Source organism: Pseudochaenichthys georgianus, chromosome 12 (assembly GCF_902827115.2).
Source record: "Pseudochaenichthys georgianus chromosome 12, fPseGeo1.2, whole genome shotgun sequence".
NCBI lineage: Eukaryota > Metazoa > Chordata > Actinopteri > Perciformes > Channichthyidae > Pseudochaenichthys > Pseudochaenichthys georgianus.
The window spans coordinates 25,093,853-25,165,941 of record NC_047514.1 but is presented as its reverse complement, the minus strand read 5'-3'; the positions used below and the strand labels follow the sequence as shown (position 1 = coordinate 25,165,941).

Genomic DNA, 72,089 nt, shown 5'->3' with positions numbered 1-72,089 from the left:
TATCTCAAAGTATCTTGGTAACATAAAATAACTAAAATATGTAAGTTTATCAGAAAAGAAAAAACCTTGTTTTATCTGAACAAGTGTTGCATACACCAAAGTGTGTTTAAAAGTATCTTAGTAACACAAGAAAAAGAGAAGAAAGCGTTAATGTTAACAAACACTGGATTGTTCCACTGAAATAATAAATAAATAATTTCAAAAAGTGCTCTTAAAAAGAACAAATGTATTCAGATAAAAGTTTGTTAGACTATTAAGTCCACGATGGTTATATTTAACCCCTAACCCATTTGTATTATATGTCTGTTGTCCTAATAAAGCCAGAGTCACCTGAATTAATTTTGTCTCCAGACCTTTTTTATTTTTTACATTTTGTAACAATCTTAAAACATTTGTGGTTTGACTCTTTTTAAAAAAGTTCTTTTTCATCTATCATTTTCAACCAAGCAGCAAGAGGTCAAATGTAAGAACAAGTAATAGTTTGTCACGATTTTATGGGAAATAGTCAGAGCGCGATGTCACATCTTAAAGACAGCTTGAACTGGATAAATGGTTAGTCTTTTTCAAACATACCGTACGTTCTGCATGTTAGTATATCTGGCCCATCGATTTAGACCCTACTGCCCTAGACGCATGCCCTCAATAGGGTAGTCACGCTTTGGGAAGAGGTGTTTCATTTCATAGATCCACCTTGATTGTTATTGTGAAGAGGGACGGGGGAGGAACATTCAGAGGATGAAGAAGCATAAACATAACTTGTTTGTAAAACGGACAGCACGTCAGTTTCAAGAAAGATGACACCGTGTTTATGTATGACATGCAAAATATCTTGAAGTCCTACAAAAAAAAAAAAGGGTACAAGTATATTGTGTTGAAAATATCGCAAAAAGTCGTAATATTGTATAATGTATTAGTTGCATGTTGTATTTTTGCTAGCAATCACTATGTAGTTTTTTCAAAAATATAATGGAAAAAAAAAAGCGAGAAAGACAAAAACAAAATACGTTGTATGTCTGGCTCTCGGGGGGTTGGTGTGTTAAGAGTCACAGTCTTAAAGAAAATCTGCTCAGAAAAAGTACTTAACTTTCTACCAGTTGTAGAGTTGTCATACATAAAAAACACTATCATAGGTCTAGGAGTGTTTTTAGCTGTAAAATACCTCCACTTTTTAGTTTTCAGCGTACGGTTAAATCTTTCTACCATACATGCCTTTATGTCAATGGCGGTTATATATAATGTTGTATACCATTTTTCTTCAACAAGTTTTGAAAAACTTTATTAAACTTTATTAAAGAATTCTTTCCCCTCAGCTGTTTGTAACTTTTTAGGGATCTCGCTGTGTGTTAAACCTGTATCAAAAAGCTTTGGTAACCTTACCCTTCTTTTTCTTTTAATGTTTGAGCACAGGTTTTTCTAAATACATTTATGACTGTTAACAAATAATTAAAGCCATCATTATATTCGGACAGCGACTGCATATCACAGAGATCTGCTTGAAATTGTTGCAGCGGTCTGAGTACGAAAACTCTGTTTTCTTACAAAATGCACCAGTGTCGACTTGTACAAATGTATATGGTTTATCCTCTGATAAATATTCTCTGACTTTCTATATATATATATTTAAGTATATTACCTACCTACCTCCCTCTGTTTACAACATGTTTGTCTCCATAGGGGGTTTATGACTTCTCCATAGGGGGTTTGGGGTTTTCCCCCTCCCTTATCCTCTAGCAAAAAGGCTGACTTTTTAAAATATCTGTTTTTTATATGCTTTACTTTGATTTGGAGCACCCAACGGATGGCTGTAAGTTGTCACCGGTGTCTCGCTGATTAAATTCATATCAAGACGTCTCTTGGCCATTTTCTCTCGACTTGAAAAATATTTAAGAGTGACTAAAGACGATGGCTTTTTATTTAGACAGAGGGAGAGGGTGAGGGGCGGGGAAAGTGTGTGTGTGTGTGTGTGTGTGTGTGTGTTCCCCCTCCTCCACCATATGTTCTCTCCCCTCATGTCCTGTCATGTCCTGTTTGCAAAAACAGAGAGGTTTAAATATATGTTTTTAAGATGCCTTACTTTTGATTAATTTCATGTTATTTGCAAGTATTTGTAAGTTACATTCGATACTGTATACAGGATTAACCACACAGGAAGTGGTAAGGAGGCGGGACATATATCCTAGGCATATTAATTGATTGAAAACAACGGCATTTTATTTTTCTCATTTTTTTAATTTTAATTTATTTTTAATTTTTATTTTGAAAACCGGAAGCGGGGGCGGGACATCCGCCGGAAGCGGGGGCGGGACTTCCGGTCGAACGAGGTGGGACTTCCGGTTTCAAAATAAAAATAAAAAGGCGGGACTTCCGGTCAAATAAGGCGGGACTTCCGGTCGAAAAGGGGGCGGGGCGACCTGTCACTTTTTCTGCATACTAATGAGATTGAAGTGGCATTTGTATTACTACTGCTGCCAATCAATGTTAATTAATCACCAATTATATTTGCTTGATATATTATATATTTTTTTCCAAATAGCCATTCTGCACAATTATCATTTTTTGTTTTGGTACTTAAGCTAATACTTTTATACATTTGTAAAAAAGTAAAAAACCAAAGACTCCTCTGGCTTTAGTTATCCGGCATTATTTATCATATTTGTTGTAACCAGGGCCGCCCCTCCCTGCACGCAGATCACGCATACTGCTGAGGGGGCCTCATCTTGCGGACCATCTATGCGGCAATTATGCGCTCCATAGTTTCAGTTTCCCCGCTGCGAGGCTCCAGCGCTAACAGTTCTAACGGTACGTCCACACGGTTCCGTCGCGTGCTTCAACAGAGACGCTTTCCATTCACTTTGAATGGGGTAACGTCAAGCTTTGCCGAACTGCATTGTGGTTCCCTCGCGTCGGTTTGCCTCCGTTACTCACGCTGAAAGTTGAGAAAAGTTCAACTGTTCAAGCGTCGACGGAAGCGCCAGCCAATCAAATCATATGCCAGTACAAGCAAGCGCTAGCGAATCAAACCGCGTGCTTGTGTGTCCGGGGCGGGAGATGAATGTGATTGGTCGCGCGCCAGACACGCCCATCGGCAAGCTTCAACGCGACGGAACCGTGAACGATACTTAACAGCTCCGGCGATCGACTATTGCACCCCCCCCATCAACATTCGCGACACATGTGTGACCCGGAGGGCCTCATGAAACACCCTTGCGTGGGCCCACAAGTTGGCCAGGGGCCCTGGTTGTAACAGTATGAATAACCTAAATGCCTCTGGGTGTTACAGACATTTGGGATTATTAAACCTGAACCAACATGCATAATATCCACGGTGGACCTGTCCCGTTTGCAAACACATTACCTTCCCTGATTACAAGGGAAGCCTGATGTTGAGCAGAGGAACCTGCAGGGAGCTGAGAACCTGAGAGACGTGAAACCTTATGAGAGCTACACCTTTCAACCTGGAGCAAAGCCAGACAACATTATTAAATTGTAAGGTAAAACATACTCACTGGATAAATGTGTAACACTCAGGGTCTGCTAATCAATCCAGTACGTTTGCTGTTTTAACAAAATGCCTGAAAACATGACAAATTCCACCTTAAATCAACGAGCTGTGACCGCAATGAAGAGAACCACTATGGAAAGCATTACAAGCATATCAAACAGGATTGATGGCTGGTTTTATGGCTACATTGCAAAGGAGATGTAAAAACACGTGTTTGATTTCTTCAGATGACTCTCGTCTGCGAGGCGCCGTGAGGTCACGAGAGCACACTGACAAACCAAACAAAGACTGCAAAAAGGGTTTCAAGGTGGCAGCTGAGACAAAAGGTTGTTTTCATTAGGAGCAGGGAAAGGACAGGGACAGGCAGAGACACCTGTGGGGACCCTCAGGCTCAGTCTGTGTGTAGAGTGTCCTTCTGCTCTGAAAGCTACACACACACGGGGAGTGGGGTCACAGATCAAACTTCAAACAAGTGTTTCAAGGGGCAGTTTAGGCAGAGACACAACTCCGCTGTTAGTCGGCAAATTGGCACAATAATAAACAGAGATGACTTGCATTTCAAACTAAGAGTAGAATGTGCGATTATATGAAGTAATGTGAATACATATGACGTGGTCAGACTCTCTATCTGCCGTCTGGACTCCCTGCTGGGAGCGGGGCTCGGGAACAACCTGCCGCAGACAGACAGACAAGTGAGGGATGAAATGAGGGGAACTCAAAATAAATGAGAGGAGGAAGTGACAGCAGCTGGGGGGGGGGGGGGGTTAGAAAACAAAAAACAAAGGGCTTGTTTTACACCCACCTGCTCCACCGGCTGTCTTGTATCAGCGACTGACGGAACAATCTAGGGATGGCATTGACAGAAATATCCTAACTGAAGTGAGTGCTGCAGGGATGAAGTATTGTTCAGGTCACTTGGGAGTAGTATGCCCCGCCCATAAGCTAATGGGATATTGGGTTATTGCACAACATAAATAAAGCTAAGGATACTTGAAGGTTGTTTAACAAGTAATCGTCACTTTTAAGTAGTTCACTTGAGTGTTTTTTGTAGTTTATATATTATTAATATTTTCTTCGTTTTTATCCATGTATTGTATTTACTGAAATTATTTTGAATGGAATTTTACTAAAGCCTCATTATGTGTACATTTATTTTTATTTTAACTTTGAAAGCAAAAGGTTGTTTTTTCATAATCTAGATGTTATGCCGTTTGATGTCTGAGAATGAAATCACCCTCCCACTAAAAGCTGCAGAGTGACATGAGGGACTTGAAAGTCGCTCCAAAGTCTCAGCTCTGAGAGCAGCGTTCATTTTTTCAAGTGTCCTGACCAGAGGCGGATTTAGGATTGTAGGAGATCCGGGGCTTAGCCCAGGAGTTGTTGGGGGGGGGGGGGGGGTGCAGGGGTAAAGTGCTATTTATTTTACAAGTGGGGGGTGGACCAAACATCCTTTAGGGGGGTCGTCGCCTCCTCTAGGGGACGAAGATTTTTTTTTAAATGTTAAAGTTAAAAGCATCAATCTGGTGCACTTTGAGAGCAACATTAACCCTACCTTAATAATACCTTAAAGGGGACATATCATGCTATATTTGAACAATATATTGTAGGGCCATACCTATATAAAGTATATAAATAGTTTTTCTTTCAAAATACCAAACAGATCCTGCATTTTGCCTTCTGATGTGATTTAGCATGTTTGGCGTGTGTTCCCATTAGCATACCGCACCGCTATCGAACAAAGCCGACACACCGTCCTCTTCCGATCCACTGCGCATTGCTTATCGTTTTATAGATCTATTCTCATCCACCATCTTTGTTTGTGACGTAAAGAGTGTAAGAGTCACGTTTCTGAATCGGGCACTCTGAGTGGATGCAGTCACAGCCAATCGGATTCAGAGTGTTGCCTGTCAGTTCCGTTGCCTGTCAGTTCCGTTGCTATGGTTCCGTTGTTATGTGTACTGAAACGAGAGCCGGTATAATTCCACACGGGAAAACAAAATAAAAATTGGAATACGTTATTTTAGTGTCTTAAAAGTAGACTGAGGTATGAAGGGTTAACGTTACATCTTAGAATAATTTGTAGTCATGTTCTGTATACATACTAACATATAAGGGTATTGACTTAGTGTGGTTTATCTTTTTGTTGCTGCTTTTAATTTAAACTGAGCTGTTGTGTTCATCAGTAAAGTGGAACTTCTGTGTGAACTATTCATATCTTAAACTGCACTGTAACTTTGTATTCATGTATTTTTTCTTTTAATGTTTCTTTTATTATCTTTTACTGTTTTTAAATGCCTTTGTCTGAATGTCTTTCATTTTTGTAAAGCACCTTGAATTGCCTTGTGTTGAAAGGTGCTATATAAATAAACTTGCCTTGCCTTGGTTACTCCATGTTTACTAGCTATAAGATTAACGTTACAGTACATCACTCTTTTTCACTTCTTACTCAGTCAGCCAGAGTGCAGATATCACCATTAGATTCACACACCTGAAACATCATCCATTTCTTCACTGCTGGTGATGACATTGTTGTCAGCTGCTGATACTGCTGCTGCTGCTGCTGCTGCAGCTTGTGGCGCCTGCTTCGATGAAAATAACTTTCTAATATCCATAACTTAGGCTATTAGCTTAAAACTCGTCAGGCACTAGGAAGGATCACTTCTTCTTCAGGGCAGGGAAGGCTACGCAGTACGCAGGCTAATGTCCCGTAGCGGCTGCCTCTCTGGTGGACTCCGGTACTGCACATTACTCCCGGGACATTAAAAAAAAAAAAAAAATCTAATTTTTTTTAAAAAGAATTTTTTTAAGTGAAACATCCGGGGCTTTTCAGAAAACATCCGGGGCTTGAGCCCAAGTAGCCACCCCCTAGCGCCGCCTCTGGTCCTGACAAAGATGGAGAGGGGGGTAGCTATAGCCAAATGCAGCCTTTACACCTGGCAAATCATTTCCATTTACTCTCCCTCTTTCTCTCTTTGACCCCTTCTTCACACACACACACACACACACACACACACACACACACACACACACACACACACACACACACACACACACACACACACACACACACACACACACACACACACACACACACACACACACACACACACACACACACACACACACACACACACACACACACACACACACACACACACACACACACACACACACACACACACACACACACACACACACACACACACAGATAATACATTCTGGAGGAGTCACACACACCGAGTGCTGATTGAACTGAGAAAGTGACAGAGATGCTGATAAGAGCTGATACCAAGGCTGGTGATCAGTGGTCACACACCACCTGTACAAGTGTGTGTGTGTGTGTGTGTGTGTGTGTGTGTGTGTGTGTGTGTGTGTGTGTGTGTGTGTGTGTGTGTGTGTGTGTGTGTGTGTGTGTGTGTGTGTGTGTGTGTGTGTGTGTGTGTGTTCCTGTTTAAACTCACCATCCCTCTACTGATATGATTTACTGCCACACACACACCAGCAGTGAAAAGTAAGAAAGTGGTGAACTAACCTGCAAAGGACATACTTGTACTTTATGTGAGTATTTCCTTGTATGCCACTCTCCATCTCACAGTCACATATTGTACTCTTTACTTTTCAAATGTTCTACTCTTTTAGACACATTTTTTTTACTAAGACAAAAGAGGCAATACCATTATCTAATAATAAATGCCAACACAATCCTTATATTAGGGTAAAATGATTTGCTATACATTACATGTAGTTGGTTAATGTACTTTTTATAATGCTGTTTAATAATCTACATCAATACTTAACCTTTTAAGTTGATTATATTTTGTATTATTAACCTGAATCTGTAAAGTAACTTAAATCATCAAATAAATGTAGTTGATACAAAAAAAGAATCTTTTCCCGTTGGAGATGGAGTTAAGTCAAGTATAAAAACTAAAAAGTACAACTAGGATTACCTTTAAAATGTACTTCAGTTGAGGTTAATATATTAAGTGACTTCCCACCCTGTTAGTTTGATGAAGGTAATGATTTAGTGAGTTAGCCGCCAGCTGAGCAGCAGCTTTGTGACGGCCACATCCAAAATCATGCCCCCCCCCCCCCCCATTCATCTGAGCGCCTGTTCATTTATCAAGCTGATAAAGCCCTGAGTACAGACTGACAGGCTCTCTCTCTGCCAAGACGGATGGGCCTGCAGAGAACTTGTAAAGGGGGAACCTCACCGCAGTCCTCTGGCCAGCAGCAGCATGAGGGGGAGGTCATCGTCCCACACATTAGCAGCCTTTAAATCTTAACCACCAGTCACAAAGCACAACATGCACTCGTACCGAGAGGGGAGACTTATGTGACTCAACAGAGGGGGTTTCCCTGGAAGCAATGTCAGCACCTTTTGGAGGGTTTCTGTTTGGGAGATGTGTTTTTAGGTGTATACATACATGCTGGGAAATGGTGCAGATGCTGCAAGTGACAAAGACCCAAGATGAAGATAGAAATACTAATATCTGCATCATCGTAGCAGCAAATCCGGTCATCGTCAGGCTTTGTTTTGTGTCCTTGAATGCAACCTCATCCAGAATCGAATTCATTTTTCTTGTTTTCAAAAATAAACTTGAGGCAGGGTGGACCAGCATGTCCATGCACCTCCTGTGGGGGAATATACACCAGAGTGATGTGCATGTCATCTCTATTTCACTACACGTACACAATCCTATGCACAAAGGTTCCCCCTTCAGATATCACAACAGAATCTATTTTATACCTTTTCACTGTTAGTAAAACAGCTACAGATCACAGGGCAGTGTTACTGCACAAACAGACCGCCCGTTCCGCCTATCTGCATAAAATGTGGAGAAAATCTTTTTGCACTCTCTTCTTCTGCAAAGTTTTCTGACTGGTCAAACAGTGCAAGATACAACAATGTGTGAAATGGTGGCTGGAAACATGGTTATAGATTTGCCATCCCACGGCAGCACAGAGTGGTTTCGAAAAAGGGTTTAACAAGTATTTTACATTTAGTCGACATGTTGTTGATATGTCCTATAGGCCTACAGTCATTTTTGCAGTTGCAGAAGAGGAACTATTTGTTAAGAAGTGCGTCATGTTTCAAATGTGTGTCAAATAAATATCATCATGCTGCAGAGATGTCCTGGCTTTATAATAATAATAATAATAATAATAATAATAATAATAATAATAATAATAATAATAATAATAATAATAATAATAATAACAATTCATTGAATTTATTTTAGCGCTTTTACAAGTGCTCAAATCACTTTACATTACATATTATATATTTCAGACATGTATCAATACTGTGGACTATACCCACAGGAGCAATTTATGGTGAAGTGTCTTGCCCAAGGACACAACGGCATGGTGACTGCAGTGGCGGTCAAGGTGGGATTGAAGTGCTCACTGCACCACAGCGGCCCATACATCTATTCAACAGACTTCAGAAAACATCTTGGTACAGATTCCTGCACAACTCACACCATTATCAATATATACCTGACTAAGTGTAATTCATGTGAATGCCAACCCAATTTGATTCAGCAAATCAGATATAAACACATTACAAAAAAAATAACTGGGCAAAAAGAACAGTAATGAAACGCATCACTAGCCTTGTTGAAGGTGTGCCCTCTCTGAGTGCCATTCTAATATGCTTCTTAATGAAAGTTAATATAATGAAGTAAAAATCCGTCATAATAACAATTCTTTTTTGTAAATTAGCTCTATTTTGTCCCACTCTAATCACTCCCACCTCCACCCCCCCCCCCCCTGTTCATCTCCTCATCTATCAGCTCCACTCAGATATTATTGTAGCGTTAACACAGGGAAGCACCCGTCCACCGGAAGATCTGCTTCTGGAGATTGAGCCGGTAGCTAAATGGTGCTTCCTGTCTCCCACCCCTTATTCCACTTCTAAAGTTGCCATTACATCATCATTAAATGTCTCACCCTCCTACATTATTTTCTGTCCATTGAAACTGTAGATTAGAGCAGTACTTATATAACCTGCACTGAGAAAACAAGCATGTCATTCATGCGGTAGCAAATGTATTATACAGTCAACCAACTGTACAGTGGCTGGGTGGAAGGAATACAGATATGTTCCATTATGGTTTGCATATTGGACTAAAAGAAGTCATTTGCACGGTGAACATTTGTCACATTGAAATGAATCGTGACAAAATAAACAGCTGAAGGGAGAGCGCAGACTAAACGTACGACAGCTCTGAGAGAAATACATGTAGCTTACTACTAATACTGCCTTTGCCCGCAAAAGTCCCTGCAGCAGAAAGCCGTATGAACGAAAGGTCAAAGGTCACAGCAGGTTTGCATTGCAATAAGCACAAAATACACCCCGACACATGTTACAGATGTATCGTCCACTTCTCACCACAAATACGTCGACATGTACGTCAAGGGATGGAGGAGACATTCAAGTTTGGACCGAACAGGGCGGATAATCACAAGCAGGCCGCTGCGGGCTGAGTGAAGCTCGGACAGTGAGGATCGGAGGAGGGGGACAATGGGAGATGTTCTCACTCCATGCTGAATGGCGGGGCGGGACACTACAGGGAAGGACATCCTTTTCTATCGAGCAGCACCATTTAAAGTTTGGGCTTCTTTGCTTCCATCAGTGGTGGGAAAACAACTTTGTCTATTGTTTGTCACTCTCTCTTCAAAATTCACCAAAAGTGATATTAGGGTATATATATCATTCAATGTATTTTTGAATATATATGTATGTATTGAACTTTACAATCTTTAAAGGCCGTTTTCTAAAGTTTTGACTCATCTTCTGAGCCAGAAATCTCCACTTCAATCGCACTCACATGCATCAAACTTTCCAATTTCACTTGTTTCTATGGTGATGATTTATTATTCATAGCGTTTTAACATCATTCTGATCCTCAAAACAAATCCAAATAGATTTTTGTTGTGGCATTTGTATTGCCCGTGTATTCTGATCGATGGAGTAATGCTAAGAAAGTTGGGGTGTTTCGTTGTGTTATCCATTAGCAAACATTGTGATGGTGTCTCCTCTCAAACAGACTGCAGGGCATGGATTCAAGCTTGGGGCCACAAATCTGCCGCCTTTCTGTGCGCTGGTCAGGGTGGGCCGGGGGGGGGGGGGGGGCAAGGGGTGAGCGGGTCTGCAGGAGCGAGATAAATTCAGAGGGGAGTCGAGAGGAAGTGCTCTCACATCACTTCCTCTCTTTGTTTCAGCTGCTATTTTCAAGGCTTGGAATGTAGATCCTGTCAAGCAGTGAAGGAATTCAAAACAAGTTCATTAACCTCTGCATGGGGGGGGGGGGGGGGAAGTGAGGCGGGAAAGGCCTCTGGGTGTGTGTGTGGAGGATATCACAGGAATGCACAGGTTGACCTCTCTGTGGCAAATGAGACGTCATTTAGTCATTTAGTCAACGATCAGATGAAACAAGTTTAACAACTGTGCCGGAAGAAGAAGCCCTTTCCTTCAATTGGACAATAAAATAGTTTTGTATTAAAATCATCACAAATGTTCCATATTGAAATCCTAGAGATACATCTCATTTTCATTAAGGTGAACATCAGTGTGTGGCTTGTGTCGTTGCGTCGTCTCCCCTACAGTGTGTGCATGCAACAGCGTTGGCAATCTGTCAGAAGCTGCGATCAATTGACCTTTTACACAGATTTAAGCAACAATTTTAGGATACATGTATTATTTTGGTTGCTTAACTTAATACAATTAACACATTAAGCATTTGAGTCATTAGATTTCTGGATCTGAAGTTAAAAACATGCTGAAAGAAATGTGTGACACCCGAACAGTCAGGAAAACTCACCTCCTGAACCAATGACAAAGAAATACTCCCATGTGGGAAAATAAAACCAAGTGAAGGCTATGGATGCTACTCAAACAACTTAAATCTATACCAATTCATCTTTAAAGAGAGACATGTTATAAACTGGGCATATATCTTCCACAATCTTCAAAGTGACTCAAGTTATCAAAGAAATGAAGTGAAGCAAAGAGTAAAGAATTGGCCCATGAGCTCCATGGAGTTCAAGTATAAAGTAGTGAAATGGAAACACTGGAGTGAAGTAGGGTTCGTCAAAATGGCAGCACTTAGTAAATGTAGCTAGTTTATTTCCACCACTTCAACTGTGTGTCCTCCCGTGTGTCCCGTGTGTCCCGTGGTCTGTGGCAGAATGAGAACCGTCACCACACCCTCCTCACATCCTGTCCTGGGGTCTCAGCACACCGACATAAACACTGACCCTTAAAAGGAAATGTGTGTGTCTGTATGTGTGTGTGGATGCTATGTCCGTGCAGTCCAATAAAACTACTATCAACGTCATATGTTTCATGTAAGTGTACGGGTATGTTTCCACGGCCCACAACGGTTGGCTTTTCCATTGTGTTGCCGTGGTGAAGACAGGATGTCAGTCATGCACAAACAATATGTCTACAGGCTTTTATTAGTAAGTGGGTGCACCTCCCCGGGGAGATCTTAACGGTGCCCAGTTCTCTGCACTCAGACAACCGGAAATCTACCATTTGTCTCCAGAAAGAACCCTCAGTCCCACTAATGACTCTCTAGGAAACTGCAGCAGAGGAATCAAGAGGGATACAGAAAACTCTTTCCTAGTCCAGACCATTTCTCACAAATGGGCTGCAAAGATTCCACTCCCCAATCAATAAATAGAGATATGTGCTCATAACAGCTGGCAGGAGATGTTAGCTTAGATTTTGCATTAATAAAAGGATATAAAATGCTATTGGATTTCATCAAGGCAAATATATCATTTAGAGAGAGTTAAGTGTTTCCCTGTGCTTTGAGTCTTTGTGCTAAGCTAACTGACTGCTAGCCAAAGTTGACATGAGAGTGATATAAATACTTTAATCTAAGACCTACTCCACAGATACAGGTATTTTTAAAACATCGCTTTTTCTGTGGGTGATCCAGCATTGAAAGATGAAGCTAACGCAATGCCAAAAACTGCAGCGCCTCAAGTGACGCATCCAAAAGCGAGTCAATTCGATTTTTTTTATATAACTTACCTTTTAACTTATATCACGGTTTTACGTTATGCATAACTAAGGCCATGGTCACTTTGAGGGACAGCGAGGTGTCCTCACAGGTGGCTAACCACTTTGCGTCACACACTAACCGGTCTTCGCATTTCCCTGAAGTTAGGGGCAGTTTGCAAAGCCGAGGAGTCAGCAGCCACAGACACCGGCTCTTCAGAAACTAAACATCACAGACACGTATTTTACACAGTCAATAGTTGTGGCCTTTAGTCCACACTCAAGTGACGTTTTTGGTAAGAGAAAACTGAGCTTTTGCCAAAGTTCCTTCATGGTTAATACTTCCAGAAAGTCCCTTATTATCAGTGTTGACATGTAGTCAGGGGAAACTAAGATTTGGGGCTTGTAACCTCAGAGTGTGCGATGATATCTGCATTGTGAGGCGCTACAAATAGCTCAACATGTGTTACGGTACACTTGGCCATGAAACATCTGCAGTTCCTGCCTTCATCCGTTTTACATATGAACACATCGTTGTACAGTTACTCCCCCACGTCATTGAGACACGACTCAAGGATGATCGCACCCACATGACTACCACAAACAACACCGGTATGTGTTTCTGAAAAGCTGCCCGCTGGTCTTAGTCGTGCTCCAAATGTGTTTTCATCTGGCACGAAAACTAAAAGAGTATTCCGCTAAATATGAAGCTATTCCTTTATGACACAAATTGGACAGTAAGGAATAAAGGCGGTGTGCATGGTGGCTTTGAGTCTGCCAGCATTATATGCATCAGGTGTTTGTACCAACGTCTTTTAAAAGAACCCAGCGGAACACACATCACGCTGAACCTTGTTCTGCTGATGGCGTGTTTATCAGCCTGGGTCTTCCCTCGTTTTATGACCCTCTCTCGCTCTTCTTACTTTTTCACAATCTATATGAAGGTTTTCAACTTCTGGATCCCGCCTGGAAGCATCTTATGTTTTACTTTATACATCATTTGTTCTGCTTTAAAACTGTTCAATGAAATGCTCACTTCAACCAAGTCGTAAAGCTGTTTCCTGTCGCATAGCGATGTGATTGTTGGTCTGCATTGCCCTGAAGCTCCAGTAGGTGTGGTTGATCTGTCGACAACACCACTCACACTCTGTGGGCACGTTCGGGCCCCGCTGCTAATGCGTTGACCTGGTTGAGCGCACAGCTCCGACAGCCTGTGTGCAGCAGCTACACATGCCGCCAGAGAGAGGCCCATTCGTCAGGCTGGTTTATTGAGCATTTTACCGCAGTGCATGCTGGGCCCATCGAAGGTCAAGAGGTCACGAGTTCTATGTTCATGCTTTCTCGTTAGAATGATTGACACCATTATAGGGAAGAAGGTATATCATGCCATCTGTGGAGATACAGTATCTGCTGCCCCCTGTGTTACCCCTCCCTTCAACAGGCAAATGTGTCACTTTAGATTTGCCCTGATTGGCTCTCCGTAGCTACACGAATTCACATTTACACTAAGTGGACGTCAAGGACAGTGAGCCTTTGGATGTCGTTTAGAACCGGAGACAAACAGGAGATCAAATAACTGTAATGTTGAGACTGCTGCACGAGGTTCCTGGGGTTCAGCTGCGGTTTGGCATACATCTCCTCCAGAGCCTCCGTCTGATGGACCGCTGCTGCTAGGCCATCTGCGCTTGGTTACGAGCGAGATACCTTTTTAATGAGCCCATCATTAAGACTTTAGGAGGACGGCACTGTGCTGCTGGTCCCTCTCTGCGGTGCACGCATGGCTCCTCTAAAACAGCCATTCAAACAATACTGCCCATCATTAAAGAGCTGCAACACGGCGCTCTCCTTGCAAGCCGCGTTAGTCCACTAAGGAAAGGAAAATCAATTTACAACGTCCCTGAGAATCAAATGATTACCTGAGAGGGGGAGCAGTGAGGGCACATGCATGGAAACCACACGGACAAGAGAGGACACGGAAACAAACAGACCTGCTGCGGGGAAGATTGTTAAAGTGGAGGAATACTCCTTTTTAACATTACACTTAAAATATCTATATACATGCAATCATTTTTAATGTACAATACTAAAAGTCCCTGCAATGACAGAGCTAAAAAGCTAGACGTTTTGCACTTCTTTCAAAATATTTGATCTGGAGAATAGATATTTAAAATGCCCAAAATACTGCCAAATAATATACATTCACACTTAATGCATTATTTTGTAGACAAAAGTAACAGACTTTGCCCTTGAATAAAATTACAGATTTATATGGGACTGAGAATTGTTGGAAACATTTGTGATAATATCCACAACCCAACTAATTATTAGACATTTTAATGCCAAATGTAACACACATATATATTTATATCTATATATCTTTAATTTGCAAGTAAAATATGTTTTAAATGATTATTTAGGCTTAATTTTGTGATTTTTACCTTTTTATATTATATCATCATATTTGAGTATTTTTCTGTATTTTTGCCGGATGTGCAGTTTAGTTGTCTTGGATGTGACACTTTTGTAAGAAGGCAAAAGCTAAATATGATTGAACCATGCTTGTTGACAGGTTGGGAAGAGGCAGGAGGACGTAGATGTGTTGGGTGGTCCTGGTTGTAATGGACCGGTACTCTCCCAGAGGACCCCTGGAGCAGATGGCAGCCCAAACATGTCCCTCTTCTGATGTCGTGTCCCTGTGCCCAGCCCAGGACAGCCTGTCATCAGAGCTGCACCAGATTGGGATGCATCCACAATCGATAACATTGACTGGTTGGGCTTCTTGAGTTGCTGCAGGAAGAGAGGTACTTATGTTGGGCCTTTTGGTGAAAGCAGTGTTTCTGTAACAAAGACAGACATGTTTACAGGTCCGTTTACAAAGAACACGATGTTGAGGATGGAGGGACAAGGTCATGCATCAGTGGTTAGAAAGGTCCTGTAAGAAAAACCGTACAGTATGATAAAGGGCCCAGGCATGCATTTGCGAACATGATTGTTGCATCGCCTGCAACTTGGCCTTAAAGTCGCACTTGAACACACCGCAGCACCACAGCCAACGGTCAACTATAAACTAAGTTCTGCGCTTCTGTGGGAGAAAAGAACTTTCCAAAACAGCATGCAGCGGTCTGTTTCCGTGGTAAAAATACGGAAGAGGATTAGGGCCACATGAATATTTTTTTTGGAAGGATTTAAAAAAATAAAATAATTTGTTCTGGGAAAAAAGTCAGAATTCTGACTTTTTTCTCATATTCAGTTGCAGAACACAAACCTGACTTGACATAAATGTAATTTGTTCATGTAATTCAAGACCTTTTAATACTGCTAAGATGTTTAAGGATTCAAACAAGAACAGTTGCATGCTTCATTGTTCTTATATGGAAACAGACCGTTGTAAAATACAATGTACTGTTTGCTCCCTCTTACTTTTTGTGTAAATTGTAAAATGATATGCCACTTACCCAGGTGAATAACTTGTGTAAAAGCATGAATGTGGAGCTAACCCCTTATCTGACCATTGACTGGAATATAAAGTTGCAAAGCAAGTGCCTTGTTCAAAGCATACTTGTTTATTTAGAACATATTTTATACTAGTGTAAAAAGTAATTAAGACATAATCTTAAAATAATGCTTAAAATGTTTTATGATCAAATGTTTCCTCAGGTGTCACATTGCCTTGATTCAAAATGTCTTGTTAAAGTTTCAAGTGGTGGACTGGGTGGTTCTTCTAAACAAGTAGATACACATACACACTTTCCCTATACACACACACACACACACACACACACACACACACACACACACACACACACACACACACACACACACACACACACACACACACACACACACACACACACACACACACACACACACACACACACACACACACACACACACACACACACACACACACACCACACACTACACACACACACACACACACACACACACACACACACACACACACACACACACACACAACTCTCATATGTTCATATAAACAGACTGAACGATTCTTCTACCAGTTATCTTAGTTATGAGAAGTTATGATTACAATTGTTTGCTTTTTACTAAGATTGCAAGTATTGCTTTGATACTGAAAGACATTCTGAAGGTAAATTGTATTATGTCTCAACATCTGTTTTGCAGGCATTGTTGTGTGCAACAAAACCTATCTTTTATTTTTGTATACTTTAATCATTGTTATTGCACTGGCACATTACAGGCAGATATTTGTTCCGTTTCTATATTTCACATCTTGTGGATCAACCAATAATTAAAAAAAAAAAGCAAAGCAAAAGGGCTGTAATTTTCCGGTCATCCTTGTGCGGAATTGCCTACTGCAATGTATAAATCTCTCACTGAAGCTGGTTCTACAGTTACCGGTATTTCTGACTTTTTTCTCCCAAAGAATTATTTTTTTGTTTGTTCTGAGATTAAAGTCAGAATTCTGAGATTAAAGTCAGAATTCTGACTTTTCTCCCAGAACACATTTTTTTTTTTTTTAAAATCCTCCCAAAAAAAATATTCATGTGGCCCTAATCCTCTTCCGTAGAAAAAAGATCATGGTTTGGTTTCAAATAAGTTTGTGCATGTTCCCTACGCGACCAATCTGACGCCATGTGATTCAGTTACCTAGCATTACGTGACATATCGTCAGAGGCAAACAAATAGCTCACGTTTTGGTATCATGCGGGACAACGAGAGCCGGTGGATGTCCGAAGGGTTGTTTGGCGGCCTTTCACCGCTGCTCTTGTGTGTTGTCAGCGTTAATACTACGTCTCTTGTTCAGAGCGGCTAATCATAGCTCAGATGGGTTCACATTGGAGTCCATTGAGAGGTGCCTTGTTTATCTGTGTCAGATGCGAAGGACATCCACTTCAACATCTTCAAATACTCTGCCACAACATCTAAATGGCACAACATTTTGCCTCAACAGTCATTATTCCAAAACGATGTAGCCTAAAGAAAGACTTATATAATCCTCTAACTTTGTGTGACCAGCGGGTTGACCCTTTTAAAATGTGAATCAGCACAGCATGTTCATTATGAAACATATTGAATAAGATGTCAACAGAGTTCATATGCGTGAAACATCCTTTTGTTTCATGTCTTTCTAACCATTCTTGAAATGAGTTATTTTCTCATGGTAGTATCACTTCCCTGTTTAGTCTGTCTGCAGAATAATAATCCATAAAGAAGATTGAAGAATACTTCTCATGGAAACAACACATAAAACAGTACAGTATACCGCTGCTGACAAGCCATTCACAAAATGTGCAACCCCTGCATTTTATAGCCAAGACATATGATATTACTCTTAATACAACAGCAGTCCTTACTGTGACACCTCAGGGCAGGCAGTACATATCGTAGGCAGTACATATCGTAGGCAATACATATCGTAGGCAGTACATACCGTAAGCAGTACATACCGTAGGCAGTACATATCGTAGGCAGTACATACCGTAGGCAGTACATACCGTAAGCAGTACATACCGTAGGCAGTACATATCGTAGGCAGTACATACCGTAGGCAGTACATACCGTAAGCAGTACATACCGTAGGCAGTACATATCGTAGGCAGTACATACCGTAGGCAGTACATACCGTAAGCAGTACATACCGTAGGCAGTACATATCGTAGGCAGTACATACCGTAGGCAGTACATACCGTAGGCAGTACATACCATAGGCAGTACATATCGTAGGCAGTACATACCGTAAGCAGTACATACCGTAGGCAGTACATATCGTGCAGTAACAGAACATTATATGGAACAGGCGGGATGACATATTTCACGATTACTGCGGCACCGTGGTGAGTGTTCACATTTAACACTCTTGCAGCCTCAAAAGAAAGAAAGTCTTGGGAGACGTTGGGCAAAAAGTCGACACGGCCACTGCTCCAAACTAAACCTCAGAGCAGGAGAATTTGATTACTCTGGTAAATAAGCCAATCAGACTCACATGTGTTTCTAAACGCAGAGTTTGGTGGAATGTGTATAAAGTCCATAATCTCTACGCATGTGTTGATGACAGACTGACAAGGAGAGCTGGCAACAGGAGGATGGAAACACTGCATCAGACATTGCAACACTGATAAAAGGGATAGCTCCACGATCACACAAACAAACAACATGTTCAAGCCGAACCAGTGATTCCTGGTTTCTGCTCGGTACAATGACTGAAGTCTGGTGGCATAGATGACGGCGTCATTCCCCCATGGAGCGCCGTCTACTGTGAGACAAAGCGGTGAAACTGTCTTAAAAGGGTCCTTATTCAGATTTTTGTTTTGTTTGTTCTTTGGGGGGGGGGGGGGGGGGGGGGGGGTGGGGGTTTTGTGCATCATTCGTCTGCAAAGGCTAAAATCCAAAAGTTCCCTCCCCTGACTGAAACGCCTCCATTCGACTCCTTTGTTTATTTCCGTACCATAATGACATCACTATGCAACACTTGCGCTTCTATTGGCTAGCTCTCCAACACATTGTAAGTAACAGAGCCGGCCAGCTAACCAATCAGAGCAGACAGAGGGTGAAAAGAGGTGCTGCAGCCCAGGCAGTATGAGACAAGCAGAGAGCTTTTTGAACATTAGAGCATGGAGACGTGTCCCAGTGGTAGTGCACAAAATGCCCTGTAAACATAAGTACATTGTTCAGCCTCAACTTTTGTCTCGGGCGTACCAACTGAAGTGCAGATAAGACACTGACTACACAACCGTACACAAACACAATTCAAACATAAATAAATAACCCTAGGAAAAAACTAAAGGATATCTTTTGGTTTGGTTGGGAATTCCACAGCACCTACCTGTTGCCATTGAAGTGGCTCACAGGAAGTGCCAGCACAAGGTATTTTCATCTCCAGGAGAGCTTCAGATGATTCCAGGCCTGGCGTTGTGCGATGCGGAGGGTGACAGGGGAGTGATGTGTTGGTAGCAGGCCTTGGACGACAGGATGTCCTGTTTGGCGGCTCAGCAGCGGCATCCTGCAGAGCCAAGACACATGCTACACTGCTAGTCCTTGAGAATACGCAGAGTTGATCAAATGCTAGTTTGGTATTTTAACTTAATATGAATATGAAACGAGAGAAATGTGGAAATGTGTCTGTATGGTCTGCCTCTTCTACAGTGAACCACAAACACAATCCCACAACAATAAACCCGGATTTCCTGTTCTGGGCGGCTACACACACATGCTATAACTATATTAAAGTATCAGGTCTCTAAAGGCTTCCGTTATGCAAAACATTGTTCATTCTGCTGACGTCCCCCCCCCCCCCCCCCCATTAGAGGTGATGACTGAATCTTGATACAATTCTCAAGTTGGAATGACACCTTTTGTGTCTCTATTATGGCACCACAACTATTTACTATATTTGTCCCCCAATTTTCAAAACAACATAAAAGCATTTTAACATATTTTAGCCTGTTATGTGCAGAGCCTCTGAGTGGGCGTTTCCACGGGCAACACTATTTACTGCCATTCACTTTACATTATGTTCTTTTGCACTAAAGCTTGTAATCTTGGTTCATATTGAAATTGTCCCGCCTGAGGGCTCTGTGCATGAGACACATTGTCCATATCCACCCCGGTCCAGCGATCCCTACTTGTGTTGCTCTTCCTGAGGATAAAACATTTTTTGGGGGAATTTCTCCAAGTGAAATCGATGATTTTAGGATTGAGGGCGTCATGTTTCCGTGGTCTTGGGCTCTACTGGATGAATACAAATGTTAATATACTTGATATGACTTCAATAAACTTTATACAGAGGCGTGACGATTTACAAGAATAACTGGAAGTGTGAAAACATAAAACAATGCAGATGTTTCCTCTCGCTGAGGGCGTCAGGATGTGAGGAGTACTGCAGGGACGTGAAGCCAGATGAAGCTATTTTATATTATTGTTTCCATTCTACACATTTTAGGACCTCCTGCCACCGGAACAGACTAGAGTGCATCTCTCTTATCAGCAAGACGTTATCTCTGGAAGCTGAAGTGACAAAACAAATCTCAGACATACCTAAATGTACGCAGAAACGTATTAACTGACTGAAACAAACAACAACAGCCCCCTTCATGGACACAGACTATTGTTCTTAGAGACGTAAAAAAAACATTCAATTTGAATTAGGTCCTTAAATCTTTCCCTTTTCAATGTATTGTAAAGGTTTGACCGTAACTGGACTTCTTTGCATTCGTACGATATTCACTTGGAATCTATGATCAGATGCGTGGCTTGGACTGAATACTTTGCTGGAGTTATTGTTGGGCACAGCTGCCATCTTGTCCATGCCCCATCCAGGGTCACCGCTACTGCCCTGCCAGGCCCTCTTTGACGCAGATCCGTTTCCTGTCAAAGTGAGATTTTTATTGTTCCAAGGGTGCAGCTTCCAGAATCTCATTCCCCCAGCCTTTTCCTGTTTCCTCTAAAAGAGGAAGTTCTGCTACGCTTCAGTTTTTTTGTGTGAGTGATTTCCCCCCCCCCCCCCTCCCGCATCTTTTCTGGGACAAATCTGGAACACAGACGGCATCGCTTTGCTTGTGTCGGCCAAGTCTTGATTTCAAAGAATGAAAAGAGTTCCTTAAAAAGAGATACCCTCCCACTTCGGTCTCTCTTACACAAGCTCACACACACACACACACACACACACACACACACACACACACACACACACACACACACACACACACACACACACACACACACACACACACACACACACACACACACACACACACACACCACACACACACACACACACACACACACACACACACACACACACACACACACACACACACACACACACAGATCTTGCATCCTATATTCTAATGCGCCCCCTCTGAGCGATCAGCCTTGATGTTGAGCGGTCACCTGCGACCCCGAAGTGAAATGTTCCCATGGTGCCTCAGCACGTAGCCTCTTTGTTATCGCAAAGAAAATAGTTCTTTGTATGCAGCGAGGGTCAGATCACACATTCACCCTCCATGGGCACTCACATGAACACTTGAACACTTACGCTTCAGCAGCAAGAGTATAACAAGATTGAGTCCTTTCTCATCATACATTTAAGGAGAGGAGCAGTCTTAGCTCTTTTCCATTTGAGTAAAGTTCTGGTTCATGGCCTCCAAAGCCCAGCCACCCAACCACACACAGACAGAACACTGTGTCTTCGTGCACGGGCATGCACACTTAACTGTGTAAGTATGTGGTTGGATTCTGCACATGCTTAGAATGTCAAATGAGGCAGAGGAGGAGCAGCCCGACTGTCTTCCATACACGAAGTCAGATACTGTGTCACGACTTCAAGCTTTTTTAAGGATCACATCAGTTACCCCGTCAGATGCAGGCCCGACCCCCTCCAGACACACTCAAGCACCCTTAAGAGTGGAACATGTAAAACAAACAAAAAAAGGTCTCAATTTGACAATTCAAAATTTTTGTTGCACCGAGTTCTTGCACTTCAGAGTCTTATGGCCGGGCGCGGCAGTTTGTCAACTCCTTCAAGACATCTAGCACACAGCGAGGGTCTGAGGGTCGTAATGTTGTTCGAGCAAGCGCGTTTTGTTTAACTTCTGAATCATGAACATTTTCCAATTGTGCAGTCTTGCCTGGCCAACACATTTTGGTGATGCCAATACATTTGAAATGTGAGGTTCAAAGTGATTTCCGTTGACTTGGAAACAGCAGTTGAGAAACAATAACAATTGTTTGCTTGATCCTAAAACTGATTTTGGAGATGGAAAAAATGCATGATCATGTTTTTTGGAGAACTGTTCAGACCTCATTATGAAATAAAACATGTATTATGTGCAGCCAGTACAGGATGAACGCATTTCAAAGCTTGAACATGAAGTGCTTTGTTTTCCGCCTCAAACAGGGAGATATTGCTTTTCACTGCTGTGTACCGTATTTAACATCTTGGCCTGTTGTTCTGAGTATTCTCTTCCAACTGGTTTAAAGCCATAGCGTGGATGAGAGTGACCAAATGTAATAGCAATGCACCATTCCCCTCACAGAGCAAGACACACCGATGTAGGAAAGGAAAAGCATGGTCTACTTCTTATCATGCAGCAGTTTGGCTTTAACAAGCTGCAATTTGACAGATTTGATCTGCAAAGCTAAACATGAGCCTCTATGAGCTCCAGCTAACATATCTGAAGTGGTGTTGAATCAAGCTAGGTGGAAACTGCAAAATGACCCTCCAGTGTTTATGATTGTTTCTTGTTTGCTAAGGCAGCAGAAGGCCATGGGGTTAAGAGGCCCCCTTCAAGATGCCTGCACTACAATGGGGACAGAATAATGCTTCAAATCAGATTCGTGAAGCGGTTTGAGCAGGATGGAGAGTGTTTGTGCAGGAGAGGGCTTTTATCAGCGGCAAACACTCACAGGAAGTCCGGTTTGGGATTGTCCATCCAATTCCTGCGTTCCACAGGAAGTTCTGCATAAAAAGCAACTGAAAAACGCCCGAAGACATTTCAGTTCTGTCCGCTGGACTCACAGGGAGCACCGGGACTCAAGCCGCAAAGAGTTTTATTTGAAACCCACCACCGAGCCCGAGCTTTAAAAGAACTGGCAGCATGGACGAGTCCAAAGATCCAGGACGGCGGCTCGTGCCCGTGGCCGCCGCTCAGCCTGCGCGCGCAAACTCACCTGATGACCCTCGACTACGAGGGTAAGATTTCTCTGTTTAACCATTTTAAAGGCCGTGTTCCGGAGGTTTATACCAGACTGTCAAAATACTCTTTTAAAAGTCATGCATTAGTGGTTAAGTTGCATCTCGTAAAGTTAGAGGCATGCACTTCATACTGCTGCTTGGTAGCATCATCTTTTTTTTTTAAAGGAAAAAAAAAGGTCACAATTATTAGTAGATTCATATTTTGCCTGTAAATAAACTAGGAGCCTGACTACCAACAAGTACAATATTTCACTCTAAAACGACGAATAAACTAACAAGCTACAATGGAAATAATGAAGTAGGCCTAACTCAAAGTTGCACTTAAGTATATAGAATTACTTTTTTCTACTGTATTGAACTTGTAATTTAATTCGTATTATATGCATTCAAGAGCAGGAAAACAAAGTGTCTCTATAGAAAAGGTCACACTGCCACTGTACTGTAGGAATACTGTACTGTTATACTACAGAGTTGGTTATGTGTTTGTTCTAAAATATTAGGTTCATGGCCCGTAATGAGTTCATAATGCAAGTAATGGCCATGTATTCTAATCTAGAGTGTCCAATACATACAATATGTTTTCTTTTTGGATTCATATTTATTTGTTAATCAGTCTAATATTTAATAAATGTATTTAAAAATGAGCTTCAAAGGAATCTTAATATTCTTTAAGATATTTCTTTCTTCACACATATAGGAAGGAATCACATTTAAAAGTAATTGTAATTATTTAATCATCATATATATTCCCCATTCTTTAGGTACATAAACAGTGCAGACATAGTGATACTATTTTTTACCTTCAATAATAATTGCCTGTTGTTTGGCACAATAATACAGTTCTCATTTATTTTCAAAATCAAAATGTAATACAATTATTGGCAACAATGAAACAGATGAATCATACTTTCTTTTTCAGTCATGCAACAAGTCAATTTTTAATAAAATAAATAAATATAGGATACATGTTGTTATCTTTGGAAAGTAGTTTAAGAATGAAAAGACTAATGTAGCCCATAGCAGCCATAGTGCAGTGACGTCACTTAACGGGTCCCATTGCATGCAGTGAGCAGCGGGACCCCCAGCTGGAGGAGGGGAGGAGGGGCTACCATCACCCCCCACACGCTGCCTGACAGACAGTCTGAGCTCCGGGACTAACCTGACGGTAGTTCCATCCCCGCTCCCGTAGCTCCGCAGCGGAATACACCGGGAGTAACTTTGTTAAGAAGCGCGTCTCCACTTCCTGCTGTGGACTGAGCTCTGTGAGGGGTGCTGTTAGGGAAGCTTCACGGTGGGTGATTATTTGTATCCATGCTACTGTGCTTCATATTGGCTAGTATTGTGTTGTCAGTGCAGGGTTTACTTTGCGTTTATGTCTTTATAGGTGGAGTCACGCGTTTAATGCGTGTCACTGCGCGTGCGTGTGCGTGCGTGCGCGCGCGCGTGTGAGAGAGAGTAGAGATGGAGATCTGAGAGCATGGAGCACACAGATCTGTACAGCTGTAAACAGCGCCCTCTCATGGCGAGTGTAGGGAATGTGTCTGCTCAGTTTCTCCTAAAGCGTCAGTACAGTGGGCAGTTATTTTTCGAAGTACATTTACTGTAGCCTACATAAGTAAAACTGTGAGGTCCTTCTACTCCTTTTCTTCTACATCTCAGAGGGAACTATTGATCGTTTTACTCCACTACATTTATTTTGGGATTTCAGTTACTTTACAGATTCAGATTATTAGCACAACATAATATTACTGATGCTGTATGAACATAGTTAACTACGCAGCACTATATTTATATAGTTATTCAAATGACCTCCACCTTTAACAGCTGCAACATGATCATCCACATATTCTGCATAGTGACTTGTTTTAATTATGCAACATGAAGCACACTTTAATGTTGGATCTTTTAGCTTTTATTACCTAACAATTTGAATGCATGATTTGAACTTGTATCATAGTATTTCTGCACTGTAGTAGTTTATTATTTTTACTTAAGCAACAGATCAGAGCATTTCTTCCATCAAGGCCATTTGAAGATAGCATGACACAGATGCAAACATGTGCTCTCAGCCTTGATCTCACACAGGTCCATCTGGATTACAAGCATTTGTTCTGCATGAAATCAAATTCCAGTACTAGGAATATGTCATGTGTTTAATGTAAGACTTCCTTCCATCTCCACCACTTCAACTTTGCAGAGTGGTTTTCATGATCCCTTGTGTAGGAACATTGGTAACATACTGTATGCACCCCATAAGGCGCAACGCATTTAAAATATGTAATATCCTTCCATGATTTTACAATAAAAGCTAATCGTATCTCTTATACCCGTAACCATGGAGCAGCTTTCTCATCGTCAACATAACAATGATGCTTTTATTGCCACACGTGCTCGTGCTGTCTTCAAAGTGGCCTCCTGAGAGCCCCCCCCCCGCTGCTCTGATCTGTGACTGAACGCAGCCTGGGATCACAGAGACATGCACGCTGTCAACCAATGCTTAGCATCGCCCCCCAGGACAACTGAGGGTCCTCCTGCCGGCTGCGGCCCCCGATAACCTGCCATCCCACCCGGCTGGCTTCAGTGCCCTGTTAGAGATTTCCCATGAGTTTTTAAAATCTGGCGTGTTAATGTGTGCCTGTAGGAGGGCGTTGGTTCGAGCTGTGTCTGGAAGCGTTCCCTCTCTTTAATCCTGTACAGTATGTCGCCAATTAATGTGAGAAAGGTGTGAAGGGATAAGTGAGCGATTGTGTGAAGGGAGAGTTCTCTGTCCTTTGTGTTTTAGTCCAAGAGTCCATGCAGATCAGAGAGTTTTACTCGCTCTATCCACAACACATCCGGACTGTATCTACTATATGTGGGACCAAGTCATTGATTATGAAGTCCCCAAGTCCTAAACATTGATATTAGAGAACAAAGTAACTTGGGGTTTGACTTAGGTCTTGAGTGCAATGACTTGTGACTGTGACTTGCACACAATGACAATAATGGTCCCGCCTCGGCGAGGATCTATCGAGACATCTCCAAGTTAGTTGGAGTCCAATAAGCCACAACAAAGCTTCCTGTGCTGTAGGGGGCGTTGGATAGTCGAAGGTCTGCACATCAAAATGTACACAGATGGCAAACGAGCCCTTAACTTCAAAATGATATATGTTTTCTTCAAACAGCTCTAAAGATGTCCACTTCAAAACAAGTGCATCTTGCATATTCGGCAGTTACATTAAATTAAGTTTCGCAATGTTACCAAACTTTACAGACCTAATCAAAAATGTAGTCAGGACATCGTGGACAATTTAAGAACAACACTTCTTAAAAAATGTATCTGGGTTGATGAAAGTAACTTCTTTTTTGAATCGTGATTACATAATATGTGTTGAGTTGGTGTTCACGAGTATCTCCATGTCCTTGTCTTCGCAGATAGCTGGAGTCGTCGTGGAGGAAAACGTACCCAATCACAGTGAGGAGACTTTGGCTAGGACCCTCCTCCTCCCTTCCTCTCCCCTCCGCCTGGCACAGAGAAGAGTGTGAGAGACGGAGCGAGGGAACGTGGGAAAGAGGAAGACGATGTACCAGACGCTGCTCCTCTCCTCCTCCCTCTTCATCCTCCATGTGATGGGCACTCCACAGTACTACGCTCACCACGGGTAACAGCACTTCCTGTGTCACAGAGCAGATCTCCTCTTCAGACCCGTTTGTTTTAGCAACATTCTCACCCACCGCCATTATATACAGATTGGTGAAATGACATTTAAACTCTCTCGGGAGCCGAGCTATTAGACGCACTGCATTATGGGGGAGTCTCCAGGCTCATCTTGTCCTTTTCACTTGATTTGCACAAAGACCAAAATAAACCAAAAGGTCAAGTGGAGCCAAAGAGGTCGAAGGTCAACTCTCTTCTCTGACACGTTGAGTGAGTGATTACACGGGGCCGTCAGAAGCAATTAGGCGCCACGCCAACCTCTGGTGGCACACGGAGGAGTCTCACAGCTTTCTGAATCAGACAGAAACTTCTCCTCTCAAACCAGCTCCATCTCACATGAAGTCTCCCTTTCAAGTTTTTAATATATTTCATCTTTCCCCTTTTCTCAGGAGGAGGGCATGCGGGCAAGACCTCCATCACAGCGCTGCCATGGCAACAGAGTCGTACATCGCGGCGGTGCATACGCCCTACATCACCCTGTGTCAGGGGCATCGCCTCTGCAGCACCTACAAGTGAGACGCACTTTATTACAATCTGACATGTCCATCCTTTCACTTTGTCACTTAGTTAGTTTAATGTGGAGTCCTTTGTCAAATCACCTAATAAGTTATTCTCATATTTAGTCATTCTGTTTCTTAGTGTAGTTTTAGTCAATACAACTGTTGGCATTTTAAACATTTGTAGTCAGATAATTATATAAAACAGTAAATAAAATTAGCCCAAATAATAATTGATATTTTTTGAGTCTACTCATTGCTCAAGAAAACTGTTGCACTGAGAAAAAGTCTATGATATTTCTTCTCTTATTTCAAAGAAAATAAAACGCGATTATAGTCAAGTTTATATGTATTAAAGTACACTTTAGTGTAGTACTTCTTTGTGTGTTGATATAGTCAGTTATCTTTTCATTACATTGGAAACCGGTCGGTGGACAGGACCGGAGTCCAGACAGCGTTGTCATGAAGCCTTCGCAGGATTGATCTAATAGAGGCGTAAACATGTTGAGGAAGAGGAAGGGTTGGACATGCAGTCATAAATAGATGCAGACTTTCTCCCACAAACACAAATACATGTTACAGAGAACTGGGTCATGGTGGCACATATTTGGGTGGAATCTAAATATCGAGTGCTTTGTGTAACTACGGGAAATGAACTGCCTGCCGGACCGCAGAGACCGCGGCCGTGTTTATGTTGGACTCCCTCCAATCCTACACACTCTCAATCTCCCTCCAGCTTTCTCCCCCTACTTTTGAATAATTTCTTTTTAACTCTTCTCTCAACATGAAATAGCATTCTTTTAGTCATTCTTTTTGCAAATAATGTTGGCTTGTCTCAGACAGTTACAGGATTACTTATCTTAAAGTGATTCTCCCTACACAATCAAAACCTAGAGTCTGTCAGACATGAGTAAGGGATAAAGAAAAGATGGAATCTCCTAGATGTTTTGGGTTGGGTTGCGAGGGAATATACTCGGTGGTGAATTGAGGGAAAAGCTAAAAAACACACAAAGTAAAAATGACAAGAAAAGATCAAACATTATTGTCAACCTTCGTTTACAAATATTTTTTTGGGCGAGCCAGCGGCCATTTTGTTCCATTATATTGTGAACAATGAAGACACACCAAACCAAGGTTAAAAGGAAAATGTGTCTAGTTGATTTTAGGGGGAACTGTCCCTTTCTAAACAGTCTGACCCTCTATGTCTACCTCTAGTCTCAAGCATCTTGTCTCCTGCTTCCTCCCCCCTCCCTCCCTATCTCCTTTCTGGCACACTCCTGGAAGTCAGTGGTCCGTGGTTTCAGTGTGCCACCAAATTCCCGCTCTCTCCTCAGCATTCTTTCAGTCTGACAGAGGATGGGAAAGCCACCCGCACGATGAATATCCAGTAGATCCCTAACTGTGTTGTGTCTCCACAGGACGGTGTACTCGGTGGCGTACCGGCAGGTGAGCAGAGCAGCCCCTTCCTCAGGTTTCTACTCAGAGTGCTGCCCGGGCTGGAGGAGGTTTCACTCTCACGACTGCAACCAAGGTAACAGGGAGCGACGTGTGATTGGTTCATCTGTCAGTCTGTGCCTGCATCACCTGCTGCGTCTGTGGAGTGGAACAGCTTTGAACATGTTACAGGAGGCATATTCAGTATCTTGCCAACATGTACTCGCATGCTTCTACTCTAAATATGAAGCTCCAGCTAAGTGGTGTTTAGCCTAGCTTAGCATACATTCTAGAAGCAGGGGGAAACAGCTGGCCTAATTCTGTTTGAAGGTTAAAGAAAGATTACAAAAGTCTATTAAGATTACTTTTTGTGTTTTTAAAGGAACACTTCACTCCCAAAATGATCATTTACAGATTCAAGCATTCTTAATGAACCCGGCTTACATAAGTCAATATCTAAGAGTTGAGAGACCCACAAACTAAAAGAGATACTTCGGGGTGTATTATAAGTACTTCGAGCGGGGGCTTCTGTACTTGCATGGTTATTATGTGTCCAGGTACATCGATGCAACCAGATGAAACTGCCTCTAGCCAATATATTACAGCATGTAACTAAAGATAAATGTCTCCTGGCGGTGGCTTCATGTCGAGCATCTTCATATTCCATTTTCTCTCAGAAATGAAATAAGCCTATTTCCTCGAATCCTGAATCACTGTAAATGTCTTTTGCAGCTGTGTGCGGACCCCCCTGTGAGAACGGAGGTGCCTGCTTACGACCCAACCAGTGTGCCTGTCCGCTCGGCTGGACGGCACACCAATGCCAAACAGGTACACACACACACACACACACACACACACACACACACACACACACACACACACACACACACACACACACACACCTGGCCGACCACACAAGTCACCCATATCTCTGTGTTTCTTGTCAGATGTGGACGAGTGTAGCGAGCAGCATCCTTGCGCTCAGGAGTGTGTGAACACAGCTGGCAGCTATCGGTGTGTGTGCAGAGACGGCTTCAGACTTACAGGAGACGGCCATTCCTGTCAAAGCCTTCCTCCTCCACCTCCTCCTCCTCCTCCTCCTCCCACCACCCAGGCAACAGTGGGTGGTCACACCGATGCGGGTAAATGAGCCTCACAGGAGTGTGTGTGTTCACTCACACATGGTGCCATTGTTTCCACAGGAGCACAGAAGAAGAGAAACATAGCCAGCCTCGCGGTCCATTATTACTTTTGGTACGCGCTATGCCACTCTCAACTCGTACCGTGAGTAATAATGCACTGCGACTGGTGCCGACTGCAGACAGATGTCCTGTGGGGGGGCCTGTGGGGGCCACGCCGGGACCACTTCTTTGATAATGTACTCCTAATAGCCCTGCGAGTACAGCACACATCTGACTCCAATAGAGCTCCCATGCTAACACAGACATATTTCCATCCCCACACACTACATTAGTTTTCTTAAAATGTTGCAATGTTGTCTTTAACCACGAACAAATGGTCGGTTTTAGTTTGTGTGTGCTTCCTGTTTCTTAGCAACCAAGTCTTTAAAAGTAGTAGTTGACCCCTGGACATTCCTTTGAATTCCTGGTCTGTGTCAGCGGTATTGCTCCAATGCCTTTATTGGGAAGATTTATGCAACATGAAACCTTTCCCTGAAATCTCCCCACTCTGTACCCCCTTAGGGATTATCTACGACTAAACTGTAAATCCAAAGGGAAACTGTCTCATGTGTTACAGGACGAAACGTTTCTCGTGTTAATGTGACATCGCCAAACTTTCTTTGGCTTTGCTCCAAACTCCCTCCGATCCCTCAGCGTTTCTGTTGAGAGAATTGTCCCTCACAGTGGATTCCTCAGCTAACACGAGGCCGTTAATCCCAAGACAACACATCCTGCGAGTATCGGCAGGTCAGCAAAACAAAAGGAGCTGGGGTGAAAAGCCAAATATGACAGATCTTCATGGTCTTTGAACGTGACGAATGGGTTATGTGTCTCACAGCTAATCTTCCGGGATGCAATAAGGCGAGGAAAGATGTTCTGGAGACTGCATCCTAATATACTTGTTCACGCAGGGATGTGTATGGAGATCACAAACATCAACACAGGTTGAAATGCTCAAAAAGTACTCCATGGCTCGGACTCTGCCAAGCCGCTGTGGAGGAGTGTTGGACTGTGTGTCTCTCCATCTTCCTCCTTTCTCTTGGCCAACACTTCTATTCTCATTCCAGCTCCATCAGCCCTGTCTGCTGGGGGTCACCGTCGACTCCCCCCCTCCTCCTCCTCCTCCTCACCCTGTTTCTGAACTCATTCCTGTCTCGGTAATGGACTACATCTGGGAGAGATTGAGCCGCTCGAGCTCTGTCTGCTAAAGCCCCGCTCAGAAAGCAGGGGGTCCCTAATGTTGCCTCCCGATCTGCGTCCCACCTTCTCCAGGGACAGTTCCCTCGAGTCCAGCCGGGCAGACACTCTCCCCCGTGTGCAATGCATGTTCACACGGGGGATGATTGACCTCTCTTTCGGCTTGTGTACCGGCTTGTTTCCAGCCGTTCCCATGTCCGTGATTCCCTGCTGAGCCCTAACGTCTGTGGCCCTCAGCCTGGTTTCTAGGTCAGAGACGTTGCAGTGGTGTATCATTCGAGGAGAGGGATTGATGGGGCAGGATTCTCTGAGACACTTTTCTTAGATATTAACTTTAGGTACGACAATTCAAACTCTGCAACGATTTTCATGACTGATTCATCTGCCGATTAATCCTCAATCGTTTGGTCTCAAACATTTCTGAAAACAGGGTGAAATGTCCATGCTAGTTTCTCAAAGTCCAACATGTCTATCCTAAGGCCTTCAATCGTTTCTGACTGTGGGAAAGAGGTTTACAAAGAAAAATTCCCCAAACTACTAACAATGCGACGTTCTTTTGACAATTATTGTGATTCCCCAAATGATCTTTTCACTGCTCCTCACTGACTGATGGCAGCTTTTTCTGATGTTCATGTTTGTCTGTTTTCAGGTGCAGGGATCAGCCAGATGGAGAATGTGACGGAGGAGGTACAGAGCCTGAGGGACAGAGTCGAGCTCCTCGAAAAGGTATACAAAAACACACATGTTAAAACACACATGAATAGAAGCCACCTACCCTGATACCTCCAGCCTCGCTCACCAGGAGCACCTCTGCTCCGTGTATGATATAACATCTGAGCTGTTATTTAATCACCTAACAAAAGATTCTTTATGACTTACACAACGAGATTTTTTTAGGGGTTTTAATAGAACCCTGCTTCTGTTTAGTGAAATAACTAAATGCAGATTAGCTGTTCTGGTATAATCACGCTGTAGGTGGAAATATGTTTTTGTTTACGAGGTGAGTAATAGCACTTTTCTGGGGCTGTTTTCTTTATCACCTCCTTCCCTCTCCTCGGTGCAGAAGCTGCAGATGGTGTTGGCTCCGTTCAGCAGCTTCTTCCCGCCGTCGCTGGACGATGGCTGGTCCGAGAAAACCACGTTACTGTCCCACTCCTTCCAGCAGCTCGACCGCATCGACTCCCTCAGCGAGCAGATCGGCTTCCTGGAGGAGCGCATCGGAACATGTGAGTGACCACGACTGGCCTTTCATCGCTCAGAGGTCAAGAGGAGGGGAAACCCAACGTTTAGTTTAAAGGGGCCCAATTATGCTTCTGCGGTTTTCCCTAGGACTCCCTCGTTTATTTCCGTAACATAGTGACATCACTATGTAACATCACTATGTAACACTTGAGCTTCTGTTGGCTAGCGCTCCAACACATTGTACATGATAGGTTAATGGGCAGGACACCTCGAAGCGGTTGCCCAATCACAACAGAGCCGGACAGCTAACCAATCAGATCAGACTGGGCTCTGGTTTCAGACAGAGGGTGAAAAGAGGTGCTTCTGAGGAAGATAATGTCACAGTAGAGACACACCAATATGAGCCTGAAAATGAGCAGAAAATGGCCCCTTCCCCACCACTGTTGCTTTGAGTCCGAAAAAACGTTTTTTCTTTTGTTTTTACTTACTAAAGAAGATTGTGTAAAAGCCCAGAAGTAACAATTTATTCATTATTTAATCAAATAAAATGTATTTATAGAAATGTAATAACATAATAAAATCTTGTGCCAGTAATACAATAACCGTTTTGGCTAAGAAATTAAGTGACATTCTTAAATCTAATTTTACCTTCAGGAGCTTTAATGGCCAATTCATTGCAGTAACTGTTTTCTTTCTGCTTGTAGGTTCTTGCCAGGAGAATTAGCCAAACATCTCCAGACGTCTCCAATGAAGTTAATAATAACACAAACCTGCCAGAGAATGTACAAACAATGATGGCCGAGAGCAAGTTCGTGAGAGAGGTGACGGCGTGAAGCAGAAACGCACAATAATCATCACCTGTGATTTTCACTATTCCCAACCGTTTCATTTACTTTTCTTGTTGAATCTCGGTCACATATCATTACATCATCCCTGTCACATCTGAATGAAACCCACTGAGGGTCAAAGGTCAAATTGGCCACTTTGTTTCCGTTTGTTTTTGCATCAGTGCAGCTGTGTCCTCTGTGAGAAGTGGACATCTGTATTTATCTATTTAAATTATGATTAAGTTTAGTTATTTCTCTGCGCTCCAATAGACATTTCTACCTAGTTTTGTAACATTTTGTAATAAAAAGTCTTAATCAAAAACGGTGCTGTGTGTGCTCACTGAGAGGATTACTGAACAATGTTTGCAAATATGTACGCAGCTGATATTAGATCCAACATGAATCTAACACAACAGAGGAGGTCTCCTGTTGGTCTCTCGGGTATACAGTACTTTATTCAGTGTGGAGGAAGTATTCAGGTGCTTGACTTTAGTAAAAGTATGTATACAACAATGTGATGGTACTTTATTACAAGTAACAGCCCAGTAATTCAGTTATATAATAGTCAAAATGTAGTTTAACTATCAGAAATACTTTTCCAGGTGTTTAAAAACTGAATTTGTTAAATTAAGGGATTATCTTTTGGTGTTTTCTGTTGTAATAAGCAGTGGTGGGAAGTAGCCTACATACATTTACTCAAGTACTGTACTAAAGCACCATTTTGAATTACTTGTACTTTACTTAAAGGTAGGGTAGGTAATTCACTTCAGAAACACTTTTTGTTATATTCCATGGAATGCTCTTGACATCCCGATAGCAATGAATACATTAAATGCTTTGACAATAAATATGTATCACAAACATTTCATCTGTGGAAGCCGTGGCGCTGTAAAAAGCTAGTCCAGTTATCTGCCTCAGCCCGGGTCAGATCACTGGATGGCCTACCTGCCTGTCAGCCTTCCATCGGGGCACAAACTTATCTCGTGCCCTCATTGGTCATGTGCGCATTCGTGTGTGTTGGAGGAGGGGCTCTGTGAGGAACTCTGAAGGAAGGGGCAGATTATTTTCGGTTGTGTACTTTCAAATTCTATTTTACGCGAGCTGGTTTCTCCATTCTTACCTCCCTACCTTTAAGTATTTCCAAAAATTCATTGTGACATCACTAAGAGGCCAACATTTGGTCAGCTCATTTTCAGACAGGTTTTTAAAATAAATGGATCAGGACAAAAAGAGAGAATCTTTTTTCATGAAACTTTCAGTCTCTCTACACCAAGGCCCCCCATTTATGTATAAAATACATTGAAAAGTGGATTTTGCATAATAGGTGACCTTTAAAGATAAAATAGCAGAAAATGAAAGTACTCAAGTACCTCTAAAATGTACTTAAGTACAGTGAGAGTTAGGGTTGCAAAATTCGGGGAATTTTCAAAGATGGAAACTTTCCACGGGAATTTATGGGAATAAATTGGGAATTTTCAAAATGGAAGGTTGGCTCTTCGTAGGGAACGCAAATGTAGTTGGGGAAAGTATATTTTAGCATAATCTTGACTAAAACAAACCGATGCCATTCAAGTACACTTGAATATCCATGCCATAGCACACTGCATGGCTATTGAGACCACACAAAGGGTCGCAACAGGCTCACAACTGTGAGAGTGGAAACACTGGTTGGCATTCGGCAAACCTAAGGCTCTTTGAGCCGGACACAGAGGCTGGACAGTGCCACTGAAGAGGAAGAGGAAGAGTTGGATGTTGATGAGGCCCAGGAAATGACATGTTGAAATGTCATGTTTTTGTGTTTAATTTTGCATCGAATATTTCCAAAATTCCCCAGTTTAACTTCCCATTGAAATTTACCGGAAACTTTCCGCCCCTTCCAACCCTAGTGAGAGTACACCGACTATACTCTAAATCTGAGGAAGGTAAAGCATTTCAGTGCACCACTTAAGAAAAAAAGAATTGATTTTATTGATTATTTTGCAAGGCATTCACGTTTACCCAGAATAAGTGAACGCAAGAACACTTTATAATGAATATTAACCAGATATTATAATGGGGTCTATACCATGTGTGCATAATAACACACATAAGGGACCACACACACACGCCTCTGCAGGATGTGAGCCGTTTCTCATATCCATCTAATGCAACAACACTTTGAATAGCTTTGGTGAAAATCAGAGAAAACTTGAAATTCCTTTTTTGTTTTTCCACCCAAACTCAGCATGAAAAGTGCTTTATTAAGGTTCAGAACACTTTGAATATATGTTATCTTACAGTATCTGTGTTCGTAAACAACTGCCCAACATTTCAACCAGCAGAGAAACTCACAAGTTCAAGCTTATGACACACAGCTTAGAAATCACACATCTGTATTACAAAATAACAAATAAATGAACATGAAATAAATGGATAAAACACTCTGTTAGCTAATGTGTATGGTATGTTCATATTTTGGAAGAAATCCATTTTGGTAGAGTACTTTATAACATTCAAACCACTTGCTGCAACGGTAAAAACAGCAGATAAAAGTCAATAAATATGTTTAAACTAAGAAAACAAATCAATTAGTATTAATAGGGGGGATATATACTATACTGGCTTGAAATGAAATGAAACCCTTAGTCATGTGTACGTAAAGCCGAGCACAGCAGGTATGTTGCGCTCACCTATGTACAGGCTTAGTAACAAAGGTTGATACATTTAGACTGCACACACAATCTTACTGCAGATTCTCTTGTGAAGGGATTTACCATTAAATGGTCAAATAACACCAAATAAACGTCATGACATGTGACGCCCACTGCAGAGGATTAGGGCCATGTGCATTTTCTTTGGAGATCTGACCAAAAGTGGATTTTTTTCTGAGAAAAAAAGTCAGAATTCTGAGATAAAGCCAGGATTCCGACAAGCTAAAAAAGTCAGAATTTTTCATTTTTTTTCTCAGGATTCTGAGATTTAAAATTGTTTTAATATTTTGAGTTCTGAGGAAAAAAAGACTGAGAACTCAAGTAAGAAATGTTTTGTTGTTGTCAGATCTCAAGAAATGTTTCACATTCACCATGTTGATACTTAGAAAATAGGTAAAACATTAAAATGCAGTTGTGAATGTTCCTGAATGCTGAAATACATTCTCAGATGGGGTTTGATGGCCAAATGATTCAGGAAACTGTAAAGGCAGTGAGCAAAGTCAAATGTAAGACCTGGGTGTAAACTAAAACAGTTTAGTCGGTTCTATGCGGTAGCGGTCATTGTCATTACATAATATAAACATGATTTGAGCATACATACATTGAGCCCAACAATCCACAGGGTGTAACAAAAAAAATCAAACTTAAGGCCAACATTTCAACAGCTTTTAAAATAATCTACTATTCTTCTACGAGGTTCAGTAATAACTGATTCGGCAGATCACACCTAAACCAAGGTTATCACCTTCACATGGATGAAATCCAAACAGATATGGGGACAAACCTTAAAAAGGAATACTTTACCTACAAAATGACCATTTCCATGTAAAGGACCCCGTGTAGCCTTTAATTATAGAACAATGGTTTAACTTTGGAAACGTTCCAATAACACTTGTCATGGCACAGCCGGCAGCTTGCCCTTCGGAGCAGTAATGCTTTAAATCGTTGGACATTGCACAATTTGAAATCCCCTTTTTGACACATCTGAAAACAGGTTCACTTGTGAGTTCCTTTCCGAGGAGCAAAAGTCACTTCTAAAAAAAATTCAAAATAGTAAAAAAGACAAAGCAAGATTATCCCATTTAGAAAGAAATAAAAATACAGCGAGACAAAAAACACTTGTTGCTCGACGCTGCACCTGGTTATTTCTAATCTTCTGGAGAGAAAATGCACAATGATACACCCACAATGCACAACATTGAAACTGATCAGTCCACTAGAGTCCAGTAACTCAGTACAGATGGGTGCTATGGTTACACACTCCATCTTGATTCTGACATCATGAAGTATGTCTTGGAGCCAATGTGGATTATAGAGTTGAATTCATTGCGACAGAACTTAAGAAGTGTGCAGCCGCCCGGCGTTGACCTCTCACCTGGGCACACTCCACCAGGGCAGGAGACCCCGCTCCTTATGTCTTTAGGCAAGAGACTGGAATGCAGATAACGGGGGGGGGGGGGGGATGACGACGACACACACACACACACACACACACACACACTAAAAGGAGATGAAGTCCTTTTGAATTAGTGTGTGAAAGAGGGTAACTCAAATAAATGCAATGTGAGAAGAACAAGTGGGTTTCACTGAACATAAAAAAGTCAAGGATTATCTGCTGAACAGAAGAAGGTAAGTGGAGAAAAAAGGCCAACAAATTAAAAGTACAAAATGGTGATAAAATAAGACGTTAAAATAATTAAAGCCAGAGAGAAAGCACGGATGGAGGTGGACAGAGCCATCCAAAAGGCATGCACGAAGAACAACATACATCTGTACTGTCGCCCAGCCGTCCGTCACTCCACTCGCGGCGCAGCGCGGCTGCTGATTCGCTGAGGGTCGGGACCCACTGTGCTGAGTTCAGGCCGTCCACCAGACAAGAGGAGATTTCACAACTGTGTCATCTCCTGGCCAGGTGAAGGGACGACCTGGGGGGGAGAGGGGGGAAAGTCTGGGGGGGGAGGGATGGGCTTTGGAGGGGACAGAGGAGGAGGAGGGGAGTGTGGTAAATGTTCAGTGCTTGCACGGCCCGTTGCTATGGGGTACGGAGTTAGAGATGCTGAGGAAGGAGGAGTTCATCAGGTGGAAGGATTTGTCGATGAGGGAGGGGATGTCGTCTGACGCCAGCCCCTTCGTCTCGATCTTTGGGAGGATCTTGATTGTGATGGTGCCTGCAGGACAGAACACCGTCAGGAGTCACATCAAGGAGCTGAGAGGGCATCTCAACTGAGGAGATCATCACAACAGGATAAGCCTCGTTTCAGGACTTGTTTTCTACCATCAGTGTGTGTCTTGATAAAGAATGCTAAAGCATAGTCAGCGAGCGTGAGGTCCATATGTCCAGTGCCACCTTTTGGCTGGAAGAGAGTATACAAGCTGTCTCTCAGTCTGCAGACAAAGGCTCCTGATTCACGTATCCTGTCTCCTATACTGTCGTAAAACAATCATCTATAACTTCAATCACCAGCAGTTCTGTGTTTCTATTGTTCTGTATTCCGATGTCCAGCGTGCTGGCTAACAGATCCACCACGGGACTGCTGACACACTGCATGTTGCATGGTATACAGAGAGACAGGTATCCAATACCCTGTTGTTAAATACAGTACGACTGTATACCCCATTGTATTACAATGAGTACTTTAAGAACGGTGTATTAAGGAGATGAAACGTGGGCATTGTTGTACTCCTATATGCATGCTGCATCTTTCATAGTGACTAAACGGGAGACTTGGCTGCATCGTTGGGTTTTGTAGGATTTCTATTTGGGAATATTGGGAATGAGAGGGGAGCTGGAGACGCCATTGCAAAGATACAAAGCTGGCTAAACCTCAGCAAAGTATTCCTTTTAGAGTTCCTCCAGTCTTAGTAGGATATTTAAGCAATAGGTCGCGACAGGCCGTGGTATATGGTCATTAAACGCCGATCCACGCCCCTTAGCTGTGATACAATGACCAGATACCACGGCCTCTCGTGACCCATTGCTTTTATAAAACGGTTACAAAGTACGCCAATATGAAAGAAAAGTACACACTCACTTAAATGTGAAAAGTAACTACAATTCTACCCGTGATATACGCTCATTATATCACGGCTAAGAACCAATCAGATTGCTTGATTTGACTTATCCGTTGATGATACAATAACTTTTTTTCACATCCTTATTGACAAAATAATTTCATATTCAATAATAGTAATAATAATAATACATTTATTTTGGGGGGCGCCTTTCATAACACCCAAGGACACCTTACAGGGCACAGGGGGCAATATAGGGAACAATTAAAACAGCGGATTTAGTGAAGTATCAGCCGGGGTGAGACAAGAATGTCTTGTCATCTATTATTCCAATACTTTAACAGATGTTTTAGGTTTTGCCGTGGTATCCTTTCAGTATCGATGTTGAGGTATTCATGAATTTAAGTCATTATTTTGGTATTGTGACCAGACTTCTTGCAACAGAAAAAATGATGTTAAAATAAAGATTACCCGAATTGAACTGCTTTTGTTTCCGTAGGTAGAAACTGCTGTAGGAGGAGAACACAATGGGTATGATGGGTACCTGAAAAACAAGAGAAGAAAAGGGATTACACCGACTATACAAATATTATCATCACCTTTTTTGTAGTTATGTTAAATATCTAAAGGAATGTGACTCCTAATCTTTCCCTTCTCCTGAGCCTTCAGCCGCTGGAGGAGAACCAAACGGACAGAAGTGCATGACTGCAGCTCCATCACGCTCTCTCTCCCTCTCTCAGCACGACACTAGCAGTCTCCGTCTCCTCCACTAATAGAGGCCGAGTTGCTCTCCCGAGGCCCCGAGTGGCCCCTTCCCCGGGACTGGCAGAGCCGAACGTGGCTCCCCCTGGGGGCTGTCCTGCTTCCACTCAATCTGGCCGGCTGGGTAGAAATGGAAAAGGCTGCGCGGTAACTCGGCAGAAGCAAACACGCAGAGATAGAAATAGTCTCCGAGCCAACGGGGAGAAACCAAAAACACACTCGGTGCGCTCTCCAGACCTCCAATTAACGTATTCCGCCACCTCTCTCCAACACAAACACACAACAGATCCAGCTCGAGTATCGAACATGGAACAACTATTTTTAGGCGGAATAGTTTGAGGATTCATTCATAGCGCAGCTTCTTTTTTTGCATGTCTATTCCATCTGTTTATAGTCAGTATTTCTGCAAAGTTGCAACATTTCCAATAACCCCAGATCGCTATGAAGTCAAAATATCTTAATAGATAGATAGATTCAACGTATTGTCATTACGCAGTACAGGTACCATGTAACTAAACGGCTTCTCTGCATTTGACCCACCCTAGTGTTAGGAGCGGTGGGCTGCCATTATGTACGGCGCCCGGGGAGCAGTGTGGGGAACGGTGCCTTGCTCAGGGACACCTCGGTAGCACTTGGTCTTTCCGGGACTTGAACTGGTGACCTTCCAGTTGCCAAGTCCCTATGGACTGTTAATGACATACTGTTATACTACTGATAATACGACTCACACCGTGTAAACTTTTTTATATTTGCCAAATGTATTTGCTTGTATTATACTGTACATTTTACTGTACTTAACTTCTGGTTAGATGCTACCTACATGTTGTGGTCTCTGTACTTGTAGTCTGTGCAAATAATGTAAATCTAATCTGATTGACATTATTTATGAGGTGATGTAAACGTGTCATCACATATGACGACAGACATTTGAAGCTCCATGTGTAAACCTGAATTAAGGCTCTGAATGTGAAGGACAGACATTTGGTCCAGCCCTCACGGTTTGTGTAACAAGCACATGTGAGCCGCGCTGCAGAGCCAATAGAGGCCCTACAGACATAGTTAATGTGTTTGCTAATAAGGAGCAGCAGGGCTTTGTTTTTCTAGCCGCTCAGCCTCTCTGCATGCACATCTGAATCAAACCGATATTAATCTTTAGCAGCAAGTAACAAGAAGAAATTGGCTCACACAACACATACCACAGGGTTTACGCCTGAGGCACACCTCGTCGTGGTTCCTGGCCACATCTCATTCAACAATGTTTTTTTTTTAATTCTTTCCACCTGTCGGACCTGCAGAGCGAGCGCTACGAAACGTGGACTCAAGGACAGAGACCTCCCACCTGCATGCAGGAAGAGAGCAGCTCAAAAAAACACCCTGCCAGTTACTGTGCAGTCATTATATGTCGTCTTTTCTAACTTCAATCATTAGGTGAGAGGAGTCGGGGGCGGATTACGTCACTGCACGGCCGAGAACAAATTCACTAAAGACAGAAGAAGTAAGAAAGGGCTCAGACAGACAAAACAAGTCTGACCATTTCAACGCATTCCTGGTTTCATTGGATATTGGATGTGGTTAAATCAAAATGTGCCGTGTGCCACATAAGGTTGCTAGCTCCCCCATGTGTCTAGAATCAGCACATTGCTACTTGGCAGAAGTGCCCTTGAACACAGCCAGTGTGTTTACAGGCGCTTTTTGCTAGCAGGGTTAAGTAAACGAACAGGAAGTCATGACACAGGAAATGGGTACGACAGCTGACACTTTTTTCGTCACTCAGGGGGCGGATTCACAAAAGTGGATTGCGGTTGCTGATGGCATAATGATTGTCGTTCATTTGCGCAACTGTTATCTGCTCAAGGTCTGATGCTAAAATATATGACTACTGATAGTAGGTTTTGCATTTGATTTTAATTATATATGTGGCAAAGTATAGGCTTAAATGTTGCATTTGCACCAAGAACACAGTTGGCAAAACAATTGCAGAGGAGAAAACGAAATATACAATTTTCAGAAAGCAAGCTACGAGGAGAGGTGCAGAGACATTCCTCAAGACATCAGGAAATAGTTTCGACGTCACAGTGCTGTTAGTGTTTTCCTATCGACACATCAATTACTGTCAGGTAATAATCCTTTTTATTTAAGGATCATTTTTCAAGCAAGAGAGTTTTCCTGGGCAAGGAAATTCAAAACAAAATTGCAAGAGGACCATCACTTGAATTAAAAGAATATTTGCAGAAGAAAGTCTGGGCCTAACCCTTCTTATAAATATGCCTCAGGTACCACCAACTCTCTGAAGATGGAGGCCATGCAGTCCCTTTGTGAATGTGGCCCTGAGTAAACATACAGGAGACAAGAGGAAAAGGGCTCACTTGTGCCTGCACTGCCAGGTGGAAAGCTCCTTTTTTGAAGGGCAGCAGGTTGCCTGTCTGGTTTCTCGTTCCCTCTGGAAACACCCACAGACGAATCTGGAGAGGGAAAAGCACAAAAGTGTCAATTCAATCATAACAATGACAAATTATTTGCAGAAGGAAAATCTAAGAAAACGGTGACATTAATTTGACATAAAAGCATCTCCTTTTTTTTGGGATGTAAAGGCTTACTTTAACTCGGATAAACAGATCTCCCTTTAACACTGATTTCAGGGTGTTCTGGTGTGACATCATCCACATTACCTTGTCGTCCAACATGGTTTTGGAAGCGTCAATCATCACGTTCTTGGCGTCGTTTGGCTTCTTGCGGTTGATGAAGACAATGCCTCCCAGCCAGCAGATCAGACCCACGGTGCCGGCGTAGATCAACTCCTTCTTGGCGATCATGGTGCAGCGGTCCGGCAAGATCTCCATCAGACCTGAGGAACAGAGCATAGCAGAGGAAACAGTCAGAGGAAATGCATGTATAAAGGGCATTTTGTTCCAAAAAATAACTGATGTCAAGTACTTCATAACTTTAGTTAATTATCTCCAAGTCATATCTGAAAAACTGCATCCTACATGAATGAGTAAGCTTAGTTTTATAGCAAAGGAGTTCGAAATGGGAGCAAAGGCAAATCATTTAGGTGTTGAAGCAACATATTTACAACGAGAGGCATGCACGTACTTTAAAAAGATGGTCTAATACAAATCTAACGCCATCATAAATGACATTCATTTCGCGACAATTAAAGTATTAGCAAGATGATGTAAATTAGTCATATTTCAAAGGTTGAAGACATCATAAAATATGAAGATTTGAAAATATATTTGAAAACCTCAATAGAAGCTACTAAAAAAAAAAAAGACTGTAAAGCCATAACTATTTGTATAAATGCTTAAAAATGTAAAAAAATTACTAGACTTAATTAAAAGGTCCCATGTCATGGCCATTTGTACTGATCATAATTCCATTGTTGAGGTCTACTAGAATAGATTTACATTGTTCAATGTTCCAAACTCACATTGGTTTCTCATACAGCATCTCTGTATAGTGTGTATTCACTCTGTCCTAAAGGCTTGATGGAGCTCCTGCCCCCCACCCCCTCCCTGTGAGCCCACTGTGCTCCGATTGTTCAGCTCGCCCACTCTGTTCTGATGAGTCAACCACTCTTACAGCGGAACATCAGTGATGATGTGTTACAATGGCGTTAGCAACCAGAAAATGACACCAGTAATGACAAACAGATGAGAATGCTGCGTGGGGCCTGGGTGTCGTGTTGGCGGGACGTTGCAGGGCTCGCTGGTCCGCCCTGTGGGGCTCGAGGAGCGGACAGTGTAAGGTGGATTACTGGGTTGCAGTCGAATAGTCCAAAAATCAGCTCCTATCGTCTATCCCCATCGTCTATTCCTTGACCTCTGTGTGAAACGTCACGGGGTTAAGGAATAGTGGATAGGAGAATTCAAAAGGACTTAGGGGAAGAGACAGAGGTGCTTTGAGAATCCGACTGCACTTTCACTATCCGACGTATTTATGATGCGCCAGCGGACGTCCTGAATGTGCGTCTGCTGCTGTGGGGAATCTATGGAAACTACAGTTTTCTATAGCGGACTACAACATGGATGTACAATAAGACCAACGGACTCATCTAGAGACTCTGCACCGTGCTCTGATGCTGTTGTTTTATGAACGTGGACAACAGAGAAACATTCTTCATGAACGAGGTTGCAATTTAAATAAAAAAGGAAAGTGAAACTTATGCTCGTCACCCTCTCCCTCCGGTCCACAAATGATCCCAATACGTATTATTGTATGACAATTATTAAATGCCCCACCAGAGAGGGGAATATATGGGATCACTGTTACACCACCATCAAGGGAGCCTATCACGCCGTCCCCCGCGCTGCATTGGGCCACTCTGACCACACCATGGTTCACCTGATTCTTGCATACAGGCAAAAACTCAAGCTGTGTAAGCCTGTAGTGAAGTCATTCAGGCAGTGGAGCAGTAAAGCTATGGAGGAACTTCAGGCGTGTTTGGACTGTACTGACTGGGACATGTTTAGGACTGCAACGCAAAGTCTGGATGAATATGCAGAGGCTGTGACGTCATACATCAGCTTCTGCGAAGACAGAAGCAACTATATTTGTCTGTTGATGTTGGAAATGGAGCTGCTGTGACGCAAGTCAAATTTCAGACTTGATCTGACAAATAAAGTAATATCGTATCGTACCAACACGCACCATCATCAATCAATCAATGTTTATTTATATAGCCCAATATCACAAATGTTACATTTGTCTCAGTGGACTTCACCGTTTGTACAGAATATCAGTATGACAATACGACACCCTCTAACCTTAGACCCTCACATCGTACAAGGAAACATTTCCGGAGAAAACCCACTGTTTAAAGGGAAAAATGGGAGAAACCTCAGGGAGAGCAACAGAGGAGGGATCCCTCTCCCAGGACAGACAGACGTGCAATAGATGCCGTGTGTAAATTGAAAAGATAATACATTTGCAACATAGGTAGTCCAAATGTTTGGAAATGCATGGGTGTATAATAGGAAGATGAATCCACGAGGATATCCATCCAGGACCTATGATCCAGGACCGCAGGATCATCCATGACTCCGGATCCCAGTGTATATATAGACACCAAAAAGAAAGAAATTTGGGGAAGCTGGGTTAATCGGAACATGAGAGTACACAGGTATAGACAGAGAGAAGGAATAAGTAAGATGTCCCCCGACAAACTAAGCCTATATCAGCAAAACTAGGGGCTGAATCTAATCAGCCCTAACTATAAGCTTTATCAAAAAGGAAGGTCTTAAGCGCACTCTTAAAAACGGATAGGGTGTCTGCCGCCCGAACACAAACTGGAAGCTGATTCCACAAATGTGGAGCTTGATAAGAAAATGCTCTGGCTCCCATTGTACTTTTAGAGACTCTAGGAACAACCAACAACCCTGCATTCTTGGAACGCAATGCCCTAGTAGGACAGTAGGGTATAATGAGCTCTTTAAGGTAAGATGGCACCTGCCCATTAAGGGCTTTGTAGGCGAGAAGAAGAATGTTCAACTCTATCCTGTGTTCTATAGGGAGCCAGTGTAAGGCAGCCAGAACAGGAGTAATGTGGTCCCTTTTCCTAACTCTGGTTAGTACACGAGCCGCAGCATTTTGAATCAGCTGAAGCAACTTGACTGACTTCTTGGTACTCCCTGATAATAAGGAGTTACAATAATCCAGCCTTGAAGTAACAAATGCATGGACTAGTTTCTCTGCATCGTTTTGAGGCAAGATATGCCGGATTTTTGCAATGTTACGTAGATGGAAGTAGGCGGTCCTTGAAATTGATTTTATGTGGGCGTTAAAGGATAAATCCTGATCAAATATAACACCAGATTTCTTACAGTCTCACTGGAGGCCAAACTAATGCCATCCATAGTTAGTATATCTTTAGATAATCTGTTTCGTAGATTCCTCGGGCCAAGTACAATAACTTCAGTTTTGGTCGTGTTTAACATCAAAAAGTTTAAGGTCATCCACGTTTTTAAGTCCTTGAGGCAGTCTTGAATTTTATTTAGATTAATTTCATCAGGCTTGATTGATAAATATAGTTGAGTATCATCTGCATAACAATAAAAATGTACAGAATGATTCCTTATAATATTGCCTAGCGGAAGCATATATAATGTGAACAAAATAGGTCCGAGCACTGAGCCCTGTGGCACTCCATGGCTAACTTTGGTTTGCGTGGAAGATTCATCATTGACACGTACAAACTGAGAGCGTTCAGATAGATAGGACCTAAACCAGCCTAAAGCAGTTCCCTGTATGCCAACTAAGTGCTCTCGTCTTTGCAATAAGATATCATGGTCGATAGTATCAAATGCAGCACTGAGATCGAGCAACACAAGAATAGAGACAAGTTCCTTGTCAGAGGCTATGAGAATGTAATTTGTGACTTTAACCAGAGCTGTCTCTGTGCTATGATGTGTTCTAAAGCCAGACTGAAAATCTTAAAATAAATCATTGTTTTTTAAGTAATCACACAACTGTTTTGCGACTGCTTTCTCAAGAATTTTTGAGAGGAACGGAAGATTAGAAATAGGTCTATAGTTGGCTAAAACCTCTGGATCGAGGTTGTGCTTTTTAAGAAGCGATGTTATCACTGCAATGATTGTGGAACATAGCCTGATAATAAAGACATATTCATAATATTTAATAAAGAAGTGCTAATTAATGGAAAAACTTCCTTCAACAGCTTAGTTGGAATTGGGCCTAACATACACGTTGATGGTTTAGAAGAGAGAATCATTTAATTTAATTGTTCAAGGTTTATGGCTGAAAAGCATTATAGTTTACTATCTAGTGTAATATTAGAACTTACGTTTCCGGGAGCTGTTGATAACACTATACTGGTCAAAGGCAAGAGGTCATTAATTTTGTTTCTAAGAGTAACAATGTTATCGTTAAAAAAGCACATAAAATCATTGCTACTGAGTGCTATGGGAATAGAAGGCTCAATCGAGCTATGGCTCTCTGTCAGCCTGGCTACAGTGCTGGAAAGAAATCTTGCATTATTCTTATTCTCTTCTATTAATGAAGAGTAGTAGGCTGCTCTCGCTTTACGCAGTGCTTTCTTATATTCATTGAGAGTAATATGCCAAATTAAACGAGATTCTTCAAGTTTAGTGGAACGCCATCAGTGTTTCCCCTAGGATGGAGTCATAGCAGCGGTGCTAAGGCACGTGGGCCCAGCATAATGTGAGCGTGGAGCGCGTGGAATTTTTTAGTGTGTGCACGTGCGAAGTGGGCCCCGCCAATTTGTTTCAATGTGTTAGCACAAGAAAGGCTCTTGAGGCCTAGTACCAGGGCCGGTTCTAGCCAATTTGCTGCCCTAGGCGATATTTTATATATAAAGAATAAATGAAAAATCTCTACAAAAGGCAAATACACTACAAAAACAGAAACTTATTGACATAGGTCATATACTTCAAAGTAGCTTCAAATGTATTCATTATTGTATGAACATGTTTGAATTGGAGGGTGGTCACATCCTCTAGGGGGGTCTGGGGGTATGCCCCCCCGGGAAGATTTTTTTTAACATTTTAAAAGAAAAATGCTTCAATCTGGTGCACTTTGAGCACACAATTACTAGAGACCTGATCTAGGGTGTACAACTCTAAAACACCCATATGAAAAAGATCGGTTTACATTTTAATAATCAAATAAGTATATGAACATAACCAATAACCTACCATAGCCAATAACAAATAAATGTAGCTTATTTGATTTTTGTTGTTCATTCATATCTTATTTGACCTAGTTAACTTATTTTACTTAATTTATTTATGCATATTTTTGTATCTCTCCAACTTTAAACGATATTTTTGGATTACTGTCCTATACAACCTGATCTCACCAGAATGCGTGACTCCACCACAACTCCTTAACACCACAATGCGTGGTGGAGTCACGAACTTTGTTACATTTGCGTGTCGGCACCACGCAAACAACCCCAATGTAAAGTGAATGAGGCTCCTTTGTCGTGGTGCACACACGCATTTCTACAACGTCCCGCAGTGAGCTTTTATTCTATACAACGTTTTTAAAATCTACTATATAGCTTGTAGTAACTCACGGGAGGCTTCTTTTATTTTATTTGTATTCATAGTAATTTTTATTTCAGAATGTAAAATTACATTAGTTACGAATTTGTTCTCAAAAAACAGTGCATTGTGTGTAATGCAACTGTGATTTTTATTAAATTAGTTAGTTTTTAAGGAAGGCCAGAGCTTCAGCTGTGTCAAATAGATTGTTCCCTTCAGTTAAAGTTATTTAAAAGATAATGATCATGTCCTCTGTATTGTCAGAGCCCTAGAGATACTAGATTATCTCTCTATGGCTCTGTGTATTGTATTACGAGCGTCCATTCCCATTGGATAACGGAGAATTTTACACCCGGAAGTAAGTAGCCTATTCTCCTTACTGTCGATTGATTTTACAGTGATATCTGCACTACTCATCGACTAAAAAACACCAAATTGTCCTTGTTAATTACACAACATTGATTGGTTTGAATTGTGTGCAATGCTTTTGTATTTTCCCCCTTCGATTTGGAGAAACAAATATTTTTTCGGCGTTTTAGGATAGCCGAAGACACTACACTACCCAGAATCCTCAGCTATCGTTTGGAACTACACCATGTGCTTAGCTTGACAAACCCCGTGATCAGTCCTCAACCTCTGTGATTGGATGCGCGACGTTTACACACAGAGCGTCCAAAAGGACTTTGAAATGGAATGAAACCCATCGACGGCACACTATTCAAAACAGGAATCGAACGTGTCCTACCCCCCTCCCCCCCTTAGGTCACAGGCTCCTCCAACAGTGCTACGCAATAAAACAGATACACAGAACAAATTGTGAAATAGTGCAATAAGAGTCTATATACAAGTGATTGGAATATGATATATTAGATAAATAATTTCTAAGTAGCAGCCAGATGAATGTTATTTCTAAGTGCAGGTGTTTAATAGTCTTCTGGCCTGTGGGATGAAGCTGTCTCTGTGTCTGGTGGTTTTAGTCCGAATGCTGTGGTACCGCCTGCCAGACTGCAGCAGACAGAACCGTTTGTGGCTGGGGTGATGGTGGTCTTTTATAATCCTGAGGGCTTTCTTTAAGGTTAACCTGGTATTTTTACTCCACTACATTTATTTTAGTTACTTTACAGATTTGGATTAATGATGTGAAATATAAACAAGCCTTAAATCAGACTTTAGTTACACCTGAATGAAATTCAGTGAAGGTGATTGTCAAGTGCCAACAATCAGGCGAGATATTTGATAGTTGGTTGCTTGAGAAGACTAAATATTTATCTGCAGATCCGTTTAAAGCATATTCATTACTCGTTATTCTCTAATAGTTCATTAAAGACTGTATATAATTGCTATTTTGCACATCCCTTTCAAGATTTCAAGATTTTCTAAGGTTTATTGACATATCATATACACAATAGCGTAGTTATGCAATGAATGACAAACTTAGGTCACAGGTTCATCAACAGTGCATTACAAGACATCTATCAATGTGTGTACTTCCACCATTACACTGTCGTATTCTGCACATTTCTTTAAATAAAGCCTTATTAGTTAGCACATCCTCCTATCAGGCACTAAACTGTTTTACTCTAGATATCATTTGAGTATCTTCTTGATATTTTCTATTCTATATTTATATAATTGACCTTCTACTTTCCCACTATTTTGTATGTACTCTTAATATTTGAATGTTTTCATAAAATATAACACATTCAAAAGTGCGTTACAAAAATGAAAGACATTAAGAAAAAGGCATTTTAAACAGTCATTAAAAAGCAACACAATCTTCCTGCATTGCAATTACTCTAAACGTGTAATAACGTGCTTTAACCAGTAGGTGGTTTGGGTTAAAAGCATAGGTTAAAAGGCTGTCAAGTTTACAGTGTTAACAAAATAAAATATACTGCTGTTTCCGGTTTAGTTTACGACGAATATTATGTTGTTATTGTTTTGATATTTGTAACACAAAAGCGATGGAAAAAATCCATAGCAACCAAAAAAAGATGGTCTTAACATGACCCAGTCGTCTAGTAGTTAATAAAAACAATAATATCAAAACAAAATATTACTAACTTTATTGTGAAATTAAAACAGAACGGTAAAAGAATAGTTTCCAGTCTATGCTGATGCCCGATCTCTGGAGATAAATAAATAACTAAGACAGATGTGTAATATTTAATGCAGCCAAACCATTTATTACAATGCATTCATGTGATGACTATCAAAGAGTAAAGCAAGCACTGCTGAATAAAGTATGATTTTCTCTTTTACGAAACTTTTTTTTCATATGGAATGCAGTTGGAGGTCAACCAATCAAAGAGCTTGAGGGCTGATCACGGGGTTCATGGTGTAGTCCCAAACGATAGCTGAGGATTCTGGGTAGTGTAGTGTCTTCTGCCGTCCAAAAACTCCCGAAAAAATATTTGTTTCTCCGAATCGAAGGGGGAAAATACAAAAGCATTGCACACAATTCAAACCAATCAATGTTGTGTAATTAACAAGGACAATTTGGTGTTTTTTAGTCGATGAGTAGTGCAGATATCACTGTAAAATCAATCGACAGTAAGGAGAATAGGCTACTTACTTCCGGGTGTAAAATTCTCCGTTATCCAATGGGAATGGACGCTCGTAATACAAGACATGATAATTATCTTTTAAATAACGTTAACTAAAGGGAACAATCTATTTGACACAGCTGAAGCTCTGGCCTTCCTTAAAAACAAACTAATTTAATAAAAATCACAGTTGCATTACACACAATGCACTGTTTTTTGAGAACACAAATTCGTAACTAATGTAATTTTTACATTCTGACGAAAAATAAAAATAATTATGAATACAAATAAAATAAAAGAAGCCTCCCGTGAGTTACTACACGCTATAAAGTAGATTTAAAAAACGTTGTATAGAATAAAAGCTCACTGCGGGACGTTGTAGAAATGCGTGTGTGCACCACGACAAAGGAGCCTCATTCACTTTACATTGGGGTTGTTTGCGTGGTGCCGACACGCAAATGTAACAAAGTTCGTGACTCCACCACGCATTGTGGTGTTAAGGAGTCGTGGTGGAGTCACGCATTCTGGTGAGATCAGGTTGGTCCTATAGTATACATTGGAATGATTTCAAACCTGTTTTTATTTATCCTAATAATTATAAAGGAGTGCCTTGGAAATATGTGTTTACATAATTTGTGGTCAAAACGTTTGAGACCCACTGAGATAACTTAGACTAAAATTAACTTATCTAAACACTCAGAGAGTCCTTTAACTCACTGAGCCTCTCAGTCTGACAGGAGAGCTCTCCTCCACCCTGGTTGTAGAAACATCTAGTTCTTATATCCGTTAGCGCTACGAGCACTAGATTCTAATAACAACAGCGCCGGTACCGGTGCTCCCTCTCCCTCGCTGGCTCCCACGCTCGCACTTTGGCTGTGAGCTGCGGGCGCCTGATAAGCCAACATCCCCAACTTTCATCACTTACAGCGCCCATCGTACAGGGCAAATGAAAAGTGTAACCGGGATGAAAAGGGTGTTACATTTACTTAATTATGAATGTTGTTACATCAAGGCCGACAATTTGGATGAGCGCCAACGGTCAAAAATGTTTTTTCCCTCCCAGAGCTACCAGTGCATCGCCCCCCAGATCTGGCGCCCAAGGCGACCGCCTGTTAATACCAAAAATCGGCCCTGCCTAGTACATAGTGGCAATGTCTCAACATTTAGCAAAAATACACCTTTTATTGAACATACAGTAACAAAAATACTACAAATCCACATAACAAATCAAAAATGAAAAAGGGTCTCCACTTATTATTATTTTTTGGGTACTGGCTGGCGCCCCCTAGCAGCGGCGTGCACATTTCAGCAGCGGCGCTGCGCCGCCACTATTTGTATATAGGGGAAACACTGGCCATATCCTTTCAAATTGTCTCGACTTTTGCGGGTTTCGGCATTATGCCATGGAGCTAATCTATGTTTTATTTTCTTCTTTTTCAAAAGGAGACACAGAGTCTAATTTTATTCGCAGCACATCTGTAGCACTATCAACAACATGATCAATTTGGGGTGGTGTACATTTTGTATTGTTTCCTCCCCTACATGCAGACATGCTATCGAGTTAAGTATTGGTGGAATCTCTTCCTTAAATGTGGCTATAGCACTAACAGATAGGTTTCTGCTGCAGGAGGTTTTGACTAATGCTTTGTAGTCTAGTAACAGTACTTCAAAAGTTACTAAGAAGTGGTCGGATAAAGCAGGATTATGCGGTTCGACTAATAGTTGCTCAATTTCAATACCATAAGTCAGAACAAGGTTGAGAGTGTGATTATAGCAGTGGGTTGGTTTATTTACACTCTGACAGAAACCAACAGAATCTAATATAGAGTTAAATGCAACAGTAAGGCTATTTTTATCATCGTCAACATGAATATTAAAGTCACCTACGATAATTACTTTGTCTGTTTTAAGAACCAAAGTTGATAAAAACTCAGAGAATTCCGATAAGAATTCTGAATAAGGACCTGGTGCACGATACACTGTAACAAATAAGATTGGCTGCAAAGTTTTCCAGGTCGGATGCGTAAGACTCAGTGGCGGCGCCAGGGTATGGCTGGGGTAGGCTATAGCCATACCAAGAAATGGCTTAGCCCTACCTTAGCCCGACCATGAAAAAGTATGTTAAAGTAAGCATGTTGACAACACGGATTGCGAAAATCCACCGGTCGTGTCCACAACACACAAACTGATCCTGCTGTAATAACAAGTGCACGTTACTGACTCAATATGGTTGAGACCATTCAGGCTTATGCTAGAGGGGTGCAAGGAATAGTCTAAGTAGTGGGGGAGTTATATACACTAAAAGGTGTGGACATTCTCTCGCGTTATAATATCAGCGCAGCCGCGGTCAGATCAAAATGCCTCCAAATGCAATTTGATTAGACCTACAGCCAATCAGAGCAACGAAACATTGGGTCTGCTCGGGTCTGCTGCGTCATGCATTACCGATACGTCACGTTCACAGTGAAAAGTCCCCAAACTCGCGCCAAGTAAATTGCCGACAGACAGCAGAACTTCTAGGATTAATTGTATATTTCGGATGGATAGATTTGTTCTTAAATGCCTTCGCATTGAGGTACAAGTCGAACAGGTGCCAGAGTCACACGACCCACCTGAAGAGTGAATAGTGAGTTTTGAATATATTTTGCAATATGTATGACAATACAGAGACACAGGCCACCTGTGTGCTGTGTCTGTCTCTCTCCCTCTCCCTCTCTGTGTCAATTCTATATGCCAACTTTTCTTGTTTCTGCCGCTGCGTAGCATGTTGTAACAACGTGGAATTAGCAGAATAGCCTATTGTATTGTTTAACTCACACATGTTGCTCTCGATGTAATTTAGCTGATAAAAGGAGACTATTAAAAGCTAATAAAAGCCTCACTCGTGGCATTTCACTGTCAAGGGGTGCGATATAGCGTGTATGTAATTACATTACAAATACTGACTTGAGCCCCACCACAGTATGGGTTAGCCCTACCATAGATTACCCAACAAAAATACTCTGGCACCGCCACTGGTAAGACTAAAAACGAGACTTTCAAAGGAGGTATAATTTAATTTTGGTTTAGTATTGATAAGTAAACTTGAGTCAAAGATTGCTGCAACTCCACCTCCTCGGCCTGTGCCTCGGGCAATATGAGTATTGATATGGCTGGGTGGAGTGGCCTCATTTATGCTGACATATTCTTCATGTCTCAACCAAGTTTCAGTGAGACAGCATTAGGGGTGGGCGATATGACAATATATATCGTCGAGACGATATTAGGTCTCCACGATATGCCTTTTCAGAGATATCATATCTATCGTGATAGTGCACCAGGGTAGGATTTTCACATGAAGCCCCGAAAATAATTGTCCACCATGGCCTGCGTGCCCCTGATACTGTTAAAATCTCGAAGTTGGTTTAAAAGCGTCAGAACAGTGGTTTCTGAACTGCGTTATGCTGCGTTCACAACGGACCCAATGCGAATATTTTCACCCTAACCGCTGGAGTTTCACCGCGGCTGTCAGCTGTGTTTACTCCTGTCATTCAAACAGGACACGCTGGAGAGGGGGCGGGGCTTATATCCATGTAAATACTGTGGTGGAAACCAACTACGACAAAATTAACCTATTTTATCGTGATTTAATTGTAATACACGTTTCAAAATGATGCCGAAGTAACTAAATACTGATAACGGTTAGTAAAACCCAAGCTGTCTAGTCAGGATTCAGACAGTATTGCACTTCATTTATTGTCTTGGTTTATTATGTTGGCTTATATTTTATTTTATCAATAAGGTATTTATATTGTTTTTCCCTTTTGAAACAGATGTTCAGTTATGTTAAAGTCTTTGATTGCACTTCAAGTCTAAAGTTTACATTTTAATTGTTTGGCACTGATTTTTCCTCATTGATGTTTTATGTTTTACTTAGTTATGTTTTACTCTCCTTTTCATGTTTATTGATGTTACATCACTGCTAGTGCTACCTAAAACAGAAAGTGAATTTTTATACTGAGAAACTGTGCCTTATTTAGCAAGAGAGTGCATTTACTTGGTGAAGAAACCAGTGTTAACGTTTGTTGTGTAGGGTGTAGGCCTACTTACTTGAACACTGAGGAAGCCATATCAAAATTCCTGTTGAATTGTTAATTCAGGGATTCATTGCAAAATTAAAACCAGCTTGAAATGGTATTTTGGTCTGTGACTCCTTTTTATTTTAGTTTTTGTTACCTTGTAGGTGGTTGTACTGTTAAGTAACTTGAAAAATAACCATAATAACCGACATGAAAAAATATCATGATAAATATCGTCTATCGTGATACTGCTTGAAAAAGATCGTGATATTATATTTTTCAACTGAAACAGCTAAGATTGCAAAGGAGGAGGCGTTTAGGAGTGGCGATAAGCCTTCGGTATGCGTTTTTTGGTCTCAGGTTGGTGTGTAGCGAGCAGCCTTTACACAAACTGCCAAAAGCCTCCCTCTCCATGAACGACCGACGCCTTGCAAACGATCTGAATCAGTTCTACTGCAGATTTGAAAGCAAAGAGTTCAGTCCTGACACCATCCCCCATGACACCTCAACAGCTTCAGGTGCTGCTCACACGGGAACATTTGCATTTATGCACAGTGTGCGTTTTCAAAAAAGTCTTCCGTTCACACGCATTCGATTCATTTAACGTGTCAGTTCACACGACACCGTGGAAACGCTGTAGTACATATGCCAGGCCTGTAAGTGGCGCTGCTGCCGCCACAAAATACACCAAAAGCAGCAAAGAAGACCATGCCATGGTTGCCCTTCTGTTTTTTCTCCGCGGTGGACGGCGTGTGCTCCTGCTGTAAAGATGAAAATCACCCACCTCTCCCAAGGGACGAGGGAACCGCGCGGCAGAGTTTCCGTTAACATTTTTTTCGCCGGTCAACATGTCCGTGGAAAGTCTCGGTTCCCAAGAAAACAAGGATCACAGGATTAAATGACTACAGACCCGTCGCCCTGACCTCTGGTTATGAAGTCCTTTGAGCGCCTTGTCCTGTCCCACCTGAAATCCATCACAGACCCCCTCCTGGACCCCCTGCAGTTCACCTACAGAGCCAACAGGTCTGTGGACGACGCTGTCAACATGGCCCTTCACTTCCTCCTCCAGCACCTGGACACACCAGGAAACTTCTATGCCAGGATCCTGTTTGTGGACTTCAGCTCCGCCTTCAACACCATCATCCCGGCTGTGCTGCAGGACAAGCTCTCCCAGCTGCACGTGCCCGACTCCACCTGCAGGTGGATCACATACTTCCTGTCTGACAGGAAGCAGCACGTGAGGCTGGGGAAACACGTCTCTGACCCCCGGACCATCAGCACCGGTTCCCCTCAAGGCTGTGTTCTTTCCCCTCTGCTCTTCTCCCTGTCCACCAACAGCTGCACCTCCAGTCACCAGTCTGTCACGCTACTGAAGTTCAGACGACACCACCCTCATCGGACTCATCTCTGGTGGAGACGAGTCTGCCTACAGGTGGGAGATGGACCATCTGGTGACCTGGTGTGGGGAAAACCACCTGGAGCTCAACGCCCTAAAAACAGTGGAGATGGTCGTGGACTTCAGGATGAACGCAGCCCCATCACTCTGTGTGACTCCCCAGTAACTGCTGTGAATAACTTCTACATCACCATCTGGTACGTCACAGCCAAGCATAAGGGCAGGCTGCAGCGTGTCATCCGCTCTGCAGATAAGGCGATCGGCTGCAATCTGCCATCCCTCCACCACCTGCATGCCTCCAGGACCCTGAGGCGGGCAGGGGAGATGGTGACCGAGCCCTCCCACCCTGGACACAAACTGTTCACCCCCCTCCCCTCTGGCAGGAGGCTGCGCTCCATCCGGACCAACACCTCTCGCCACCTGAACAGTTTCTTCCCCTCCGCTACCGGCCTCTTAAACCAGGCCCGGCCCCCCCACTGACACTTTACCTCTGCCACATCATAGTCTATATGCATTACATTAATGCACACAATGTTCATACTCCTTTCTACACATATTCTTATTATTTCACATTTCATAGTTTATATTCTAAAATTCATTCATAGCATTCTATTTCCATGTAAATTCCTGCTTTATTTAATTTGTATTGCTATTTAACTGTAGTTTATTACGGTGTAAAAGATTTTGTGTTTTATATTAGATTCCTTGTTTTTTTTATATTTTATGTGTGCACCATGACATCAAGTCAAATTCTTAGTATGTGTGAACCTACCTGGCAATAAACCTGTTTCGGATTCTGAAGATCTTAAAATAAATACAAATGTATTTATTATAAACGTTAGTCCTTAACATCTATCACTGTGTATATCACTATTCAAATATATTTTCAAAGTTTAACAAACCTCACACAGCTCAGTGAAATGTTGACTTTATTTGATCATTTCAGTAAAAACTAACGTTCATATTTCTCTTTTTGATTATAATACTGATGAACGTTCAGAACAAAGCACTTTGGCAACTTACCACATACGTTTTAAAATGCTTAATAAGCACCGTAACTTTCATGATATAATTTCTCGGTCATAATCGGTTGTTTCCGTGAACGGTCGACTGTTGTGTGACGGCAAATGCTGCGGCCGCAAGGCATTGTGGGGCAGCACTTTCTCCTCTCCTTTCATAAAGGAAGGTCTAAGCCAGTGCTTCTCAAAGTGTGGTCCGCGGACCACTGTTGGTCCGTGAGCGCCCCCTAGTGGTCCGTGAGTATATTGGTAACATTTCACATTTTAAATAAATAAATACATTTAAGTTTTCCGCACTCTCGCGGGAATATCTCCGCAATGGAGCGAGCTTAAGTTGCACTTTCGATTGCATGATATAGCCCAGATAAACACCTTCATCACACCTGTGGCCACTTGTTTGTACCATTTTCAGGCAATTTTTAAAAAACGATGTGTTTTTGGATATTTGTGGAGTTAGGTGGTCCGCGAGTGTTTTTTTTATTGGTTAAGTGGTCCTTGGTATGAAAAAGTTTGAGAAACACTGGTCTAAGCTAAAGGAGGTTATAAAGGAAGTTTAAAACCTCCTTTCCTATCATCTAGACTAGAGAATTCGAACGGCACTTATCATGGCTGCCACTGAGGTACTTCCGGGTCATTTCACTCCTTTAGGAAGGTTCCGAAGCTAAATGGACTAATCGACCGCAACCATGGTGTTGTTTCCTGGTTGCTGCGTGGGGTCTGAGTGCCATGCCAGCGGACACAACGGGGCTCAGCCTGAGCTCCGCGGTGTCTCGCTGGCATGGCACTTGGTCTATATCCAGCATCCAGAGAAACACAGCTGGAAATCCACCTCACACTGTCCGCTATTGTTCTATAGCTGTGTGCCAATTGGTCCATTTGGACTTAGTGACGCTAATAGGCCCCGGAAGAAGAAAATGGAAAAAGAAAAATCTCCAAAGAGGCGTTCTGGGGCAGCATAGACACGTCTTTTCTGTGTTGGAGTTTTACTCACTACAGGGTGTACTTTGATATATGATGGGACCTTTAATTGGGAGTTATCTCCTTGAAAAGGACTTCCATTATAAAGCCAGACAAGCAGAGTGGCCGTCAGCAGATAAGAATAATGAAAGATATCACACACAATATTAGAGAAAATCAAAGGATGGTACACAGCAAGTATATGAGTTGAAGCTTGAGGGGAGAAGACACAGCAGACAGAACCAACATTAACTCAAAAAGGGAGCTTGAATCGGAGCTGCAGAGGTGAAGGATCTCAGGTCCTCGCGCTGTTATCACATTGCTGGAGGAGAATCAGCTAATACTGGCTGGGTGTAGCTGCTCCCATGGCAACCAAGACGCCAAGCAGACTCCTGCAGAGTCTCCTCAGCACTAATTAAATGCCTTGTTCTCCCCTGCTGTCACCTCCTTGGCCTCCAGCCTTCCCTCCTCACTCAGCGGCACAGAAACACTCTCCCAGGAACTGGTGGAGAGAAACTATTCCTCTGCTCAGCACAGCCAGAGTCCTCGCAGATTCAGGATAAAGAGGAATGAGGCAGTGCTCATTGAGTCATAGACAAATAATGAGACTAACCCCGAAGATCAGCTGTGAATGTCTGTTGTCATATTTCATAACGTCATCACCATAAAAAAATGGGCCGGATAGTTGGTTGTTATATTTATGTAATTCATGGTGCTGTTTAATTGCTGCTAGAATGCCCCAGTAATGAAGCTGCATGAATCCCTTTATGTGCGGAGAATAGGAATCACTTTAACATGTGTATTGTTGAAAAGGCTAAATGACAACAAATATATAATTTTTAAGATAAAGAATTATTAGGAATTTTGTATACATCAGTCTTTATTTTAACTTGACAAAAATATGTCGTTGTTGGAAATCTGGAATCTGTATAAAGTATAAAACGTATATTGTAGGTGTAGCCTAAGCTTATCTTTCTCTATGCAGAAATACCAGGTTTACACAGAATAAATAGATGAATGCGTGTGTTTGTAAAGGTGTTGTAATTCCTGTGGTTGCACGGCACTCGGCTGAATTCATTCTCCTTTTTGTCTAACACCCTTTGTCAGCACAAAGCTGTATCATTTTACATTTGTCCCAGTTTCTGCAGGACTGTTGTTAACCTACTCTGCAGCCTGCCTGAGCACCGACATCAGGACATGTGTAGGAAAGAGGACTTTGGATGGGGCTTTATTATTCTATTCAAAAAGGGTATGCACCAGATTGTTTAGGTATTTAGTCGATGAGGCATGGAAGCACAGATGATGTCTACAGTAGTCCTTATTTGGTTGCCGAACGAGATTGTGACTAACGGCAAATGTAAACAGGATCTGTCCATGCAGCTGTCAGAGACAATCCGGCTCTCTGTGATCACAAACACTGTCATGAATTCATGTGTGAAAGGTTACATCAGATCTGTGTGAAGCTATGAAGAGGATATTTAGTTTGTATCTTCGACAAAGAGTAGGCTTCACTTGACTATAAAGACAAATGCTTCAGGTTCCACATTATTTATGGTTCCATTGCCCTTTTTCAAATGTTGCTTTTATTTTAAACCAACTTCATAACCTCAACCAAGCCTAATAATGCAATATTTGTTGTTATTTTGTGCAGTTTTTTTATGCAGAAATGGAATCTGTGCACAGAAATATCTGGATGAGAATGCACGTATACACGCTTGAGATGATGAGGGGTTTGTGCTCGAGCCCATTCACCCTACAGTGAAACACATGCAGGTCATCAGCCAGTTGTTCATTGTCTGCAGTGTGAGGGGATGGCTTCCTGTGTGACTCAGCAGTGAGCTCATCCAGGTCAGCAGTGCACTCTAAGCAGGCAGTATTTCATGACGCAAGATTCCCAATAGTTAAATATAGTTGAGTATCATCCGCATAACAATGAAAATGTACAGAATGATTCCTTATAATATTGCCTAGCGGAAGCATATATAATGTGAACAAAATAGGTCCGAGCACTGAGCCCTGTGGCACTCCATGGCTAACTTTGGTTTGCGTGGAAGATTCATCGTTCACATGTACAAACTGAGAGCGTTCAGATAGATAGGACCTAAACCAGCCTAAAGCAGTTCCCTGTATGACAACTAAGTGCTCTAGTCTTTGCAATAAGATACCATGGTCGATAGTATCAAATGCAGCACTGAGATCGAAGCGGAGGACGTGAGACCAAATTAAGAAAAACTAAAATGAGTGCAGAGGAATAGCTGCCATCTGCACAACCATCTTGCGTCATGATGAACCAACACAAACATTTCAAAATAGATGAGATTGCTGCATTTCTAAAACTTTCAGCACCATTTCCTTCCTAAAAAAAAAGAACTATGACTGTTCTGACATTGTACAGGAAAACCATTAATATGACAAGTTCCAATGTTGAAGCTACCTTAATTTATGTTTGGAAAGTGTTTCAGTTTCAAGGTTTGCTTATACTGGTTTGACAATGTAGGAATCATAGCTCTTTTTATACCATCTTAACTGCAAGAAAACTATAAGGAATAACTTAAAGTCAGCAATTAGCATCCGTTTTTGATTTAATTCATATCTGAAAATCTATGGACTGGATGCTTTGCAAGTTTTCTGCAAGCTGTAGAGCAACAGAAACTAAACTGTTGTTTTGAGAATGAAATACATATCCATCTTCATACATAAATGAAGCACAGCACCCACCCAAAACATCCAGGGAGCTCTGGTGGTTGGAGATGATGACGTAGGGACCCTCGGTCTGCAGATGTTCCCAGCCGCTCACATCAAACCGGAGACCCAGGAAATACTTGACATGACGAACCAAGGAGCGGATAAGCCTGGGGGGGGAAAGAGGTCATTACAGTCCAGAATAAGTATAGGTTACTGCATGTGCAGCATGGGCTACATATTATTAACCCAGGACCAATGTTGGAGGAAACAGTAGGCTGTAGAAAGCCTGTTAAATAATAACAGGGATGCAAACTCATCAGGCATGAAAAAGGTGACAAGGATCCGAGCCCCCCAACCCCACGGAATATCGGCTTTAAAATGAGGAATTACAGAGGATTTTAGCAGTCAGAACAACTAAAGCAGCAGGTAATAATAACAGAAACGCCAAAGAGTCACATCTAATACAAATGTATAAAAGCATTTATTTTAATTGTGTAGCAGTCAGTTTATAATTTTGGCAGCACTGTTGAGCATTTTGAAAATGTATTTTCATGCCTCTGTGCAAGGCGTAGTCTTTCTATCTGTATAGCCAGTGGTAAGTTCATAAACTCAAGTACAATACTTGGGTACAATTTTGAGATACTTGTACTTTATTTAAGTATTTCAATGTTTTGCTACTTTGTTCTTCTTCTCCTCTACAGTTCAGAGGTAAATGATATTTAATCCCTTTAGTGACTTCACAGATGTGGATGAATGATGTGAAATATAATCAAGTGTTAAATCAGACTTTAGTTCCACCTGGAGTAAATCCACAAGCTACCCTGCAGTCTACAAAGTCATTCAGACTAGCTGCACCTTTACCAGCTTTGAGAACACTTTCATGATCAATCATTATAAAACATATCATATATATATTATTCTGAAATGGACCAATCTGCACAATGACTACTTTTACTGTCGCTACTTTCACTATATTTTGATGATAATACTTTTGTAGGCTACTTTTATTTGAGGAACATTTTGATTGCAGGATTGTTCTACATTCTGGTACTTCTACTTTTACTCAAGTACAATATTTGAGTACTTCTACTTTTACTCAAGTACAATATCTGAGTACTTCTACTTTTACTCAAGTACAAGATCTGAGTACTTCTACTTTTAATCAAGTAGAAGATCTGAGTACTTTTATTGTCTATATATAGTCTATATTGTGAATACATCAACTAATCAATGTCTATTTGTAACTCCTACCAACATAATGAAACATATTGATGCTGCATTTAGCCATTATTTGGCTGGACTTCTCTCTATGTGATTTGGTACAATGAGTGACACTTACACATCACAGACAGGCATTTGATCGAATGTAAATATCAAGATACATTATGAAGCTTTAAGAACAGTGTGCAGGTTAACTATTCCTTAGCCCAATGACATTGGAAACACAGATTTTCACACTGACTTTTCCTGTTAGGGCTTATCTTCAGGAACAAACCACACTTGAACTTTGTAGTGACAAAGAAGATAAAAACTCTGAAATCTGGACAACAGGATTTGTTGACATCCTCGTGGATTCATCTCCTTATTATAGACACATGCATTTCCAAACATTTGGACTAGCTATGTTGCAAATGTATTATCTTTTCAATTTACACACGGCATCTATTGCACGTCTGTCCGTCCTGGGAGAGGGATATGCTGCTCTCCCTGAGGTTTCTCCCATGTTCCCTTTAAACTGTGGGTTTTCTCTGGAAGTGTTTCCTTGTACGATGTGAGGGTCTAAAGACAGAGGGTGTCGTTTGGCATACTGATATTCTGTACAAACTTCAGACCAAAATCAAAAGGGCTATTATTTTCAAATGAATGTAAAATCTCTTGTTGATGTGTTATGATGAAAGGAAGGCCTTGGCATTTTATGTCCAGGCCAACTCCACATTACCAGTAATTGAGCACTCTATTTCTTAGCCTTTATTTGAAAATCACCCTCTTGTCACCAAGGTAGCAGTGGAATACAATTGTACAAAACTGCTGTAAAATTACTGTTACACTTAGTGTTTTATCTTAAAGGTCTCCTATTATGCAATTTGTAGGCATATTATGGGTCTCAGATATACAAAAATATACAAAAAACATGTCAAAATACCAAATCCTGCATTTTAGACATTCCTCATATATCCCTCTGTTTCAGCCCTGTTGGAGAACTGCAGGTTTGGGGTCCTTAGCTTAAAAAGGAGAGGAGGGGGAGCTTGTGCCTGCTCACAATTCTACGAGACACAGCTAAATGCTGCCGTGATGAAACGCCATATCATAAATACCACATCACGGATTATTTCTAAAAACAGTATGGAGCTCAAATGCTTTTTCTCTTGCAGGTTTACCACAAGGTGAGTTCCTTTTTTTATTTCCTGCTTTTTTTTTTTTACACATACTCTCTCCAGTACAGGTTAGCTCTGAGTGTTAGCGATGCTTGCTAATAATAAAACACGTCGGGCATTGTTTCTGATAGCAACGTTTCTGATAGTGCCGTGGGTCCACATTTCCGATGTTACGTCATATCCGACGCAAATCTGGATCAGCTCCGTCGTTCCCCGTTTTTAGAGATTTGGGTACGGAGGAAAAGAGAGGGTTTTGTTTTCTGACACTTTGTGAGCTCCCTGACACACAGGGGACACATGTGTATTCAAGACATCAAAAAGTGCATTCTGTATGATAGGAGACCTTTAAGGTTTGAGGACTGAGTTGATTTAAAAATTGGCAAATGACAATGAGGAATATGAGGCACTTAAGGTAGCTTTGGAGTTCATCTTAGCCCATAGCATTTAGGAAGATACAAATACAAAGTTTGAATTTTTTATGTTAGATATGCCATCTTTGCAATTGTCAATTATAACATGATCATACAGGCAAAACTCTGTCTAATCCAGGTGATGCTTTTCAGAGGAAAGAATGTTCCTATTCAAAATTGAACCACACCTTTTTAGAAAACAAATGAGCTGTTTTGCACGTGCACCAAACCAAAACAGACTTCGGTTACACCATTATTTCGACCTTCCCTCTGAGGGAAAATAGAAGAGTAACTCACCATCGTATGTCTCATCTTCTTCAAAAAAATACCTCATGTCCGTTCCTCATCAGTGAATCACATCCCTTCTCTCAAACTCCCTCATGTTGTTCATGTAATAAGCTCTAGTTTTAAAAATGCCTTCTCCCAATTTTCTTGTAACTTACGGTCTACAATCTTAGACTTTGCCTTTATCTTTGTTAACTTGGAACTCATGCTTTACAACCTTGAAATAATGATGGCAATAATGTAATAATAACTGTTATAATAAAAAATAGTGGGCTCCATGTTTATTGACAGTTTACAACAGCAATGTGTAAAAACTAATCAACCTTTTTCAATATGCTTTCGCAAATTAAAGAAAATGAAAGGATTAATTAAAGGCTCTTGCTGTGCTAATTTTCTTTGGTTATGCTCCCGATAATTATGGGATTAAAAAAAGCAAAGCCACTTATAAAAGCCTTTGTTTCCCCCTCATGCCAGAGCTGGTTATCAAACTAGACCAAGGAGAACATTTTCCTGGACATAAAGACTTTTTGTAGATACTGTACGGCTGAACGGCTGTGGAGCTATGGAGCTATGGATCAGGGGATCGGGGATTTGCAGTTATCTGATACTGTGGTCACTGGTCACTGATCTATGAGTCAAAGCTCACAATGGCAATCAAAGATACAAGAAGCTCCTGAATGCATCACCTGGGCTCGTTACCTTGTGACTCTCCCTTGACACTTAAAGAGCCTGTGACACGGTTTTCCCCCCATCATCCAAACCCATCAATTTGAGTACATATTGTCCCCTTGAAAACCGTTACTGAACTGATTTTGGATATTTGTACTTTGATAACCATTAATCTGCCTTCAATGTTGACAATTTCCTGGATCTTCTCGGGGATTCTTCAAGTCCCGCCAAATGATGGGTGACGTCATTGCGGACACAGCGCTCCAGCTGCACCGTCCAGGATCCCAGCTTCTGCATGTAAACCTTTATATATATACAGTCAGATGTAAACGCACGACGGCGCACACAGCAGCAAGCTCAGACAGCGATGACAGGTTAATGTTGAACGTGTCTGAGAGCTCATATGAGGCTGAAGGATCGGTTTATGTTGTATCTTCTAAGTTTAGGAATGAGGTGCGTCAATATGGGCGATCATATGGTCATGTAGCCAGTGGTGGAATGGGACTAAAAATCATCCCGGGACTCTCGACCGGCCCACTTTGGTACCGCTAGTAAGCTGTCAACGGGGGGAGCGGGGGATGTCAGGGGCGGCGGGTGCTGTATAGTAAATGTAAATATGTAAATATTTGTGTCACTGCATCCTGGTAAAATACAAATATAATGTATAATGTCTGTGTCTTTGACCTCAGCGCTGCGAGCCACCTGTGCCCTGTACTACGAAGCCAGTTCAACAGACCCTGGATATGTTTGAGTAACAAACAAACTAACAAACGAGATCTCGCTAAGCGGTCCGACGACGCTGGTTATCAACTCGGTAAATCAAGCCAGGGTTTCTCTCTCCAGCTGAGAGCGCGTTCACGTCTAAGACACGAGTGGATCTGACTTTAATTACATTTGTCTCGAGTGTTTCGTCAACATAATGTGTTAAATAATACTTCTGCATCCAGTCTGTGACACTGAGTGTTGCACGGCCAGATGAGGCTGGAAAAGCTGACTCAGATAAGGAAATATATGATATATTATGATCGATGATCTGATTGATGATGTAATATGAATGATAAGTGCGACACGTCGGCGTCTTCTCTGCATACGGCAGTTTAAACTGTATTTTCTTTATCCTGTAATATGACTTGAGAGATTTAAACTCCGCACACTGAGTGGATCTCTTTTCTATAGACGCCGGAGGCGGGCAGCGTCAGGTAAAAGAAGTTATTTAGCCTTCTCAAACCTGAGCCTCACGCGCCGCCTATGGGGGATGTGCTGGTGACTTATCCGACCGGCCCACTTCGGTACCGGCCCATCGGGATTCGTCCCGATGGCCAGTCCGCCACTGCACCCAGCCCACGTAAACTGTCAACGGGGGGAGCCTCGCTGCGGGGAAACGGTGGACCTAGTGTCCCGATCGGAGTGGGAATAATAATAATAATCCGTGCATTTTATCCATTAATTTCCCCAACATTGTGGTAAAAAAAACACACGTTTAATCCATGTTGTTGGTGTACTACAACTACAAAAAGCATCGGTTTGTTTTCTCATCAGGAAATGCAGACCGGCTCAAACAAACGATCATTTAATGTATCATATGTTTGCCGAATTGACATGAAAGCACTAATAAATGTAGTTTCATCCACTTGAGTTTACAACCACAAAAATAATCGATTTGTTTTTATATCACATCCGACGGGAGGAAATTCAGCAGCTCTACTCCCGATTTTTAATCCTAATGTAATCATCATCTTCACCACGATCATCTATGTTTATGCCGCCGAATTGACATGAAAGCACTGACAAATATGAATATACTGTAGTCAACTTCATTAAAACATTATTAACGTGCCCAAACTCAGTAATACACACTTTGTCCGTGTTTGGCTCTCGAAGCGTTCCCGCATTGACGTCACTTCCGGCTTCCCCCAAAACTTCAAAATGAGTGAAGGAATTTCCCCGCGATGTTCGAAATTATTGATATTTAACGGAACGGTATCGCTTTTTCTTTTTTAAACTGACGGTTCGAGATTACTAGTAGACCAATATTTCATTGCACAACAGTTGTTGGGATGGTGTCACAGGCTCTTTAAGCTTACCTTGCACATTAAGTATAATATTGACTAGTAAACTATAGTAAAATAACTTAACCTTTGACAGGAATACAGTCTCTAGAGTTATCTTTCAACACAACACATTCAGTCTAATACAAAAGCCACTGGTTATGCAATGACTCAGCCATGGTTGCAGCAATTGGAAGATTGCTCAAGGGGAATGAAATGGCCTTGGTTCGGTTGGATTCTTTTTATTGTCAATCCACTAAGCTTTACCTTTGGTTTATTTCATTATTAGTCCCTAAATAATTCCCTTTTCCTTCAGAGCATAACACCATTGATGCTGATTTATTCCCAGCATTAATTCAAGACATCCTGACTGCTCGGGGTTAAAAGGGCAGCCAGACCTCCTGTTATCCCTGAAAATACTGTACCGACAAAGATACCAGTGTCGAGGCTAATTCAGGTGCTAAAGGTCCCAGAACTGTTCAGGAAAGTGACATGGTCACATGATCACAAAGACACAGTTAGAGTCATTCATTCAGAAAGATAGGCACATGAAAATGAGTGGTTTACCATGTAGGCTTTAAAGGTCAGTTATCCAACAGCCAGAGTGACAACGTTACTGACAGCAACACTGGTGGCTTCCCATTGATGATAATACTCTACTCACAATATGGAAACTGAGCCTCTGCCCTTTCATCTGTTGTAATAAGATCCTACCTGATTAATATGTAAGCTATAGCAAATATGTCTTTCTATTTCTCTAACAATCACCAACTCTAAAAGAGAGACTGAATAAATAACAGCTTTAAAAAAGTAACCACTGTCAAATCCTGCTTTGAACTGTTAACTAACCCTTAATGCTGACACATCAGAACAAATATAGATAGGCAGACTCGTCTACTGGCAAAGGGAAAGCAGTCTATTGGCTTTTTTTGCGAGTTGTCTAAAAAAACCTCTAAATACGTACTAATTTAAGTGGGAAACGGGTATAAGTGACAGGTAAAACTTAGCGTCTGTAGCACAAACAGTACCAAGAAACCAAGAAGAGTGTTTCAGGGAATGCATGCACAACATTCAGCGTCTATGGATGCCTTTCACAAATTGCACATCCAGAGGCCTGTTCTGGCCAACCATTGTTTACTGTGTTACATTCAAGTCCCCAAAGTCAGCTGTGACGCAAGTCGTGAACCCCAGAATTCAAGTCTTTGTGCACCAATCGGACAAGAAATGTCTGTGAAAAAGCGACTCCGTCCTGGATGAATGAAAGCACTCTTTATGCTATGGCTGGCTGGTGTAAAATGTGCATCCATAAAACTCTTTTTACTCACTGGGCAAGGTCTGACTCTCCTTTGTCACGGTCAACAGGTTCTGATAACTTTTGAGCTGGCAGAGTGGCTCAATGGTGCAACATGACACCACCACCAAAGCTAACATGACTGTGAAACGGTTATTCCTAGAGTAGAGAGCGTGGCAGTGAGGTCTGCTGTTAAAACTGACAGAGCGAGGAAGCATTGTGCATCATAACTATCCCGTAAACAAACTCTAATCAGGGGGAAATGTGCTATCTGTCATGTAAGGAGGCGTGTGGCGCAGTGGGTAGAGCCTTGGTGTTGGGATCAGGGGGTCACAGGTTCAAACCCCACTGCAGTCAGCATGTCCCTGAGACACTTCACCCCAAATTGCTCCTGTGGGGATTGTCCACAGTATTTAGTATGTAAGTCTAACAAGTAACATGTAAACATAACAATAAATGTCTCTCTTCAAGGTAAGAGTTCAGCAATCTGTCCTCACTATCTATGTAGGTTTAACCACAACATCAGAAATAACCCTGCAACAAAGTGGACACTGAAGGCACACTACATTTCTATCCTGACAGGTATCAGTTGTCGGGTATAAAATAACAAATTCAACCTGTAGTCAAGGGGTCATCCATACCAACTTCTGGATGTATGGAAGTTCATTAAATGAATATAATAAGTACATATATGTAATGTTGGGTTCACTACTTATTTCTGCTTCAAACAAGAGGTCAAAATTCAGGCTATTGCAGGTTTAAAATCCAAGAATATAATAGTCACAGGAGCACCAAATGTGGATTAATCCGCAGAGAAAAAAGTCCCGAACACATGCAATGCTTCCTGCTACTTTAGTACTGTTTGGTAGGGGTGTAACGGTACACGTACCGAAATTATTCGGTACGGGCCCTTCGGTTCGGTACACGTGTGTACCGAAGTGTACCGAACGAATATAACGTTAAACGTAAAAAAATTGAGAACGTGAACAACTTCTTGGAAGTAATCTCAGGAGCTGCGTCGCAGCATTCTGAGTAATTTGCTCCCATTGTGTTCAACGCGTCATAGAGCGAGCAAGTCATTTCATTGGATGAGAGGGCATGCTATGAGAGCTGGTCAGAGGGATGCGTTCAAATTTAGTCAGTAATTTGAGGAACTGTCGAAAATTAATGGCGAACGCAGATAAAGTTGAGCTCGAAAATCCTCCAGCATCATTGAAGTCTCCGGTTTGGGAACATTTCGGTTTCGCAGTTACGTACAAGGATGACGGACAAAGACAGGTGGACCAAACCAAAGCTGTTTGTCGGCATTGTTCAACTAACATTGGTTACGCGGTTGGCAATACATCAAACTTGCACACTCTTGAAAAGGCATCACCCGAACGTGAATATCACCGGTACCAAAAGAAAAAAGACTGAAGTGCAAACCATGCGTACCATGCTGCGAATGGATCTGGCCCTTCCTACATCCAGGACATGGTTACACCGTACACCCCAGCACGTGCACTACGCTCTGCATCAACCAAACGACTCGCTGCACCCTCGCTGCGAGGGGGACCCAAGTTCCCATCAGCAAAAACACGTGGGTTTGCTATCCTGGCTCCAAAATGGTGGAATGAGCTCCCCATTGAAATCAGGACCGCAGAAAGCTTACACACCTTCCGGCGCAGACTGAAAACTCATCTCTTTCGACTCCACTTCGAGCGATAGAATGACTAACAAAGAACTGCTAACAGAGCACTTATATACTAATAAAGGACTGGCTTATCTATAGCCAGTTGAGCAGCACTTGAAATGCTTGGCTCTTTGAAACCTGATGTTCTTATATGATTCTGTTTTCCTCAAGGTTGTGTCTTCCTGGTCGAATGTACTTATTGTAAGTCGCTTTGGATAAAAGCGTCAGCTAAATGCAATGTAATGTAAACCCAACTCCCACTAGCATTTAAGCCTCCACCACTCGCAACAAGTTCAGACCGAGCCAAAGCTATTACAAACGCCAAATATCCTCATGTTGCCATGTTAGCAAAGCGCTACCTGGCTGTATCTGCTACCTCTGTCCCTAGCGAGAGGGTGTTCTCCACGGCAGGAGACATTGCTAGTGCCAGCAGATCTGCCCTTTCGGCAAGCAATGTGGACAAGTTCATCTTTCTTTAAACAACATGAAAATACAATGACAAGCAAGTCATAATGTCAAACTGGCTGCTTAGGTACTAGTACAGTACAGTTCAAATACAGATAATTTCAGTTCATCGAAATGCTGCACCTTAATGTTCATTTGATTATATTTTGTATTTGAGTGAATATTCACAGTTTAATAATAATTAAAAACCCAAAACTAATAGTTTGTTTTGTGAGTACTTGTACAGTAAAGTTCAAATACAGATTATTTCAGTTCATCGAAATGCTCCACCTTAATGTTTATTTTATTATATTTTGAGTGAATACATTATTCACAGTTTAATAATAATAAAAAAAAATATATATATATATATATGTTTTGTGAAAAAAAATTCTGCTGTACCGAAAACGTACTGAACCGAACAGTGACCAAAAAACCGAGGTACGTACCGAACCGAAATGTTTGTGAACCGTTACACCCCTACTGTTTGGGGAAAACCCGTGTGCTGATGTGAGTTATTTAGTCCTCTAATTTAGTCACAAGACATATGTTAAGTGTCTTGTGTGCTATATTAAGGGAAAGTAGAACTGGGACACATAAGGATGACCCCATGACCACTGCCACTAACTATAGCCTCAAGAAAACACCTCATTAATATACTTTCAAGAAAAACACAACATGAAAAGCTTCATAACACTAAGATTTGTTGCAGGGCTATAGAGTTGGATTGCATATTTAAAGTGCATTTGTGTTTTTTTAACAGACACACTGAAATCAGTTGATTTTTCAAAATTCGTGAACAGATGTAGCCTAGAAATGTCCACCACAAGTTAAAGAAAAAGGAGCTATGATACCAGAACTAGCCAAACAATGACAGCCTTGTGATATTCATTAGGCAGACTAGTGTGCTCGCCCCCGTCTAACTTGTTATGGCAAGATATTTGACTGGAGGGAAGATAAGTTAACATTCTTACTGCAAATGCAATTACCGTTATCTGAGGCAGGGATTGTTTCACTCACAAAAAAACAAGCCGAGACTTGGCTCGCTGTGAGGTTAAATGTTAGCATTCGTGTGTCCAGCTAACGTTAACACGTTCCTTAGACCAAGGTGTTAAGGGCGCTAATGTTAGCATATGTATGATTAAAAATGTATATATATTTTATTTATTTTTTCATATTTCAGACATAATGGTAGACTACACGCTCCCTTGTCAGTCACAGTCGTTATTTTAACATACACTATACGTCAGTAAGACATTTAAGGTGCCTTGCAAGCATCTTATAAAGTGCTGCTAGCCAGCCAGCTAGCACGCAAGCTAACGTCGGCTAGCTGTCAGACAAGCGACATTTATTATGCAAACAAACTCACCTCATGTTTTCAACGTCTCTGCCCCCGCTTTTAAGGAAACACATGGGAATTGCAAGCAGCGCCAACACCATCATCCAGGCGACGTAAAAGAACTTTTTGAAATAAAATACAAACGTGCTGCTGGTCAACATCAGGAGTGGAAACAGCAGCAGCAGCGGCGGTGCCATCCATAGCACATCCATAGCGATGAAAGTCCTGCTGCCAGCTAGAATACACACACGCGGCTTTTGGGATGAAGAAGCCGCTTAAAACACTGGCCGGGGCTACGATGCGAGCAGAGAGGGAAGCACCGAGACCCTGAAAACCATTACACAGTCAAAAGTAGTCCTTTAAGGGCACCCTGGCAATGGCTGTGCTCTTCTCTGCCCAAAAAGAACATGTACCGCTGCTCAATGCTCATCTGTTGCCTAATGGCATCAGAGGTGGAGTCAAATCGTCATCGGTTGTGATTTATTTTTTTACCATTTCCGGTTTGCTGGACCACTATTTCAGATGTCACAAGCTACCAGATGTGGTAGAAGTACTCAGATATTTATGAAAGTAAAAGTAGTAATACCAGAGTGTAGAAACGTGAAATTCTTGCACTAAAATCTGTAAAAATAAAAGCGTCAATATGCTAACATCTTCTACAACTATAACCAACATGCCGATTGGCCAATTAAAGAATAATATTGCCTACATGGTTTATTTATAATTGTTGATGCATACAGTACACCACTTTAATTTTGCAGCTAGTAAATGTGTATGATGTGGAGCTAATTTGTAATTAATTAACTTATAGATGGGTTGCACAACATTTAATAATACTCCATCATTTATTAGAATCTAGGCTCTTAAAATATAATTTAAAGGCTGTGAAGGAAAAAGTGCAATATGTTCAATCCGTGTATCTACCGTCCAATTGTTTTTCTTTATTAAACACGTAAACGGAAGAGCGTCTGATGCCCCTTTCACACCAACGCGTTTTCAGCTTCGGCTCGGAGCTGGAGCCTGAAAAGTACCGGTTTTTCCCATTCACACCGAAGAGGCGCCGCCTCTTAGCTCCGGAATCCGGTTCACTTCCAGCTCCAACAAATTGTCGGTCTAGACCAGGGGTGGGGAACCTCCGGCCCCCGGGCCGTATACGGCCCGCGAGACCATTTGGTACGGCCCTCGAGGCAGGGACG

The 72,089-nt window shown here is 41.9% G+C and overlaps 2 protein-coding genes across 3 annotated transcripts; one reads left to right on the top strand and one right to left on the bottom strand.

Moving 5' to 3' along the window:
• Positions 1-22,999: 22,999 nt before the first annotated feature.
• Positions 23,000-33,533, top strand: egfl7 (EGF-like-domain, multiple 7). Of its 2 annotated transcripts, XM_034095719.1 has the most exons (10): positions 23,000-23,193; positions 24,263-24,487; positions 26,611-26,837; positions 27,283-27,405; positions 28,809-28,921; positions 29,557-29,652; positions 29,772-29,966; positions 31,852-31,928; positions 32,266-32,428; positions 33,089-33,533. In XM_034095719.1, the coding sequence occupies exons 3-10, from the start codon at positions 26,758-26,760 to the stop codon at positions 33,106-33,108; spliced, it is 867 nt and encodes a 288-aa protein (XP_033951610.1). In that variant the 5' UTR covers positions 23,000-23,193; positions 24,263-24,487; positions 26,611-26,757; the 3' UTR covers positions 33,109-33,533. The 2 variants fall into 2 exon arrangements, with proteins under 2 accessions (XP_033951610.1, XP_033951609.1); XM_034095718.1 differs by lacking the exon at positions 24,263-24,487.
• A 1,622-nt stretch (positions 33,534-35,155) lies between these two features.
• On the bottom strand, positions 35,156-71,336 carry agpat2 (1-acylglycerol-3-phosphate O-acyltransferase 2 (lysophosphatidic acid acyltransferase, beta)). The gene is made up of 6 exons (XM_034096062.2): positions 70,924-71,336; positions 60,394-60,527; positions 42,345-42,520; positions 42,042-42,137; positions 39,385-39,457; positions 35,156-38,069 (listed from the first exon to the last, which is right to left on the bottom strand). The coding sequence occupies exons 1-6, from the start codon at positions 71,103-71,105 to the stop codon at positions 37,912-37,914; spliced, it is 819 nt and encodes a 272-aa protein (XP_033951953.1). The 5' UTR covers positions 71,106-71,336; the 3' UTR covers positions 35,156-37,911.
• Between the last annotated feature and the right edge of the window lie 753 nt (positions 71,337-72,089).

Excerpts from the sequence above, each read along its gene's own strand:
- egfl7 (XM_034095718.1), top strand. The coding sequence starts at position 26,758 with ATGTACCAGACGCTGCTCCTCTCCTCCTCCCTCTTCATCCTCCATGTG. Across the intron at positions 26,838-27,282 it reads CAGTACTACGCTCACCACGG|GAGGAGGGCATGCGGGCAAG; the intron begins GTAACAGCACTT and ends CCCTTTTCTCAG. Across the intron at positions 28,922-29,556 it reads CTCTCACGACTGCAACCAAG|CTGTGTGCGGACCCCCCTGT; the intron begins GTAACAGGGAGC and ends TGTCTTTTGCAG.
- agpat2 (XM_034096062.2), bottom strand. The coding sequence starts at position 71,105 with ATGGATGTGCTATGGATGGCACCGCCGCTGCTGCTGCTGTTTCCACTC. Across the intron at positions 60,528-70,923 it reads AGAGACGTTGAAAACATGAG|GCTTATCCGCTCCTTGGTTC; the intron begins GTGAGTTTGTTT and ends TTCCCCCCCCAG. Across the intron at positions 38,070-39,384 it reads ACAAAAGCAGTTCAATTCGG|GCACCATCACAATCAAGATC; the intron begins GTAATCTTTATT and ends TCTGTCCTGCAG.